This window comes from Miscanthus floridulus, chromosome 4 (assembly GCF_019320115.1).
Source record: "Miscanthus floridulus cultivar M001 chromosome 4, ASM1932011v1, whole genome shotgun sequence".
Lineage (NCBI taxonomy): Eukaryota > Viridiplantae > Streptophyta > Magnoliopsida > Poales > Poaceae > Miscanthus > Miscanthus floridulus.
Window position 1 is genome coordinate 25,501,382 of NC_089583.1, and position 71,280 is coordinate 25,572,661.

Genomic DNA, 71,280 nt, shown 5'->3' on the forward strand with positions numbered 1-71,280 from the left:
CAGATGATCCACCATAGTACACCGACTGCACCTAGCCAGCCGCACTGTCGTCTAGAGGTGCTAGAGACTACAGCCCAGCAGGATGATACTATCAGGGGCATAGCAGCTATAGAGGAGGAGAAGTTAGATGCTCAGGAGGAGGGGATGGTCGAGAGCGACCCCAGTGATAGCTCAGATGAGGACTACCGCAATATCTCTCAGATGCCTCCTCGACGACATGATCATGAGGCCGGTAGCTCCAATTCATCTCCATCTGCACCGCAGATAGACCCTGCTCTACTTGCCATACTTGAGCAGATGAGGCAGGATCAGGCTCGCTATGCTCAGGAGACCGCCGCTACCTTTACATGGTTTTAGGCTCGATAGGATGAGTTTCAGTGGCAACAGCAGGCCATGCATCAGTAGCAGCTCCTCATGCAGTAGTAGCTCCTTGGATTTATGCAGCATGTAGTGACAGCTATTGGGGTTCCACCGCTATAGCCTTCACCCCAGCTTGGTCAGCCTGCCACCACTTCTATGACTCCAGCGTTATAGCCTAGTGGACTTCAGAGTCAGAGACAGCCACCAACACAGTTTGCTTCACCTACAGAGCAGGTGTCCCAATGGTTTGCTTCGCCCATGATAGCCCCACAATTCACACCTCTCCAGACGGACTTCACACCGACTCAGACTTCTTCGCTGCTAGTGCCAGAGACTACAGTGTCTAGGAGCCTTGGTGCATCCTTCAGTGAGTTGACAGGGCAGCCTACTCCACCATATTTGCATGTCCCAGGTTCTTCTATAGTTGCACCTATTACTAGGACTACAGAGACGCTCCCTTCGTCAGTGGCATCATCAGAGCCAGCTGCTCCAGTCATACCTGCACAGTCTACAACAGTTCCAGTTGTTGATCCGACCTAGACCGCTTCAGCATCGCTTCCAGCTACAGAGAGTCAGACAGCTCAGAGCTCTGGTTTAGATGATGATGGCACTCAGTTCCAGCTTGCTCCTCGTACCTCAGCGCCCGACTCATCCGCTGTAGCCCCACCGACCGACCCTTAGGTTTTGGTGTTTGACGCCAAAGGGGGAGAGGGTTTGAGTATGCTAGACTTAGGGGGAGCGACTTAGGGGGAGCTTAGTTTACTTAGACTATCTATTATATTTGGTTTTCATGTGTGATACACTATTATGCATTCGTCGTGTGTTTACTTTTATGCATTAAACTATTTATGTGATAGTGATATCTACGTGATTGTGATATATGACATGTGTGCTTTCTACTTTGAATTATTTACATGTCATATCGCTTGTGCTAAGCTCATTTGCTCTTGCTTCTGCGTTTTACTCCGATGCGAATGAGCTTTGTTACTTGTACTCATGCTTATTTCATATCTTTTGAGTACATCATGTTGGTTTGGGTCATATAAGCTTGCCTAACATTTTTGTTCTTATTGCCAAAAGCTTATATGAACCAAGCATGTTAAAAACCTCATCTCTTTCACATACTCGAGGTAGTATTATCATCAATCACCAAAAAAGGGGAGATTGAAAGCATCTAGGTCCCTAGTTGGGTTTCGGTGATTAATGACAATACATGATTACTGTGACTAACGTGTGTTTTGCATAGGCAATTAAGTTAGGTCATGGTAATGGAGATCAATTGGGTAATCATGGTGGCCATGCCCCTACGATGGAAATCATTTCGGTTTTCAAAGGATGGATGACAAGGTTAAGGATGGACTAGTTCTAAGTGTCGTTTGGAGTTGAAGAGACACTTAGAGTAGTTTATGACTTTATTTTTCCTTTGGCCGTACTATTAAGGGGGGTATGGACGGGTAGCTTGACCTAGGTGAGTCTAGTGAGTTAGGTGTGGTGCACACTTGCTAAATCTAGCACTAGGTAGCTCTAAAATAGCCCTTAGATCCAATGGAGCAAACTTCATTCACGTATGATCGAGAGTTGGAAGTGAATGGAGGGTCAAATACTGATCGGATGCTGGCTCCGGTGTGACCAGACGCTGGCTCAGGGTCCGGTCAGTTCATTTGACTGAGGTGTTTTCATCTGGTGCGATCGGACGCTGAGAGATCATGTGACCGGACGCTGAGAGCCAGCGTTCGGTCGACTCCAGTAAGGTTCTAGAGAGGGAAAATCTCGACCAGACGCTGGCCAGCGTCCGGTCACACTGTAAACACTAGAGTTCGGGGTGAACTGACCGGCACATCCGGTCAACATGACCGGAGCGTCCGGTCACCCCGTAGAGGCACATAACAGTTCGTTTTTCAGCCCATGTTATAAATACTTCCTCCATTCGTGTGTAGGGGTACTTTTGCTCATTCCAACAGCTGAGAAACACCTTTGAGAGTGCCAATAAGAGCAAGGTCCTAGTGAGGTGATTGAGATTTGAGAATCCCAAAGAGAGCCCTCATTAGTGAGATCAAGAGTAGCAAAGTGTGCATCCACCCTTCTCACCTTGATCGGAGCGTCCGGTCACCCCGTAGTGGCACATAACGGTTCGTTTTGAATACGAAGTTATAAATACTTCCTCTATTCACTCAAGGGATCACTTTTGCTCATTCCAACAGCTGAGAAACACCCTTGAGAGTGCTATGAAGAGCAAGGTCCTAGTGAGGTGATTGAGATTTGAGAATCTAAGAGAGAGGCCTCATTAGTGAAAGCAAGAGTAGTAAAGTGTGCATCCACCCTTCTCATTAGGCTTGTCGTGGTCAAGTGAGTTCGTACTTGTTACTCTTGGTGATCGCCATCACCTAGACGGCTTGGTGGTGATCGGAGAGCTTGGTGATCATCCAGCGGAGCTTGTGGATGACCCAACTCAAGTTGTGAGCGGTTGTGGGTGATTCACCACGACAGAGTGTCGAAGAATCAACCCGTAGAGAGCACTTGATCCTTGCGCGGATCAAGGGGGAGCTACACCCTTGCGCGGGTGCTCTAATGAGGACTAGTGGGGAGTGGCGACTCTCCGATACCTCGGCAAAACATCGCCGTGTTTCTCCTTCTCTCTTTACTTTGAACATTTACTTTGAGCAATTCAATTCTTGTCATTTACATTCCTAGAATTGCCATGCTAGAGTAGGATTAGAACTTAGGGTGCTAAACTTTTGTGCGTTAGATCAATAGAAACACTTTCTAGGCACAAGGGGTTAATCGGGCTAACCGTAGAGTTTAATTATTGCAACTCCTCTTGGACATCTTGATCCTTTCACAGACGAATGTCGCAAGTGTTTTGTGTGGATGTTGCAAAAGTAGATCTAGATGTTGCATACATGTTACAAGCATATGTTTCAGTGTTTTCAGGTGTTTCATACATATGTTTGCAAGTGTTTCATCTAGATGTTGCATATGTTTGCAATGGTTTTTAAATGTTTTTAAGGCGTTTTTGCAAGTGTTTCAGACGCTTGTTTCAAGTGTTTCATCTATCTTCTTTTGTATGTTGCAACTGTTGTATCTGGATGTTTCAAAAGTAAATCGGGTGTTGCACATGGAATGCGCGTGGAAAACGGCCGGTGGCGCGGACGACGTTTAGGGCGGCATGGCGCGTAACCACTACTGGTGAGCTCCCTCGTGAGCCCGACGCGCTAGACGCTCGTTCGCTCCCTATGTAGGCAGCGTCCGGACACTAGCGCCCGGATCGGATGTCGGGCGCTAGCAAGTCCGTTTTAGAAAACTGCATTGAAATGTACAAGTCTATTGATACATAGCACCAACTCATTTCATGCAGTTGTTAAAAAAAACTCATTTCATGCATAATTCCCGGGTAAACACAGACAACACCTGTTCAAGCACATTGATCCACACAAAGTCCATGGCCATGCCTCAAAGTATAACGACCTCCTATGAATCTGCATTACATCTACCAGGTCAGTCAAAGCACAAGCAAACCAGAAATCTCCCTTTCACTCGCCTTTGTTCTCTTGCGAGTTGTGGTGATTCCGCAGCACCTAAATGTGTGGTTGGCTTCTTGGCATCACAACATCCTCTGATCAGATCCTTGTTCGCAGCACACAAATTTGGTGCATTCTCGGCTTCTTGAAGGTGCATAGCACCAGTGCTTCTATAGCTGTGCTTAGGAGGTCAACTGAATCTTTCCAAAGAAGTCACATATAATCCACACCAAGGTTGCGTCACAAAACTAGAACACACACCTCATATTATGGACTGCAAATCTGTCATGCTTGTAGAATTGTCAGATTTGTCTCATTTCGTGACTTGCAATGCCTCTAAAGTTGCTAGATTTGCAAGTTCTGAAATTTCACTGAATTTCCCATCCCTCATCAATTGATTTTCAAAAATAGTATCAGATAAGACCACTGCAGATGCCCCTGCTTCCATATAGCCCTTGATTGAACCTGACATGCACAATACCACCAGATTGGAATGCTTCATACATCAGTTTCATTCAAGAACCGCTTTGGCGGTTCTGAAAAGGCTGGAAATAATTCCATTGTGCTAACCGAGTCAAAACCTTAGATATTCTTTCAATGTTCTTGCACATTTTATCAGTTGAGACTTCAAGACATTTTATACTGAACAAAATAACAGGAAGTTATCTAGGCATCATTGACATACAGACACTAAACAAAGCTGCTTACCGATTTTAATTCCTTGAGAAGCAACCATTGGTACGAGAGGAAATGGTTTCTTCAGAGCTGACATGTACGTCTCTCCACCCATCACTGAAGCTGGGTACACCTGGTTAAATTAGATCACACAAGCCAATTAATGTCAAGTGACCTAGAAACACAAACTACATTTGATTACTGATTAGGCAACCAAAAATGCACAGTAAATTGCTTTGTTCAACATCATCTGAAAAAAAAATCATCTGTAGTGGTGTTATGTTAATTTATTTTTCACCAGTCTATAAAGTAAACATGCCTATGAGAACAATGTGTAGTTATGAAACCTTGACAACTTCTGCACCAGCACTGCAAGCAGATAAAACCTGAGAATGCCAAAAAGAAAATATGTCGAAGAACACAAAGATCGCATAACTCAGAACTGGTTTAATTGAATATGATGGAAGTTTACACATGTCATGTGATACATACTTCAGTTGGTGTCAGCACTCCTGGAATATAAAGAACATTACTTTGTTTAAGATCATGAAGTATGTCCTGAAACAAACACAATCTTCATGACTCAATCAGCATCTAGTTACAACAGATGATGTTAAAGGAAGAAGTGCATGTTTAATATAAAATAAAACAATGCTATAATTGTAATAAAATGGCTGCTTACCAGGACTGTTCCAGGACTCATAAGAAATTGTGCACCAGCCCCTAAAGCTTTCCTTGCATCAGCAGCATTTAGGACGGTACCAACCTGCATAGAACCACAATCAAGTGAAAAAAGTATGTACTGCGAGCTACATGGCAATATTCTCAAATCTCAACAGTTGAAATTACTGTGGTTGTGCAAGTTAGGTATAGAAGCATGTAACTCCCATTTTTTGGAATCACGTTTGTGCAAAGCATACACATACACATTGGCCGTGTGCGGTCGCAGAGGCCAGAAACATTTTCCATTGTCTAAAAAAACACACATACACAATATACAACTTCCTGTGTCAGCCTAACTGATGTACCTGGTATTTGGGAAGGGAAAACGTGTATCACGTCTTTGAGGTTTGTAATAACAATGAACAAATTCATTTAATTATAGGATCTATCCTTGCTCACTGCTAGGGGCTTTTAGTTTTAGCTCGCTTGGTTGCTTTACATTCAGGAAACAGGTGCTTAAGCCTTAGAAAACAGGGAAGGTGTGGAGGTGTGGGTGTGTGTGTTTGGGTCTATGTATGACTCCTTTTCTTCTACTAATACAATGATACACAGTTCTCCTGCGTGTTCGAGGAAAAAAAAAAACAAATTCACTTATACTATAGTGCTGTTGGAACAGCTCAAAACACACGATCACAAGATCAGAGATGGTGGGAGGGGTGTGCTGGCAGGTCCCCCTGATGATCCTAATTTTAAAAATTTATCCCTCCCAGGTTCAAGCATATTTACTAGTGTTACTACAATTGTGATCACCCTCACCAAGTCAACAAATAATATTTGTAAAAGGCGTACCTAGTGCAGAGAGCTCCTGCTCTGTGCAAGGTCTGGGGAAGGGTGTCAGTGGCAAGCCTTACCCTCTATTGGAAAAAAAAGTTCTCCCCTTGTCATTGGTCCTGCCCTGGCACTTAACTCTATGATAGACATACAAGTATAAACCAGGCAATGATGTGGAAACTTACAGAGTAATGTCAGATGCACTTACCCCGAATGTTAAAGAAGGATAACTCCTGCAAAGATCTTCAATAACCTACAATATGAAGACCTATTAATTAGTACAGGAACTAGCTAGCAGCATAAGAAATCGAATTTTCAGAGAAGAATGGTGAAAAGTGCGTCACCTCCAGTACTCCAGGAGTCGTCATCACAACCTCCAACTGGACGACACATTGAATACTTGTTAGCAACAGGAATCCTAAATGCTGATAAAACAGCACTAACATACTACATGAATGTAGTGTTTATAATAAACACACAGCCTCCGCTCCAAGGATTATTCAGTGGCACAAAGTAAGCAGAAATGAATAATCATTTTGGGGGGAGGCTCGTGTTAGTGTGCTTCACGTCACGCGAATACCAAGCATTCACACTGACCACGAACCATCTGACACACCGACGCACGCATGATACCCCATTACACATGGGACCAGGGGAGCAACGAACTCACCACGGTAACGCCACCGCGGACAGCCGCGTGAGCCGCCTGCAGCGCCGTCTCGCCGCTGCAAGGGACCCCAAACCAAGAAGGAACATATATAAGATGACCATTGACCAGCGAATCGGTTCCTCGTTTCCGCTTCGGCGAGGACTACCGCCGAACAGGTGGCGGTTCAGAGGGGCTCGGGGAGCGGCGAGGTCCTTACTCTTGCGCGCGGAGGCACGCGATGACGCGCGAGCGCAGTATGGCGGCGAGCGCCTTCGGGGGTGGCCGCGGCGCGGCGGTGGGTGGTGCCGGCGCTCGCCGTCGCCGGTGGGCTGGGGCGGTGGTGGTGGCGAGGGGAAGCTGGGAGGCGGCAACGCGCATTATCAGGCCAGGCGGCGACCAGAGCTTCAGATAAGAGTCACTGCAGAGTGCAGACACTGCTGCTCGCTCAGCTTCAGCTATGCAGCAAGGAGAGCAAGCTGCAAATATTTGCCCTGGTCGTTTGTATCCCGAACTACTTTTCAGCCACGACATTTCAGCGTAAGCCAAATTTCGACATCAGCGAACAGGGTCTCAATTTTACGCGGCGTAAAGCGATAGTGTCACACGAGCTCAAACATCACTTGTGCTGGGCCTGGGCTGAGCTTCTGACTCGTCTGAAAGCAAGATTGGAGACGATAGTTACCACTTCGTCCTTTCTAAATCACTAGTAGAGGGCGCGCGCCCTCGCGCGTGAGAATAAAGGGGTCTATTTGAGCTTATTTAAAATTATTTTTCAGTTCTCACAACATTTCAGTATAAGCAATAGCGAACCGGGTGAAGGATCGTAGTTTGGTTTATTCACGGATGGCTCACATGGTATAGGTGGTTGGCGAGGCACTGAACCACTGAAATAAAAAACATGATAGCATATTGAGTTCCACGCATACTGTATTAGTACGGGTAGCATATATGGTTCTTGCAAGTACCTGAGTAGACAGCCATATAAATTTAGGACAGGACCTGGGCGTTTTAAGTAATACACAGGAGATCGAAGCATGACAGGCCTAGAAGCGAATACATAAGTTTATAAAAGTCTTGAACAGTCTCAACTAACTAACGATAGATAAAAGTGCAATGCCCTGGCTATTATACAATCCAAGGGCTTCGAAAACCGGTTTGGTGGTAATTTCTGCAGCAGGACCTTTTGTTCTCTTAGTCTGGATCATGATCATCTGAACTCAGGCGATGCGCATGTCAGGAAAGGCTGTGGCCGCTACATTTTTAGTCGCTGTAGCCTGCTTTGAGATAGGAAATGTTAAGTGAATATATAATTTTTGTGAACTAAACTGATTAAGGAAGATTTTTAGGTATACATTAACCGTGAGATTGTGTCTGTACTATATCAATTAAATGGCCTAAGGAACAAAGCGAGACATAGGTTGTCAAATAATTTCAGTAAATTTGCAAGGAACTTAGAAGGCCCAATGAATAATGAACATGGCATATATTTGTTAAGTAGCAAGAGCGTATATTGAGTAGTAGTTGGCTGCATATATACTGGAGCTATTCAACGAAGGAAAATAATGAACACTGTAAAGCTGATTAAGCTTTAATGGAAGCAAAAGATCAGCATTTGGTAGCAAGATAACGTGTAAGAGAAATGAGCCATATAATGTTTACCTAGGGTGGGGCATTAGTCTAAGATGCCCTGTGAGAACTATCCTTTGATTCACTACTGGAGACGGCCTCTTTGCCGAGGGCTTGAGGCCCTCGGCAAAGGCCCATTAACCCTCGGTAAAGGCTTTATCGAGGGTGGCCCTCGGCAAAGAGCTCTCGGGGAATTTTGAGTCGGCGAAGAGGGTCTTTGCCGAGGGCCCTTTATCGGGCACTCGGCAAAGCCTTTGCCGAGGGCTGGAGCGGCACTCGGCAAAGAAAAGCAGTTGTCGCGGCGCCGGCGCCTGGGACGGAGTATTTGCCGAGGGCCGTCTCCGGAGGCCCTTGGCAAAGAATTATTCTTTTTTTTGAAAAATCTTTGTCGAGGGCCTCCAACCATGGCCCTCGGCAAAAAAATGTGCAGAATTTTTCCAAAAAATCTTTGCCGAGGGCAATGGGACGACCCTCGGCAAAGAATTATTCTTTTTTTTTTTGAAAAATCTTTGCCGAGGGCTTCCACGCAGGCCCTCGGCAAAGAAATTTTATTTTTTTTAAAAAAAGTCTTTGCCGAGGGCCTCCAACCATGGCCCTCGACAAAGAAATGTTGCAGAAATTTTATTTTTTTAAAAAATATTTGCCGAGGGCAATGTGACGGTCCTCGGCAAAAGACCCTTCTTTGCCGAGGGCCTTGGTCATTGCCCTCGGCAAAAGGCAGAAATTTAATTTTTTTTTGTTTTTTGCATTCCATCGACACAAGCATTTCATATATATATACATATATATATATATATATATATATATATATATATATATATATATATATATATATCAACCATCACATATATATCACAACGACAAGTCACATGTTCATCATCATTCACATGTTTATTACGACAAGTTCATAAAATTCAAGCACAAGTCAGAACCATAAACCACAAATATTACAATAAAGTCCAACCACATCACCTAGCACTAGTCCTCATCAAGGTAGCCTATGAGACGGTGGTGAAGGAAAGGCGGGATCACCCGGTGACGCATTACCAAATTGATTGGAACCCGCGGACGGAGGCTGCACAAAGCAGCAGAGATTGCATGTGTGAGTAATCCAGGAAAACAGTTTTGGAACTTAGAGATTGCATCTAGTAATCTAGGAATACAAAAAGATTAGACTCAATTGAAAATTTCGCAAGCACCTCCCCTGCACGGGGAGGTTTCCAAAACCTGCAAGAAACAACGGCACGAACGCCGACATCCACAACGGCACGAACGCTGACATCCACAACGGCACGAAGGCCGACATACATGCAAAGCACAAGAGAAAAGTGAACCTTCATACTTACAGGAGTAGCTGCAGGAGTAGGAGGTGGAGGAGCTGAAAACTGCACAGGTACACCCGATGCTTGCCCAAGACTTTGCATGATCACCATCATCTCCGCCATCTGCTTCTGCGCGGCCTCGAACACGACCTGCTGAGCCTGCAGCTGTGCGGTCAGTTCCGCGTTCTGCTCTTGACTTTGCCTTTTTGTTTCTTACAACTCGGCCTGCAATATTTCACTCCAATGTATCAGTAATGCAAATATAATTTAGGTGTGTAAATATCAACGTACGACGAGTAAAACAGGAATTACCTGGAGTGCCTGGACTTGCTGCAGTGCTAGAGAAGGCCGTGAGTATATGGGCTGGCTGGAGCTCGTGCTTCGTGCTTGGATAGCGTCGAGAGAGGGAACAGTGGTGGAGTCGATGGCGCCGTCTGCAATCCACAGCCGTCCGTGCTTCTTACCTCCTCCGAGCCTCATGATCGTCTCTGCATCAATGGGCTCAGTGCGCACATTGTAATCTTCCCCATAGATCTCCCTTACCGAGGACATGTACTCTTGGACTTTAGTGTACACGTTCGGGTCGGAGTACACCTAGGGCGGGGTAGCTGGGTCGAAGGAGACAGAGGACGACGCCCTGCCCATGTGGGACATAGCCCACGCAGAGAACTCCGAGACCTCCTCGCCCGGGTGTGCAGCCTCCTGCGAGAAAGATGAGAAGATGGTGAGAAATCAAGCAGAATTGAGCATCAAAATAAATGAAAGAAATCACTTACGCATGCTTGTTTGTATCCGGGGAGGCTGCGGCTGCCATGATGGTGAGTTGGACCTTGCCTCATCAGACGCTGTTCCCGCTGCCTCTCGTGCGTGCCAACAAAGTCCTGTGATAACCACTTGTCCACGATCATGGCCCAGCACTTGGGATATGATCGGCACCACCAAGGAATCACCTACAAGTCATAGAGTATTTGACATATAAGAAGATGAAATTGAACCTACTTAATATCAAAACGAATCATTATGAATGTTATTCGCCTACCTCAAGGTACTGGTCCCGGGTCAGCGTAATCAGTCTTGCTTGAGGCTTGGGGAGGGACTGCTTAAGTACCGACCTGTAGTAGTCTATGTGGGCTTGGACGCGCCCATGGTGGTGCATCTCGGTGACGTACTTCCTACAAGCTACGGCAACCGCCCGATCCTCCTGGGCCTCAAGTCCTTCTTCAGCCTTGAAAAATTTCTGCATACAAAACTGATGTATCCATTCATTATTTTAATAAAATATTTAACCAATGAATGAGATGTATTAAGCAATGTTGTGCGAGAGAAACTTACCCAAAACTCCGCCAATACCCGCTCCTGCTTGTTGCAGTAAGTGTCATCCGTGACCAACGCGTACCTGTCCCAGTTGGAGGCCGGCTCCCGCACCACCGGCTCTTCGGACAGTTGCACAATGCCGGGGTACCATTTCCTGCACAAAACACCAAGGATGCTCGCGGGGGTGCGTGCTAGAGTACCTGACAAAACCAGCCAAGCCCTACACAAGTGATTAAGAAAATTTATCAGTTTCTCTTATGATTTCCAACATATCATATGAAGTAGTTGTGATAACATCTATAGTTACTTACCTCTTTGCCATAGGCTGAATCACTGGGCGGTTGTTTGAACCAAGAAATAAAATTAGGCCTCCCCGCTCCTGCACCCCGCGAAACAAGGGTGTCTTGTTCATGCGAGGTAGGATCCCTTGATTGATGCCGAATTCACGAACAAATTCCCTGTCCGAACGAGAATCAATGGGGTTAGATCACATGTGGAGATGTCTGGGTTTTAGGCATCCGACGTCACAACTTGCTCGAAACCTTCTCAAATTTTTACCACAGCCTACACATATGATAACATGACACCTCGACAAGTTTCATGATTTTTGGACTTCGTATGGATTTTATATAATTTAAAAACACTTTTCCGACAAGTTTCTCGTCATGTTACGTGAAGAAGATGCCCAAAATTTGATGCGAGTTCGTGGATAGGGACTCAACATACACCAAATACCATGAATAACATTTTTCGAATCACTAAATTGCATTATTCCATCCACCTGTAGTTCAAATTTGAAATACTCGAAAAAAATCAACGAAAAGAAATAAATTAGGGAAATATATCAAAAAAGTCAAATTTGGCCCAAATTTTAAAATTGAGATTTAAATAATGTATTATAGTACCACAAAAAAACTGGGTTAAAAAAACAAAAAAAACTCTTTGCCGAGGGTCTAGCCTGACCCTCGACAAAGGGGGTCTTTGCCGAGGGCCTGGCCAATGGCCCTCGACACAGAATATTTAAAAAAAATAAAAAAATCTTTGCCGAGGGCCTGGCCAATGGCCCTCGGCAAAGAATATTTAAAAAAAATAAAAAATCTTTGCCGAGTGCCTGACGGCGGGCACTCGGCAAAGACTGACGCCAGTGGCCGCCGTGACCCATCCGGCCATATTTGCCGAGGGCCAACGCAAAGATTTATTTTGCCAAGGACCGTTTATTTGCCAAGAGCCAAGCCCTCGGCAAAGGCTTATTTGCCGAGGACCTAGCTTTGCCGAGGGCTCCTGGGGCTGGTCCTCGGCAAAGACCCCCTTTGCCGAGTGCCCGAGATCTAGCCTTCGGCAAACCCAGAAGCCTTCGGCAAACCCAGAAGCCCTCGACAAAGAGACCGTCTCCGGTAGTGATCGGTGCTTGGAGGCAATCTAGCATTGTGACTTATATATCCGTATATGTGAGCACTCGCATATGGCCGAATAAATTAAGCAAAACTGGTGGCCCTATAGTTTTACCATTATTCTTTTGACTGTAGTAGTAGATCAGTTGGACTGTTGCGGTCATCCTGTATATTCCTTCTGCATTCAAATTTTGATCCTCTGTGGTTTCCTGTAAATTGAAAGCAAAATAGTCTATTAAGTTCTGCTGTGCTAAAGTTTTGAGGTTCAGGGCAGTAGATATGTACGACCCCACCTTCTCAGCAATAGTGTCTTCTCCAACTGCGAACGTGTGCTGTTCCTGTTGGCGACCTAAATCATATGGAAAGAATATTTATTTTTTTGATGGAAACAATTGAAAAGGTAAACAAAGCTGTTTTTTTGTTCAGTAATTTTTATATGCCAATGTGACTTACTTGGTGATAAGATCCTTTAGAGGTGTATCATCTGGGTCAGCTGCTGGAGCAGGTGTCTGTATACGAAATGAGAAAATAGGTTTATGTAGACCTATGTAACGAAGCATGAATAATTAAGGAGAGGCAATATAACATACCGATGAAGTTCCAGAGTCAATGGATACAGCCTGTGGTTCAGGCTGTGTACCCTGTGGAGTACCGAATGAACTTGCTGGCTGCATGGAACTGGTTGCTGGAACTGGAACAACCTGTGCAGCTGCTGCAAAAAGATCTACAAACGATACAGTGCGATGCCTGAAAAAGCAAAGACACCCATATGAAAACTTATCAATGCTCTATATGCTAATCCAAGGAGCAATCTGAATATACAGAGAATAAATAAAAAGGAGCTGATACTAATCAAGCTTTCACAAAGTGCAGATATGTGGTCAACATAAATTGAGCTTCGATGATATTGTAGAGAAATGGTCTTACAGGGCATAGTCTAGGCGACCATCGTGAAGCACCATCGGCATCATCCTCATTCTTGCTGGTGCTGATCGTCTGCCATATATCATTAAAAAATAAGGGCGTATCCAATACAGAGAGCTCCCGCTCTATGTGGGGTCTGGGAAAAGGTGTCAGTGGCAAGCCTTACCCTCGTCTGTGCAATGCGAGAAGACCGTGACTCGAACCCGGGACCTTCTGGTCACAGGCGGTAAGACTCTACCATCTGCCATATATCATTGGCTGCCAAAAAAATATTACACTAATAAAGAAAAATAATGCATTGCAGTCACAGATATGTGATTTGTGATTGTGACTTCTGCTAGCCTGCCACCATATATAAGCACCATATGGATCTGCAATGTAGCCACCACCATATATGGGAGGAAGAGGACATAGTTATGTTAATAAATGGCCCTCAGGGTCTAAAATAATAAACTGAAGTCACAATTGTACGTGCAAAGGTGAGGTGGCCAAGTAATCAGTATAGGTATACCTGGCAATGCAGCCCGAGGCCCGGCAGCCCGGCCCGAAGCCCGGCCTTTTGGCCTGACACGAGCACAGCCCGGCCCGCAGGCCACCAGGCTCAGGCTGGCCCGGCACGCAGCACCAGGCCATGCCTGGGCCGGCAGTTGAGCTCGCGGGCTGGCATGGCCTGGCACAGGGTTTTGGAGGAGGCCCGGCAGCGGCCCGAGAGGGAGGCGGCCCAGCTCGCCAACGGCTCCCCCCACGCCGCCACCCCAGACCCCACCTATAAAAGGCGGCCGATGCGGCGCCCCCCTCCCGGCCTCCCCTCAGTCCCGCACTCCCGCTCGTAACCTAACCCTAATCCCAATTCCCCATTCGACCATTCGCATCCCACCACCACCAGCCGCCGCGCCGCTCTCAAACGCAGTGGCCAGTGACGCCTCACCGTCTCCAACGCCGACTCCGGTGACCACGATCCGCCTCCCGCCGGCGTCCTCCCCTCCGTCCCTGCCTCTCCCTTCTCCCTCTCCCTATCTCCCCTCTAGATCTCGTTGATTATGTGAGTTGGTTGTCTCTGTTTGTCCCTCCTCCGCCGTCCGCCGTCGTTGCTGACTGAGTGTCGTCTTCTCTAGACTCTGGGTGCTCGTCATCTTCTCTGGCACCGGGCTCCAGCTGCGCAGGTGAAACACTAACCCTAACCCCTAACCATGTTCTAATTTCTTCTTTTTCTTTCAATGTATGCTTCTGATTTCTTCTTCTTCCATTGTTTCGCAGGTCGGTAGCCGATGCATAGTCTTCTAGCTGTGGCTTAGAGCGAGCAAGGCGGCCACCCACACCATTAAGGAACTGGGCTGGAGAGGCGGCCATGGCCGATGAGGATGGTGTCGGGTACCATAAAACGGGGTACCCCGAGCGCATACCAAAAGAATCACTTAAACCCCATCAAAAACAAAGCCAAAGGGTAAGCCATGTGTTAAACCCCGGCCTCATCCGAGCCCACCGGCTCTCTGCCTCGCTCCTGGCCTCGCACGGGAGGTCTCGGCGGCCAGCCAAACCTCCGCCTCGCACAGGGGCCTCAATGGGGAACCGATTCCCCATCTTGCCCGAGGCCCCGTGCGTAAAGCCTTGGACAAAGATGTCGATTCTCCGCCTCGCTCGAAGCCGGCTCGGCAACAACCCGTCGCTTCTACCTCGACCAGTCTCCCCGACAGCGCGTCGCGTCCCATTAATGTGCCAACTACTCCTGTGATATCAGCCGAATGACGGCTCAACACCGCGGAGTGGGCGACGAGACGGGAAGTCACGTTAATGCCATACTGTCCCAGACAGGGCGCGGCAGGGATTACCGGCCACTGTGCTCCAGTGCTGTGCCCACGATCAGCGCTTGCGCTACACTATACCACCTAACCCCCGCCCCAGAGACAACGCAGCATGGGGAGTCAAGTCCGGGTCACCATAACCTCGGAATCAGCGTATGAGACCAACTACTCTCTCAAAGCCTCGGCAATCTACTCCAGGGTCTCAGCAACCCCAGGATTCACGTCTGCCGAGCCTCCCACGATGGCTCAGCCTCAGTACCAACTAGGCCTCGGCTTCTTGCGCAGTCAACACATAGTGACCAGCACGCCGACCGCCATGCCCGCTTCAGGAAAACATTGGAGCCCCACGACGCACAGGATCGGATGTGACCGGCGCGTCGCCCCAGTGCTTCAAGGACGAGACCACTCCGTCGCCCACACCGCCATAGTAACAGGCCACAGGGCTCGGACATGCCGCCTCCGTTCGCACGACGCCATGTAGCTAGCGCATGTATCGCCCTTGTCCCCCCTTCAGCTATAAAAGGGAGGGACCAGGGCCATTTCTAGGATAGGAGACTAACGATTAGGCCTATGCCCACACGGACGAACACACGAGCTCCCCCATTGCTTGAGATAAACATCTCAAGCAATCCACGCCGCTCCACCTAGAGACCTGGGACTAGCTCCCTCTCTCACTCTGCTTGTAACCCCCTACTATGAGCATTTCGGTGCAAGGAATACAAGATCGATCTCTCAAACTGGACGTAGGGTACCCATTACCCGAACCAGTATAAACCTTGTGTCTCTTCGCATCACCATCCGGGATTGGGAACACGCAGAACAAATTTACTAGTTGGTTGAGGGCTCGCCGGTCCGAAACACCGATAGTTGGCGCGCCAGGTAGGGGCCTCTGCGTGTTAGCTTTGTCATCCCAACAAGTCCCGGATGGCAGACCCCGTACGACCACTGCGTCTCGGCACGGTGATCTGGTTTGGGAGCCTAGAGTTCATGTCTCTAGGGCATGAGTACGACATGGTACTCCTCACACCCCGAGCCTCGTCGGCCGACGACGACGTCACGCACCCATAGCCTAGGCATAGGCGGCGCCCGGGCGGCCGCTCTCGTCGTGCTTGTTAGGCATGACGCGAGCGGGGCCACACCGACACCACGCGAACCCAGGGTGACACGCCGCACTCCGCCGGTATCCCATGCCCAGCTGTTGGCACAAGGTCCCTTGTTGGGGACCTGTCTAGCCTGAGCCTAGACAAGGGAAAGACGCCGGTGGCGTGCGGCAACGCCCTGTCACCAAGCTCTGCCCCACCACCTCCTGAGGAGCCAGCTCCGGCAAAGCAGAACCCGGTGATGGCACCATCTCCGTACCCCTTCGGGTTGAGAAATGCTGTCGCCTCCTATGCTTATGCCTACTCTTCCACTCACGCGGAGCCCTCGGGACACCACCAACGTTTCGCCCTTGACTTTGGTACCGCGACTTCGACTCACTCCCATGCCGACTCCTTAGAGGAGGATGAGGCATGGGCTAGAGCGGATTTCTCTGGGCTTCATGACCCTGAAGCCCTGCGCCGCTTCCTGGCCACGAGTAACTATTGCTTCGGCTACTCCGATTCTGACGACAAAGGTACTTACGATCCCACTCGTGAGTGTTTCCACGTTGGGCTTGGGATGCCAAGCATGGGCGATGAGGATGAGGGGGTAGGCAACCGTACTCCGCTTCACTAGGGAATGGGCGATGCCATGCCCTCACGCATTGTCCCACCGGCAGCGTGGAATGAGAACCTTGCCCTCGGACAATTTCGACGCCCGGACCTGGAGCAGCTCCGTGAGCTTCAAGCCAAGGTCGAGCAAGATCGACTCCTTCTGCAACAGCTTCGAAACACTCTTGAGCAGGAGCAGCAGGGTTGCGGTGACAGCGGAGGAGCCCGACGGTAGGCCCACGACGTCCACCACCGCATCAATGACGACAAAGGGGGTGAGCATCCCCCAATTTTCAATCGCGCTAGCCAGAACGTCATGGCCGTGGCAATGCTAGTCTGAACAATGCCCGAGCCCTCTACTACAGAAGGGCGATGAGTCCGCGGTGAGCTCCGGGATCTCCTCGAGACCGCCACGGTGCAGTAGGCCAAGAGTTCTGCCTCTAGATGGCGTGGGGGCGCTTCAAAACTTCCCACGGCACTGCCTCAATAGGATGGGGGGGCCTTAGTCCATCCTGAGCCCGCTCAGGTATCGACAGCCAATAGGATCCCCTCGGTCCACGACCGCCTCGACAACCGACGCGAGGCACAAGGCGACCATGAGGTGGTTAGCTGACGACAGCGCCACAATAGTGAGGGGCCTGCTTGGGGCTACCATCCGCATCGGGGCGGCCGCTACGACAGTGAGGAGGACCACAATCCCTCTCCCGAGCCGCTTGGCCCACGAGTTTTTAGCAGAGCCATCCGCGTTGCTCATTTCCTGGCCTAGTTTCGGCAACCGGCCAACCTCACAAAGTACAGCGGCGAGACCAACCCCGAGCTTTGGCTTGCCGATTACCGTCTGGCTTGTCAGCTAGGTGGCACGGATGATGACCTGCTCATCATCTGCAACCTCCCCTTGCTCTTGTCAGACTCAGCACGAGCTTGGCTCGAACACCTTCCTCCCTCACAGATCCACGACTAGCGCGACTTGGTTAGGATCTTCGTCAAGAATTTCTAGGGCACATACGTGAGCCCTGGAAACTCCTGGGACCTTAAGAGCTATCGCCAGAAACCAGACAAGTCACTCTGAGACTTCATCCGGCACTTCTCCAAACAGTGCACCGAGTTGCCCAGCGTCGGCGACTCAGAAATCATCCAGGCTTTCCTCTCTAGCACCACTTGCCGAGACTTGGTCCAAGAGTTAGGCCAAAACATGCCACGCTCGGCTGCCGCGCTCCTCGACATCGCCACCAACTTCACCTCGAGCGAAGAGGCAGTTGGAGCCATCTTCCCCGACAACGACGCCAAGGGGAAGCAGAGGGACGAGGCCACCGAGGCCTCAGCTCCCCGCCTCCCTAGGAAAAAGAAAAAGGGTCGCCAGGGGAAGGAGGAGATCCTCGAGGCTGATCTAGTTGCGGCCACGGAGCGCAAGAATCCCCGAGGCCCTAGGGGCCCCGGGCTCTTTTACGACATGCTGAAGAAGACCTACCCTTATCACCAGGGCCCGGTGAGGCATGCCCTTGAGAATTACACCATGCTCCAGCGTTATTACGCCAAGCTCAGGCTCCCCAACGACGACACCAAGAAGAGGGGCACCGGCGACTGGGACGACGACAAGGACGAAGGGTTCCTCGAGGTGCACAATGCCTTCATGATCTTTGGCGGACCCTCGGCGTGCCTTACGGCGTGCCAGCGAAAGAGGGAACACCGAGAGGTCTTCTTGGTTAAGGTGGCCACTCCCCGATACCTTGACTGGTCTCGGGAAGCGATCACCTTTGATCGGGATGACCACCCCGACCATGTCCCGAACCCCGGGCAGTACCCACTCATCGTCGACCCGATCATCGGCAACATCTAACTCATCAAGGTGTTGATGGACGGAGGCAGCGACCTCAACATCCTCTACACCAACACCCTGGAGCTCCTAGAAATTGACCAGTCATGGCTTTGGGGTGACGCCGCACCTTTCCACGGCATCGTGCTGGGGAAACGCACGCGACCCCTCGGGCGCATCAACCTTCCCGTTTGCTTTGGCACCCCCTCCAACTACCACAAGGAGGTCCTTACCTTCGAGGTGGTTGGGTTCAAGGGAACCTACCATGCCGTCCTAGGGCGGCCGTGCTACGCCAAGTTCATGGCGGTCCCTAACTACACCTACCTCAAGCTCAAGATGCCGGGTCCCAACAGCGTCATCACGATTGAGTCCACGTATGAGCATGCATACGACTGTGACGTCGAGTGCATCGAGTACACCGAGGCTCTCATGGAGGCCGAGACCCTCATCGTTGACCTCGACCGACTCGACAGCCAACTGCCCGAGCCCAAGCGTCGAGCTAGGACTTTTGAGCCCATGGAGGCCATCAAACTCATCCTGGTTGACCCTGCCTGCCCCGACGACCGAGCGCTAAGGATCAGCACCACTCTCGACATCAAATAGGAAGATGTGCTCATCGACTTTCTTCGCGCGAATGCCGTCATGTTCGCATGGAGTCCCTCGGACATGCCGGGTATACCGAGGGAGGTCGCCAAGCACACCTTAGACATCCGGGCCGGTTCCAGACTGGTGAAGCAGCACCTGCGCCGATTCGACGAGGAAAAGCGCAGATCCATCGGCGAAGAGGTGCAGACACTTATGGCGGCCGGATTCATCAAGGAAGTATCCCATCCAGAGTGGTTAGCTAACCCTGTGTTAGTCAGGAAGAAAAATGGGAAGTGGAGGATGTGTGTAGATTACACCGGTTTGAATAAAGCCTGTCCAAAAGTCCCCTTCCCATTACCTCAAATCGATCAAATCATTGACTCCACTGCGGGATGCGAGACCCTGTCTTTCCTTAATTCGTACTCTGGTTACCATCAAATCTAGATGAAAGAGTCCGACCAGCTCGTGACTTCTTTTATCACACCTTTCGGCATGTACTGCTATGTGACTATGCCTTTCAGACTCAGAAATGCAGGGGCCACATACCAGGGGTGCATGACCCAGGTCTTTGGCGACCACATCGGGCAAACCATCGAGGCCTATGTGGACAACATCGTGGTCAAGTCCAGAAAGGCCGGGGATCTCATCAACGACCTAGAGATAGCCTTCAAATGCCTTAGGGAGAAGGGCATCAAGCTCAACCCCGAGAAGTGTGTGTTTGGGGTCCCCCGAGGCATGCTCTTGGGATTCATAGTCTCGAAATGCGACATCAAGGCCAATCCGGAGAAGGTCTTAGCCGTGGCTAGCATGGGACCAATCCGAGACCTCAAGGGAGTGCAGAGGGTCATGAGATGCCTTGCGGCCCTAAGCTGCTTCATCTCACGCCTTGGAAAAAAAGGCTTGCCTCTGTACCGCCTCTTGAGAAAATCCGAACACTTTTCTTGGACCCCCGAGGCCAAAGAAGCCCTCACCAAGCTCAAGGCACTGCTCACCAATCCTCCTGTCCTGGTACCGCCGGCTAGGGATGAGGCCCTCTTACTCTACGTCGCCGCAACGACCCAAGTGGTCAGCGCGGCCGTGGTAGTGGAGAGGCAGGAAGAAGGGCACGCTCTACCCGTCCAACGACCCGTTTACTTCATCAGCGAAGTGCTCTCCGAGACCAAAATGCGCTACCCCCACATCCAGAAGCTGATTTACGCCGTAGTCTTAGCTCGGCGCAAGCTACATCACTACTTTGAGTCCCACCCGGTAACCATGGTGTCGTCTTTTCCCTTGGGAGAGATAATCCATAATCGGGAGGCCTCAGGCAGGATAGCCAAGTGGGCCATCGAACTCATGGGGGAAACCTTGACTTTTGCGCCTCGAAAAGCGATTAAGTCTCAGGTCTTGGCCGATTTTGTGGCTGAGTGGACCGACACCCAACTGCCACCTGCTCAAATTCAGACGGACTGCTGGACCATGTACTTCGATGGGTCCCTGATAAAGACCGGGGTAGGCATGGGTCTGCTCTTCATCTCGCCCCTTGGGGTACACATGCGCTATATGGTTTGGCTCCACTTTGCTGCCTCCAACAACGTAGCCGAATACAAAGCCCTCGTCAACGACTTGCAAATCGCCATCGAACTTGGGGTACGGCGTCTCGACATCCGGGGCAATTCGCAGCTCATTGTCGATCAAGTCATGAAGGAGTCAAACTGCCTCGACCCCAAAATGGAGGCATACTGCAAGTTGGTACATCGCCTAGAAGACAAGTTTGACGGTCTCGAACTCAACCACATCGCGCAGAAATACAACGAGGCCGCGGACAAACTGGCAAAGATGGCGTCGGCACGGGCTCCGGTCCCCCCAAACATCTTTGCCAGAGACCTCCACAAGCCTTCCATCAACTATGCCTCGGTAGCGGAAGAGGGCCCACCGGCCGAACCCACTGCAGGGCTCGAGGCCCCTCCTACCACCGAGACTCCTCCAGCTGAGCCCGAGGTCATGGAAGTCGACACGGAGCCTCCCCAGACCGACCAGGACACGGACTGGCGAGTCTCGTTCCTTGATTGGCTCACTTGGGGAGAGCTTCCTAGTGACAGGACTAAAGCCCAACGGCTTGCGTGATAAGCCAAAACTTACATCCTCTGCAATGGCGAGTTGTACAGGCGAAGTCCATCTGGCGTCCTCCAATGATGAATCACCATCGAGGCAGGCCAGGCCCTACTTCGGGACTTGCACGCGGGGGCCTGCGGGCACCATGCGGCACCTTGGACGCTCGTCAAAAACACCTTCCGCCAAGGGTTCTATTGGTCGACGGCGGTTGCCGCCGCCGCCAAGTTAGTACGCTCCTGCGAGGGATGCTAGTACTATGCACGGCAGACGCACCTCCCTGCCCAGGCCCTCCAAACCATCCCCATTACATGGCCATTTGCCGTGTGGGGGCTCGACATGGTCGGGCCTCTGCAGAAGGCCCTCGAGGGCTACACCCATCTGCTGGTAGCGATCGATAAGTTCTTCAAATGGATCGAGGCTTGCCTGATCAATCAAATCAAATCCGAGCAAGCAGTGCTATTCTTCACGGACATCATCCACAGGTTCGGGGTTCTGAACACCATCATCACTGACAATAGGACATAGTTCACCGACCAAAAATTCCTGACATTCTGTGATGACCACCACAACCGTGTGGCCTAGTCGGCCGTAGGGCACCCAAGGACAAACGGCCAAGCAGAACGTGCTAACGGCATGATCCTACAAGGCCTCAAGCCAAGAATTTATAACCGGTTGAAGAAGTTTGGCAAGAAATGGCTTGTCGAACTCATGTCAGTCATCTAGAGCCTGAGGAACACTCCAAGCCGAGCCACAGGGTTCACACCTTTCTTCCTAGTCTATGGAGCCAAGGCCATCCTCCCCATTTACTTGGAATATGGTTCCCCGAGGCTACAGGCCTACAACGAGCAAAGCAACCACACCACCCGTGAAGATGCCCTCAACCAACTGGAGGAAGCCCGAGATGTGGCGCTACTACATTCGGCCAAGTACCAGCAAACCCTATGGCGCTATCAGGCCCGGCGCATTTGAAGCCGAGACCTAAAGGTAGGCGACCTAGTGTTGAGGCTAAGGTAGAGCAACAAGGGCCGCCACAAGCTAACCCCGCCGTGGGAAGGACCATACATCGTTGCCCAAGTGCTGAAGCCTGGGACCTACAAGCTAGCCAATGAGAAGGGCGAAATTCTCAACAACGCTTGGAACATAGAACAACTACGTTGCTTTTTCCCTTAAATTTCCAAGCATTGTATACATTGTTTCTCGAAATACAATTAAGAAGCGTTCTTTAGCTGTTCTAATTCTTTGAGAAACCCCACGAGCCCATCAAAGGCCTCGGCATTACAACAACGTCACAAAGGGAGACATGGCTCTGCTTCTGTAGAACTGAGCCTCCCTCAGGGGCTAGATGGGGGCTTCCCCCCAAGTCCCACGCTCCATTTTGTAGTCGTTTTTTGAAAAAATTCCTACGCCAAAACTCTCTAGCACGCTCTGACGAATCGGTCATGAAAAACCCAATGACCGAAAGCCTGTCTCAGGGCTAGAAGGCCGGTAGAGTTGTGAGATGGCCTACGCCTCTGGGCTACGGCACTCCCTTACCACCTTTCGCCCAAGGGGCGGCTTAGGTTCCAAGGGGGCTTTTTTTTGCAAAAGACATCTGATCAGAGACAATAGAGGGCAGAGGCTCGGAAATACAAGAAAAACGATTAAGAAGCACGAGTACTTTAAAAAAGGCCTCGACCTCCACAACCGTTATGAAACAAAGTTAATCTCTATTCTATTTTACATGGCCTCTTGATCCTAGGTCAAAGCTCAGGGCCTCTAGCATCGTCGAACGATGGGGGAGGGACCACCTCCTCTTCAAATAGCTTGGCCAGCGCCGTACCGAGGCCCTCCGCTGCCTCTATCAGCTTTGTGACCGCCTCATCGGCCTCCTCGTCATCGTTGGGCAGGACGTAGCCATCGCTGATGGCCTGGAGGTCAACGCCGATGTAGTGCAAGGTGATGACAGCCAGCGTGCGCTTGATGCCCGTATGTAGCGCCCCTCGGAGTCGCTCACGCACTTGGCCGCTCAACGCAATTAGGCGGCTCCCAAGAGAGCTTCCTGACCGGACCCCCTCGACTTCCAGGGCCTCGTTGGCAGTATGGGCGGCGCTCTTCAGCGCATCATGCTCCTTGATCTTGGTTTCAAGCACCGCCTGCACTACGGCGGAGGCCTCGGCTGCCTGGGTGACCTCCTTCTCTAGCTCTGCGCCAAACGCAATAGAATGAGGCTAAGCGCAAAGGAATACAAGCCAGAATAGGGGCAGAAGTCTACGGGACTCACCCTCGGCCTTCTGTCCCTAGCGTCGGGCCTCGACCTAAGAGGCCTCAGCTTTCTCCTTCCAATGCTGGGCCTCGACCCGAGATGCCTCGGCCTTCTCCTTCAGGCGCTGGGCCACGACCCGAGAAGCTTCGGCTGCCCTAGAAGCATCTCTCCCCAGCTCTGTATTACACCAGGGAGTTAGGGAGCGAACACAAGAAAAGCGAATAAAATGAGGGGAATAGGACTCACCCTCGGCCTTTCCCCTCTAGACCACAGCCTCGGTCCAGGAGGCCTCAACCACCTCAAGGGCCTCATCCAAGGTGGCTTTGGTCAGCTGGTGCCCACTCTGCTCCGTCCCTAGCTGCCCAGCAAGGACCTTGCCCAAGGCCGTCGCTTCTTCAGCCCGAGACTTGAAGGCATCCCGATCGCTGGCCACGCGGGTCAGCTCCTCCTCCAGCTCCTTCACCCGCGCCACTAGAGGGGCGACCTGCTCCTGGGTAGTGGCCGCCTCGACCTTCGCATTGGCATAATGAAGGCGGAGGTCCTCCACGCTTCGTGCCACCAGAAGCTCGTGGGTGCCGGCAAGCAGGCCCTTCTGCCGCTGAAGCTGGTCCTAGACGTCCCTCTCCTATTGAAGAAAGACCGACTTCCTAAGGGAATGGGTCTCGAGCTCCTGGGTAAGCAGAACAGGGGACATTCACTACAAGGAAACTCAGAAAAAGACGACATCGCATGAGAAAAGAATGCGTGAACCTGGGCGACTCCGGGCAGATCGTCGGCCACCACGGACAGCGCTGTCCGCAGTGACCGCTCTGCCAGCTGGCAGTATTGCTCAAAGGTGTCCCAGCACCCGCCCTTGGCCGTGTCCTCAAGGGCGAACAAAGGCTCCCCCTCAGGGTCATCTCGGCTCTGCCACAGGACATGCGGGTGATCCCACCCGCGGGGCTCGGATCGTACCCGCACGAGGGCCGAGCTTCCCTCGCTCGGGGTCGGAAGCAGCTGATCCACGACGCCGGCCACCTCGGCATCAACCACCTCCTGCGCCCATGAAGTATCATCGGAGGAGATCGGATGGACCTCCGCCTCCCGAGCGCTCTCCCGCAACGACGGCGGGCCTTGCACCAAGGGTGCCACCGAGGCCTCCGCCGCCTTCATCTCCACTTCCTGGGCCGATGACCTCACCGTGATCATGTCAGCCTCGGTAGTCCTAGGGGCTCCAGCCTTCGCCATCGTGGCCTCGGTGGTCGCGGGGGCTCCGGCCCCCACCACTGTGGCCTCGGCGGTCCTGGGCACCCCGGCCTCTGTCGCCTTGGTAACTGGGGGCACCTTGACCCCGTTTGACTCACAAGCCTCACCCTCACGTGGTAGAGGCACCCCCTCCCCCGTCTGTGTTGGGGTCGCCTCGGCAGCCCCTCCTTGGGTGGCCGGCTCCTTCGGGTCAGCCCTCGCCGACGCCGCTCCACATTGTAGGGCGGCTTGCACCTCCGCCACCCAGTAGGCGGTGGAGCTAGGGCTCACCTTGAGCGCCTTAAGGGGTGCCAAGGTAGGCACCTCCGCAGGTCGTTTCTGGCTAAAGACAAAATGCTTATGGGGTTAGCATGAGACCGAAGGACGAACGGAAAATGCTGTGACTCTACCAAAAAGATGCTTACCTCGAGCAGGGCTGCAACCGCTTTGGCATGGCGACCCTCATCTGCAAAGGTGGTGGCAGCGGCAGAGGCACGACCTCTGTATCCGCCGGCACCGGCCGGTCCTCGTTGGACCCCAGCGCCCCGTCGATCCTCTACGGGGGTAGTTGTGTCGCCCCTACTGCCACCTACTCCACCGCTGCCGTCGAGCCCATCGGGCTGATAGCACGCTTTCCCAGCGCCCATGCCTCGGGCGTGTCGGCCTCGGCCCAGAGGTGAGCGATTGCCGACCCTGGGGCAGCTCCTCCTCCTCCCCCTAGGAGCGCTGGGCTGCTTGCCGATGCCCTAGGCACCGTCTCTCTGATGTTAGGGAGATGGTCTAGGGGACCCCGCCCCATCTCGCCCTCATCATCTCCATTCGAGGCGTCTATCGATAGCGATGGCAACGGGAACTCCTCTAATGGGAGACCGTCCTTCCTTTGCTATTGGCGGCACTTCTCTAGTTCCTCGCGCGCAAGGATCTTCTTTGTGCGCTTTGCCACCTTGCGTACTCGAGAATGGGCGGCGGGGAGGCTCGCACGTCCCTCATCCCCTGTAGGAATGACAAACATGGATAAGGGAACAAGAAACAATGAGAAACAAGGAGGCCTCGGGGGCTGCAACGGCACGTGACTTACCAGTGAGAGGAACCCCTACGACAGGCGCATCACGAAGGGGGTCAGGCCACCGCCCCTTAGCTTTGCCTCCACCATCTCTCTCACCCAACGAAGAATTTCCTCATCGGAAAGGGCAGAGGCAGACATCCGGATGCCCTCGATTGGCTCATACGGCCTCATCTCAAATAGGCACCGCCGCTGAGCCATCAGCAGCAACACCCTCCGGCGGTGGAAGGTGGCCACGACCACAGCCACAGTAAGGCCACGGTCCCGCAGCCTCTCCAGCCCCTCCAGGAGCGGCTGCAGCTTGTGCTGATCCTCCCTTGGGACGCCATACTTCCACCTCTCTGGGCAGCTCCCCACGATCCGCCCGGTGTAGGGGGGAAGTCCACCATCATCGTTGCGAAGATAGAACCAGCTCATGTACCATCGGCGATTGGTTAACGCGAGCTAGGCCGGGATGTAGAGGTGTTGATGGTCCTGGCACACTTGGAGAGTGTAGCCACCGGCCATCACCACCTTCCTCGTGCCCGACGTACCCATTGGCTTGGTGGTATGCCCCGCTCGGAAGAGGTGAAGCCATAGCTCCCAATGGGGAGCAATCCCCAGATACCCCTCGCAGATAGCGACGAAGATGGCCGCCTGCGCGATGGAATTGGGGTTGAAGTTGTGGAGCTCCACGCCGTAGTAGTGCGGGAGCGCCTGCATGAACTGGTTCGCCGGAAGGCCGAGGCCACGCTCATGAAAAGACACGAAGCTCACAACGTAACTGTCGTGAGGCCTCGGCTCCGACTCGCCCGACGGAGCGATCCACTCCGGCCTATTGGGGTCGATAACCGGACGAAGGAGCCCGCCGTCGACGAGCGACTGAAGGATCTCCATGGTGATGTCGGATGGACCCCAAGGGTCTGCCTCAATGACAACAATGTCGCTGGCCATGAGTACGATGAAGGGTTCGACTACGGTGGTGAGTCTCTCTCTCACTCTCTCTTTCCGCCTCGCCTCTATCCCTTCTTCCTCCCGGGGCTCTCTGCTCTAGCAACGGCTCAAAGGCAGCAAAGCTGATGCAGGCAAGGTAAGGAGGGGAGGGGCGAGGCTCATTGTGTATTTATGCAGGATGAAGGCGAAACAGACGGGCAACAAAATCAGGGAAGTTTCCCTCAGATCTGGCGCAGTTAATCCCAATCCGATTTTACCGCCCATGTGCCCATCTTTTCCTTGGTAATCATGGGAACAGTTACGTCCCATCCGCTGACACGCCGTCATGTCCGACCACTGTAGTGGTAGGCGTCGTTCCGCCTCCCTGAGAAAATTGCCTCAAAAGGCGCGCCAGCCATTGTCGAGCCGATGGGGGAGATATCCCCCCACCCTATTCCTTTCAGGCAAAGGAACTAGGCGCCAAACCCATTACGGTCCAAGGGTTCAAAGGCTGGGCCCCTAAGGGTTTCGACAGCCGCCCTAGGGTAATAGAGTCAGGGACGACCGTGGGCGAGCCCGCATGGGGCCGAGGCCCAAGCAAGCGAAACACTTGGGATGCCCAAAGTCATGTCTGAGACCAGTAGGGAGGTCTCCGAATGGGATCCCACCGTAGGGAGGCACCGAGCCACCGGGGCCCAGCGAACGGCCCCGACACCCACTAGACAAAACCCTTTGGTACTCTTGGAGTGCGTCTCTGGACCGCTAGCCGACCCCCAGTGAACAGGGCATGGGCCTCCACTTGGACTCACCCGATAACAGCTCACCGGAAGTGCCACCGCTCGCGCCCATCGAGGGTAGCTTGGCATATTCCACCCCTCCTTCCGATTGAAAAGGAAGCGCGAGGGTCATACAAAAAGCCAGGGGAACCCCTGACGGCCCTCTCGCTCTGTGCAGAGGCTAGGGGGCTCTTCCTGCAACCTTGCTGAGACCTAGCGACCTAGGCTCGCATTCGAGGGGGCTCGGCAAAACAACCCCTCCTTCCGAGCGAAAAGGACACGCGAGGGTCATTCAAAAAGCTAGGGGAACTCCTGATGGCCCTCTCGCTCTGTGCAGAGGCTAGGGAGCTCTTCCTGCAGATATACCAAGACCCCGTGACCTAGGCTCGCACCTGAGGGGGGCTCGGCAAACAAACCCTCATGCGCGAGGGGCGTACAAAAAAGCCAGGGGAACTCCTGATTGCCCTCTCGCTCTGTGCAGAGGCTCAGGGGCTCTTCCTACAGCTTTGTCGAGACCCAGCGACCCAGGCTCGCACGCGAGTGGGCTCAGCAAACAACCCCTCCATCCGAACAAAAAGGATGTGCGAGGGTCGAATAAAAAAGTCAGGGGATCCCCGACCGCCCTCTCGCTCCATGCGGAGGCTCGGGGGCTTCTCCTGCACCCAAGACAAAGACGAGGACCCAAGCCCACACTTGAAGACTTGAAAAAACGTGATAAAGGGCATCAAGCCCGTTACGGTCTAGGGGTTCGAAGGCTGGGCCGCTAAGGGTTTCGACAGCCACCCTAGGGCAACAGAGTCAGGGACAACTATGGGCGAGCCCGTACGGGGCCAAGGCCTAAGCAAGCGAAATGCTTGGGACGTCCTAAGTCGTGTCCGAGACCGGCAGAGAGGTCTCCGAATGGGATCCCATCGTAGGGAGGCAGCGAGCCACCGGGGCCCAGCGAACGACCCCGACACCCACTAGAGAAACCCTCTAGTACTCTTGGAGTGCATCTCTGGACTGCTAGCTGACCCCTAGCGAATAGGGCACGGGCCTCCACTCGGACTTACCCGATAACAGCTCGCCAGAAGTGTCACCGCTCGCGCCCACCGAGGGTAGCGTGGCATATTCCACCCCTCCTTCTGAGCGAAAAGGAAGCGTGAGGGTCACACAAAAAGTTAGGGGAACTCTTGATCGTCCTCTCACTCCGTGCAGAGGCTCGGGGGTTCTTCCCGCGATCTTGCCGAGACCCCGTGACCCGAACTCGCACTTGTGGGCTCAGTAAATACGATAGCATCCCTCGATCAATGTGAGAAAAAGACCCTAGAGGAATGAATCCATTCCCCTAGGGCCCCGGGGGCTACACCCGGTGGGTGCGCTCGAGCGCACCCACCGAGGCCTCGAAAAACGAAATACCATTCCGCCAGGAGCTACCGCAAGTCAAGCCTTGTTAAAACCTCAAGAAGAGCGCTCACACTCTCCCTGAGGCTCGGGGGCTACTGTCGGATACCATAAAATGGGGTACCCCGAGCGCATACCAAAAGAATCACTTAAACCCCATCAAAAACAAAGCCAAAGGGTAAGCCATGTGTTAAACCCCGGCCTCATTCGAGCCCGCCGGCTCTCCGCCTCGCTCCTGGCCTCGCATGGGAGGTCTCGGCGGCCAGCCAAACCTTTGCCTCGTGTGAGGTCTCGCATAGGGGGCCTCGACGGGGAACCGATTCCCTATCTCGCCCGAGGCCCCACGCGTAAAGCCTCGGACAAAGATGTCGATTCTCCACCTCGCTCGAAGCCGGCTCAGCAACAACCTATCGCTTCCGCCTCGACCAGTCTCCCCGACAGCGTGTCGCATCCCATTAATGCGCCAACTACTCCCGCGATATCAGCCGAACGACGGCTCAACACCGTGGCGTGGCCGATGAGATGGGAAGTCATGTCAACGCCATACCGTCCTAGACAGGGCGCGACAGGGATTACCGGCCACTGTGCTTCGGTGCTATGCCCACGATCAGCGCCTATACTACACTGTACCACCTAACCCCTGCCCCAGAGACAACATGGCATGGGGAGTCAAGTCCGGGTCACCATAACCTTGAAATCAGCGTATGAGACCAACTACTCTCTCCAAGCCTCGGCAATCTACTCCAGGGTCTCGGCAACCCCGGGATTCACGTCTGCCGAGCCTCCCACGATGGCTTAGCCTCGGTACCAACTGGGCCTCGGCTTCTCGCGTAGTCAACACATAGTGACCAGCATGCCAACCACCATGCCCACTTCGGGATGACATTGGAGCCCCCACGATGCACAGGATCGGATGTGACCGGCGCGTTGCCCCAGTGCTTCAAGGACGAGACCACTCCATCGCCCACACCGCCACAGTAACAGGCTACAGGGCTCGGACATGCCGCCTCCGTTCGCACGACGCCGTGTAGCTAGCGCATGTATCACCCTTGTCCCCCCTTCAACTATAAAAGGGAGGGACCAGGGCCGTTTCTAGGATAGGAGACTAACAATTAGGCCTGCGCCCACATGGACGAACACACGAGCTCCCCCATTGCTTGAGATCAACATCTCAAGCAATCCACGCCGCTCCACCTAGAGACCTGGGACTAGCTCCCTCTCTCACCCTGTTTGTAACCCCCTACTACGAGCATTTCGATGCAAGGAATATAAGATCGATCTCTCAAACTAGATGTAGGGTACCCATTACCCGAACTAGTATAAACATTGTGTCTCTTCGCATCACCATCCGGGATTGGGAACATGTAGAACAAATTTACTAGTTGGTTGAGGGCTTGCCGGTCTGAAACACCGACAGATGGCCTCCTGCCGGTTGGCCTGGCCCCAACGGGCGAGAACGATGACGACACTCAAGCCGACGTTGCTGTGTTGTTCGGTATCGATCTTGGGGACGGCTCTGCTGCTTTGATCGATGTGGACACGGATGGTGGCGAAGGGGCGACAGCGACTGCGAACTCCACCGGCTCTGCTCCTTCGGTTGCTGGTACAGGTAACACTAGTAAGCGCAAATCGCCTATGTGGGCTGATTTTGAGGAGATCTATGAGGTTATTAATGGTTCTAGAATTTGCACCAAGGTTGTTTGTAAGATGTGCAAATCTACCTTGTCTGCTAGATCTGCTGCTGGCACTGGTTACTTAAAAAGGCACCAAAAATCATGTAGGATTAAAACTGATCAACGTGCTAGGGTTCAATCTAGGCTTTCATATAATCCTGATGGTTCTGTTTATAACTGGGATTATAAACCTGAAGTTGCTAGATCTGAATTATGTCAGTTCCTGTTTCAACAGTGTCTTCAGAATCTTGTTTCAGCTTGACAGGAAGAATACTTGAGGAGCGGCGCCGTCGACTATTGCCTAAACATGTGGAGATGCTTGCTTGCATAAAAGATTGGGAGCTGGGTGAAAGAAGACTGCAGCATGATGTTGACAACCAAGAACTGGTAGACTCCTTCGAGCATCTCTATCTTGATGAAGATGCATCTACTTCTGGGGCTCCTTCTGCTAGCACATCTGCATCTGTGGCTTCTGCATCTGGTGGTTCTTGAGTTGAGAGTTGAGATTGAGACGGTGAGAGTGTGAACCTTGAGAGGTGAGCTGAGAGCCTGAGACTTGATTATGATCTGTATCTATGATGTATCATGTAAACCTTTGAACATGTTTAAGACTTATAACTAGAGCTATGCTGCACTCTTTTTCTCTTTCTGGGGTTTCTCACAAGGGTGAGTTTTACCCAGAAAGGTTTTTAATGAGGCAGCATTGCACACAGCTCAGTTATCCTTTTAATTTCCTCTTGTTCTCTGTGTGTATGGTTTTGGTTTGAAGCTCTTCTAGGAAAAATACTTCAAATTTGAATACTTCTTGTTGAGATGAATTTTTTGATGTGTTTTAAACCCTACGGGCCTTGGGCTGGCACGGCCTGGTGATTTGGCCGTGCCTAGCAGACCAGCACGGCACGAATTGAGGCCCACAGGCCTGTGCTTGGGCTGATGGCAAGGCACGAGGCCCGCAGCGGCACGGCACGGGAGGCACGACGTGCCATGCCGGCCCGACATCCTCCGGGCCATGCCTGGCCCGTGCCCGGGCCGTGCCGAGCCGGGCCGGCCCGATGGCCAAGTATAAGTATAGGTACCAATAGAAACTGAGGTGATTTTAAAGAGATTTAACAACAAATATTTTCTGATTATTTTGGTCAAAAACAAATTCAAATATAACTGGTAGTTTCATCTAACCTTGTGACCAGAAGGTCCCGGGTTCGAGTCGCGGTCTCCTCGCATTGCACAAATGAGAGTAAGGCTTGCCACTGACACCCTTCCCCAGACCCCGCACAGAGCGGGAGCTCTCTGCACTGGATACGCCCTTTTTTCATCTAACCACATGAGACATGCTTTCAGATGGTTGTGTAGTTACTACTGCACCTAGCCTGGTGCAGCATGAATGATATGGTAACTTGCTTTTTTGTCTGTGCCATTTCGCTATAATTTGCACCATGAGTATCTGGGATGATTGCCTTCGACTTAAATAGGTTCAAGCTGATTATGAATAATCTTATTTCCTTTACTCTCTCTCCCCCCCTTGAATGTGAGCTTCTTCCAAATGTGTGATCACCATAAACCATGTTTATAGTTGCAGCATGAGAACCCCCAGTGATTACATGCGCAATCAGTCTTAGTTTCGCCCTAAAATGTTGGGCATAAGAGGGATTTTGGCTTTTCACTTCGCTCAAAGATCAAGCGCACTGAAGGCAGTCAAAGGAAGCAAAAAAATATGAAATTGATGGTAGCCTTCCCTCCCTGTTATCATCCAGTATGTTGTGAAATTTAGAGTCTGTAAATTTGTATGGACTCCACAAAATTGCTGTTTTGCTAAGTATTAAGAACTCTGATTATTCCTCAAAAAAGCTTTGAGAGAGAAGCAAAAGGAAGCAGTTAGTAGACCTGAAGGATGTGCTGATTGAGGCACTTAACGGCGAGGACGACGTCGCCATCGCCGTCATATGTGATAAATTCAGCTAGGCTCATAAGTTATCTTCATTTTGTAACTCAATAAAATATACAGGAACAAAGATTGATCGAGACTCAGGAGCTACAAAATGTTCCAACAGTATACTCGAGCTATGTGGAATGAGATTGACTCTGACACTGACTGTACAGAACAAAACTCAGTTGTTTTACTGAACTGCAGCCTAAATAATAAATGCATTAAGAAATATTAATTTATTAAATACACAGGTCATCCATCTCTGTTGGCAGGCGCGACGGGCGCGTCGGCGGGCACAGCAGGCGCCCAGATCAAGCCACCGCTACCGTCGTCCTCCCCATCTACCGCGGCGAGCGCGTCGGCGGGCGTAGCGAGAGCGCGGATCCAGCTGAGGGAGCAGAAGGTGCTCGCCCACCTCGAGGAAGAAGGAGACCGCGACGCCAAGACATGGTCCTCAACACCGGGGCCACCAACCACATGTTTGGGTGTCAGGAGGCGTTTGCGGAGCTCAACAGCGAGGCTCTAGGGACGGTGCGTTTCGGCGACGACTCGGTGGCACAGATCGAGGGCTGGGGGACGGTCACTTTCGTGTGCAAGACTGGCGAGACTCGTTCGTTCACCGGGGTCTACTACATTCCCTGGTTGACAACGAACATTGTCAGCATCGGGCAACTCGACGAGGTCGGGTACAAGGTCGACATCGATGATGGCATCATGCACATCCGGGAGCCAGGCCGTCGTCTGTTGGCGAAGGTGAAGCGCGCGGCAAACCGGCTGTACGTGCTCAACATCAAGATAGCACCCCCGGTTTTCCTGGCAGCGCGTGACGACCCAGAGGCATAGCGATGGCACACGCGCCTCGGCCATGTGAACATGGCGGCGCTGCGGAAGCTAGCTTGGGAGGTGCTGGTTCGGGGCCAGCCGGAGATCAGCCATGTGGAGAGCGTCTGCGAGGCATGCCAAGACGGGAAACAGAGGCACACTTCGTTCCCGGCGGAAGCAGAGTACCGTGCGCGGGAGCTCCTCGACTTGGTGCATGGCGACCTGTGCGGCCCCATCTCGCCGGCAACTCTGAGGGGCAGCAAGTATTTCCTGCTGCTGGTGGACGACCTCAATAGGTACATGTGGGTAGCCACAATTTCTTCCAAGGATTGCGCGGCGGCTGCCATCAAGGAGATCCAGGCGCTGGCGGAGGGCGAGTCCGGGCGCAAGCTGAGGGCGCTCCACACTGATCGTGGCGGTGAGTTCACCTCCACGGAGTTCGCCGAGTACTGCATGCTGGAAGGGGTCCATCGTCACCACACCACGCCGTACAGCCCACAGCAGAACGGCGTTGTGGAATGCCGGAACGGCACGGTGATGGCTACAGCGAGAAGGATGCTCAAGGCGAAAGGGCTGCCTCGCTGGTTCTGGGGTGAGGCGGTGAGTACTGCTGTGTATGTGCTGAACAGGTGCTCGACAAAGAGCGTGGACGGAATGACTCCATTCGAGGCCCGAGAAGAAGCCCGCTGTTCACCACCTCCGGACATTCGGCTGCATTGTGTATGTCCGGAACACGATACCTCACCTCAAGAAGCTAGAAGACGGGGGGTGGAAGATGATCTTCATCGGCTATGAGCGCGGTACTAGGGCGTATCGCGCCTATGACCCTGTGGCAAAGAGCATCCATGTGACACGGGACGTCGTGTTCGACGAACAAGCCCATTGGGACTGGGGCACCGGCAGCGACAGCAGCGCAGCTGGTGAGAACGACGATGTCTCCATGGTGGAGTACTCCGTCATGACCCAGGCTCCTCTGGTGGTCGAGGACACCGAGGAGGCTCCTGGAGCTGTTGCTACGGTGTCTGGGGACGAACAGACACCGCCACCATCACCACATGCCGGAGGAGCTCTTGGGGCAGAGACAGTGGAGTTTGCCTCGCCGCCAGGAGAGAACGGCGACAACCTGGACGCCAACTACGACGAGGATGACCCGCTGCGGTACCGGAGGATTGACAACATCCTCGGTCCAGCATCGTCGGTTAGCTTCATGCCAAGGGTGCTGGTTGCTGAAGAGCTGCTGCTGGTGAGTTCTAATGAACCCAGCACGCTTGATGAAGCTGAACGCAGCCCAAGCTGGAGGAAGGCGATGGTGGAGATGGAGTCCATCGAGGACAACCAGACCTGGTCGCTGGCGGACCTTCCTCCTGGTCGCTGGCCGATCAGTTTGAAATGGGTATTGAAGGTGAAGAGGGATGAGCACAAGGCGGTGTCCAAGCACAAGGCACGCCACGTGGTAAAGGGATATGCGCAGCAGCATGGCATCGACTATGATGAGGTGTTTGCTTCGGTGGCACGGTTGGACTTGGTACGCCTGCTCATCGCCCTTGCGGCACATGAAGGGTGGGAGGTGCACCACATGGACGTCAAGTCAGTATTCCTGAATGGCGACCTCTAGGAGGAGGTGTATGTGGAGCAGCCGGCGGGCTTCATCATCGCTGGGAAGGAGCACAAGATGCTCAAGCTGTGCAAGGCGCTGTACGGGCTGCACCAAGTGCCATCTACGTCAGGCGAAATGGTGGTGAACAGCTGGTGGTCGGTGTGTACGTTGATGATCTGGTGATCACCAGCGTTAGCTGCGATGACATCAAGCTATTCAAGAAGGAGATTGTTTACACCAAAATTTAGGAGAAAGAGCGCGGGAACTCGCAGGCATCCAGAATTATGCTAATCAAGGAGTCGATAGAGTAAAGACTGATATCTGCTAGATCGAATGCGACACTGGATCGATTCTCTCTGAATGACGTCAGTAGATAACGATGACGGGATATGATTGGCTTCAAGAAGATACATATCGGACTCTATAAAAGGGGAAAGATTAGAGTCCAAGTTATCTTAAGATAGGAATATTTCCTTCATACCAAAGATTGTATTGAGTCGTACTCGAGTAGGGTTCGTTTTTAGGCTTCGGGTATAAATACCAAACCCCGGTTATTGTAAAAAACACAATCAATCAAATGCAAGTCAATTACTTTTTTCGGCTCCGGCCACCCCTTAGGAGTAGGAGTAGAGTAGATCTCGGTGAGTTCTTCAGCGAGTACGGCGGCATCGATCTGATCGACCTCCACTGCTTGTCTGTAAGTACCGTCATGGTTTATACCTCTATTTGTATGGCTGCATCGATCCGGTCGACCCCCACTGCGACTCTGGTATAGGCTAGTTATCGACTCTTGTCTAATTCAAGTATGACCTGTGTGATTCTTCCTCGAGAAAATTCCTTCATTGCCATTGAAAACTATAATAATCCCTCCGTTGCCATTCAAAATTACATGTTTCCTTCATTGCCATCACTTTTAGATTTTCCGTTCCGTCGTTGCCACTGCTGTTACAGAGGAGTCACGGCGTGACTTCGCTCCCACGTGCGCTACGAGGCTGCCAACACGCGGCGACGGTGATGATGGCGTTCCCGGCGCTGCGAGGAGCCCTGGAGGTCGTGGCCACCGTGGAGGCCGCGGTGGCGAAGTGGCTGCGCGCCGAGGAGGAGATCCGGCGGATGGGCCGCGTCAACAACTCGGCGCTCGAGGAGCAGGTGAAGAGCCTCTACGTCGAGGCGCAGGTGTGGCGCGACCTGGCGTAGTCCAATGAGGCCGCGGCCAACGCGCTCCGCGGCGAGCTGCAGCAGGCGCTCGATGCCCAGCAGGCGAACTCGCAGGTGCCGCTGGCGCTGGCACCGGTAGCACCGACGACGACGAGTCATGCTGCTGTGGGGAGAACGACGTTGTTGCCGGAGCCGGAGCAGCAGGCGCGGGGGAGCACGGGGAGGAGGCCGGGACATCGTCGCTGCCGGCGTACGGGAGGACGTGCGCGGTGTGTGGTGTGCGGCGAGGGCGCGGCCAAGGTGCTGCACTGCTGCTGCTGCCGCTGCCGTGCCGCGCACCTGTGCCAATCTCGTATCTTACCAATCTCATAGGCAAGGCCACTAAAGATGGAGTAGCGGTCGCCGCCGGTGAGCCAGAATAGGAAAGGGGCGTCGCTGGCATGCACCCTGTTTCGAGGTGGAAAGGGAGGTCCCCGTCGAAGCCAGGCAAGCTGGTGAGCACGCGCCCAGCGGAGGAGCTAGAGGCGAAGGCGACCACCAGGAAGGAGAGGAGGAAGAGACAACGGGAGTAGCGAATGACGGCGGATGCAGTAAGCAGGCAGCGAAGGACCGGGGTCGTGAAACACCATTGGCGGACGTTGCGAGCAGGGTGTGGGCCGGCACGGCACTCGATGTGATTAACAAAACAACGGCGGCGCGTCGAGCAGGACACAGGCCGGGACGACGAAAAGCGGACACGGCGAGCAGGTGAGAGCGTGAGCTTCGCTCCGCCGACGCGGGCTATGTCACAGCCTCACGGGCGTGCGTGAGCTCCGCCGCTGCCTTGCCGGCATGGGTGGTCTCCGTCGTGGCCACACAGGGCGGGCGCAGGCTCCGCTGTGGCCTCACGGGCACGCGTGGGCTCCGCCATGGCCACGCAGGGCGGGCGTGGGCTCCGCTGCGGCCTCGCGGGCATGCAAGCATGGGCACAGGCTCCACCGCGGCCTCGCGGGCGCACGTGGTCTCCGTTGTGGCCTTGCGAGCGTGGGCACGGGAGGCATGGCGTGTTCGGCTGCATTCTCTTGAACAGCGCGCACGTCGCCATCGTGTCCCTGGCGCGGGCGTACATGTCCAGCAGCGCGGTGGGGTGGAGAGGGAGTGTGCGGTGTGGAGGAGATGCAGCATCACGGAGAGGAGCGTCAGCGCCATGGTCGGGTTGGGCGTGCAGCAGAGGAGTGCCCCGGCGAGATCCAGGCGGTCGAACGCAGCATTTGCGGGCGCTCATCCAATCGAGACGGCCAGCAAGGCACTAGGCACTGGGCGCCGCCGCAGACAGAGACAGTGAGCTGGGGAGAGAAGAAAGGGAGACTCGTGGTCGCGTGGCCGAAAATCCCTATAGCCAGCGAACCCGCATGGTCTTCGCTCCATGGCCTGCATGGCACATGGGAGCGAAGTCACGCCATGACTCATCTATAACAGCAGTGGCAACGAGGGAATGAAAAATCTAAAACTGATGGCAACGAAGGGAACATGTAATTTTGAATGGCAACGAAGGGATTGTTATAGTTTTCAATGGCAACGAAGGAATTTTCTCTTCTTCCTCACACCCCACTGCTTGAATTAGATCAAGGTCAAGTTATCAGCTCTACCTTAGTATGGCAGTCTTTGGTAGATTCATTAAGTTACCAATATTGCTTATTGCTTTCGTTGTTTATCTAATTACAGCAATATCACTTTGCCCGATTGAGATTGATCTGGATCGGCCTTATATCTTATTTAACCCATTGTTTGCTAATCTAAAATTGATCTACTCTACACCTTAAATGATGAGTTATGTTTTATCGGTTGTTTTATATCAATCTTAATCGTGCATAGTGTGCGGTTAAGGCATGTTCGATCTTGAGTAGATCTATTGGTTAGCGAGAACCGTTCCATGGCCCGTCATCACGGCCTATGGGATTCTGCCTCTCACCCCACTATTCGCACTATGGAGTGAGGATCGTTAGTTGGTAGACCCGTTCCTGAGAAGGCATGACCTTAACTGTGCGCTATGCCTGAATCGGCTGTTTTAGCCGATATCGAGTGCTTTCACGAACAGTTCACATTACGAGATCATCAAAGTAGAGATTAGTCAAAAGATGTGTTAGCCCCATGATCTTATTATTGTATTACAGCCTGCATGATTCTGCCTCATGCCCCACTGATATTAGTAATGAGTTAGGGTCGTCGAGTCTATTGTTGTTTCTACGGCCTGCATGATTCTGCCTCATGCCCCACTGGTCATGGCGATAGATGAGATCTAACATGTTCATTAGATTTATCTTTATTAGATGGTTAAGTGGTGTTGAATTGTTTCTTTATATAAAAAGGGGTTTGGTTACTTGTAATCATTGGCTCAGTATAAATCGATTATCATTGATATCTTATTGCCATTGATTAATATTTGTTTAAATAATATTTATCCTGAATGATAACCGATTCTTCTTATACAACCCCATGAGCTTTAATCGATTTGTTCTTATGAATATGCTAGAATCGACTATTTAGTCGATCTCCTCTCATATCGGCTCTTAGAGCTGCACATTCGGGACTGTCTGGCAACACCGGCATGTTCCGCCCTTAATTACTGATAAGCTTTCTTTCCTTGTCAATTGCAGGGTCAAATTGACTGGCACGTCTCGGGAGGATTGCGCAGGATCGACCACCCTTGCGCTAAAGCTAGGCGGATCTGCTCCATCGAGCGGACCCTTCCGGCTTGCTGCGTGTGTCCTCGGCACGGAGACAAAAATTCTGTGTCGATAGAGATGGCTGTAGCGTTCAAGATGAGCGATCTTGGCCTACTTCACTACTACCTCGGCATTGAAGTAAGGCAAGGCGCAGGTGGCATCTCGCTCAGCCAAGGAGCCTACGCCGTCAAGCTCCTAGAAAAGAGCGGCATGGCTGGGTGCAATCCTAGTCAGGTGCCCATGGAGGCACGTTTGAAGCTCAGCAAGGAGAGCACAGCGTCGCTGGTGGATGCCACTGTGTATAGATGCATCATCGGGAGCTTGAGGTACCTGGTAAACACTCGCCCCGAGCTTGCATTTGCTATTGGTTATGTCAATCGGTTCTTGGAGGAGCCATGGGAGGTGTAAGAGATGTAAGAGTGGGAAATTGGGGAGAATGCTCAAGTTCCATTCATCACCATATGCTATTACATATAGATGTGCCGAAGCACTAGAGGCCGATCCAGAGATCGTGGTCATCCCTCACGCCTACATGCTAGGAGTCGTGTAAAGAAGAATAGGAATTATAGTTAGGAGCTGGTGGCTCAGGAACTAACTAGCCTATCTATCATGCGCTTGAAGACCAGGTCGCTGACACCCCCCTGCAGTGTGAGCTTCGATCGATCGAATGCACAGACTGTCCTTGAATTCGTGGAACAATGGCGCTGGCAAGCCCTTTGTCATAATATCTACAAATTGATACCTGCTAGGAACCTGCAGAACTCGAAACTAACCAAGCACTACCTTCTCATGTACAAAGTGAACATCAAGCTCCACATGTTTGGTACGACGATGATGAACTGGGTTCTTGGTTAGGTACACTGCTGAGATGTTATCGCAATAGATGACTGTGGCCTTCTCAATTTTGACATGAAGTTCCTGAAGAAGATTGCAAAGCCAACAACATTCAATAGCAACATTGGCGACTGCTCTATATTCTGCTTCAACACTTGATGACACAGTTGTCTGTCGCTTGGACGACTAGGAAACTAGTGAATCACCCAGGAACACACAATAGCTTGATGTTGATCGCCGTGTGTCCGGGCATCCAGCCCAGTCCACGTCGAAGTAGGCCTTGAGCTCAGTGGAGGAGGACACCAAGATGGTGACGTTGTGGTCAATGGTGCCCCGGAGATAACACAAAATCCTTTTGACAAGGTTCCAGTGGGCATTAGTCAGCGAATGCATATGTAGACATGCTTGACTTACCGCATATGCAATGTTAGGTCTCATGAGCATCAAATAGTGGAGAGCTCCTATGATGCTGCGGTAGAATGTACCATCGGTTACCGGCTCACCGTCGTGCATCGACAGTTTTGACTTGGTGTCGATGGGTGTTGAGGCTAGTTTGTAGTTGGCCATGCTCGTGTGCTCTAGAATGTCCTCCGTGTACTGTGCCTGTGATAGAAAGAAGCCACGATCATCGCGGCGAACCTGCACACCAAGGAAGAACCGCAGAGCACCGAGGTCCTTGATGGCCAAGGCGCTGCACAGCTGGTCGATGACATGTTGCAGCAGCATTGTGGAAGACACGGTGAGGATGATGTCATCGACATAGACAAGGACATAGGCAATGTCCACACCCTGCTGGTAGATGAAGAGGGACGAGTCTGTGCCCGCTGCAGTGAAGCCAATGGAGCGAAGATGTGTACTGAGGTGCTGGAACCACGCACACAGTGCCTGTTTCAAGCCATAAAGTGACTTGATTAGCATGCATGAAAGGATCAAGATGCCTAGGAAGGGGGGGGTGAATTGGGCTAATTCTAAATTCTTTGCAATAATTAAACCCTATACTTAGCCCACTTCACCCCTTGTGCCTAGAATGTGATTCTATTGTTCTACCGCATAAAAGTTTTGCACTCTAAGTTCCAATCCTACTCTAGCATGGCAATTCTAGGAATGTAAAGGCATGAAATGAATTGCTCAAATGTAAAAGCTTAAAGCAAAGAGGGGGAAAGGAATGCGGCGATGTTTTGCCGAGGTATCGGAGAGTCGCCACTCCCCACTAGTCCTCGTTAGAGCACCCGCGCAAGGGTGTAGCTCCCCCTTGATCCGCGCAAGGATCAAGTGCTCTCTATGGGCTGATTCTTTGACACTCCGTCATGGTGAATCGCCCACAACCACTCACAACTTGAGTTGGGTCATCCACAAGCTCCGCCGGATGATCATCGAACTCTCAATCACTATCAAGCCGTCTAGGTGATGGTGATCACCAAGAGTAACAAGCACAAACTCTCACTTGACCACGACAAGCCTAATGAGAAGGGTGGGTGCACACTTGCTACTCTCCTTGCACTAATGAGGACCTCAATCTTGGATTGTCAAATCTCAATCACCTCACTAGGCTCTTGCCCTTCTTTACACTCTTAAGGGTGTTTCTCAGCTAAACAAATGGGCAAGAGGCCTCCCTTGGACGAGTGGAGTAAGTATTTATACCCCCTCATTCAAAACATAACGTTTGGAGGCTGAGTCAGCATTCTATGAGGTGACCAGATGCTCTGGTCAGGGTGACCGGATGCTCCGCTCAGTTATCCCCGCCACTATGTCAAAAAGAGCCGTTAAGTTCTGACCAGACTCTAAGCTACGTCCGGTCAAGAAAAATGCTCTCTGGAACCTTACTGATGTTGACCAGATGCTGGCACCTAGAGTCCGGTCACTTCATTGTTCAGCATCCGATCAGTTATTGGATCCTGACCAGCATCCGGTCAAGAAAATCCCTCTCTGGAACCTCTCTGGAGTTGACCGGACGCAGGCGCCCAACGTCCGGTCACTTTTCACACAGCGTCCGATCACAACCAGACGACTTTAGTTGATCATGAACTGACCAGACTCACCCTCCAGTGTCCGGTCACAACCAGACCAGTGTCCGATCAGTCATTTGACCCTCCATTCACTTCCAACTCGAAATTCTATGTGAATGAAGTTTACTCCAATTGATCTTAGGGCTACTCCTGAGCTACCTAGTGCTAGATTTGATAAGTGTGCACCACACCTAACCCACTAGACTCACCTAGGTCAAGCTACTAGTCCATACCCCCCTAATAGTATGACCAAAGGAAAAACAAAGTCCTAAACTACTCTAAGTGTCTCTTCAACACCAAACGACACTTAGAACTAGTCCATCCATTGAAAACCAAAACAATTTCCATCAACAGGGGCATGACAACCATGATTGCCCAATCAATTGCCATTACCATGACCTAACTCAGATTGCCTCTACAAAACACACATTAGTCATAGTAATCTAGTGTTGTTATTAATCACCGAAACCCAACTACGGGCCTAGATGCTTTCAATCTCCCTCTTTTTGGTGATTGATGACAATACAACCTCAAGTATGTAGAAGTGATAAGTGAGGTTTTCAACATGCTTGGTTCATATAAGCTTTTGACAATAAGAGCAAAGGAGTTAGACATGCTTATATGACCCAAGCCAACATGGTGTACTCAATAGATATGAATTAAGCATGAGTACAAGAAGTGAAGCTCATTTGAATCAGAGTAAAAATACAAAAGCGAAGCAAATGAGCATAACCAAGTGACATGACATATATATAAATCAATGTAGAGAGCACACAGGTCACATAAGTCTCACTATCACAAGTATGTAATGCAATTCATGAAGGTAAACGTGAATGCATAAAGTATCACACACAAAGACCAAAAGTAACGAATCACATGCCCCCCTAGATGTAATGCTACCCGTAGATCTAACATACTCGCTCCCTCTCCCCCTTTGGCATCAAGCACCAAAAACCTAAGGGTCGGATGGCGGGACAGAGCAGATGAGTCGGGCGCTGAGGTGCGATGAGAAATCTAGAACTGAGCAGCTCATCCTCTGACCCTAAGCTCTGAGTGGTCTGACCCTCTGTTGCTGGAAGTGAAGGTGAAGTGGTCTGGTTTTGCTGAGTAACTGGCACGGCCTGTGGACTCTGGAAGTATCACTGTGAGGAAGTGGAACCACATCTGCTGCTGTCACTATCGCTAAACAACTGAAGTAACTAGCTCGAATGATGCAACAGATGACAAGATCGTCTCAGTAGTCCCAGTAATAGGAGAAACTATGGTAGGGATAGGGACTCATAGCTCTAGAGGTGTAGGCTACCCTGTAAGCTCACTAAAGGTAGCACCAAGACTCGTAGAAACGGGGTGCCCGTCACTAGCACTGAGGAACTCACTGAGGCATAAAGTTGAGGACCCTAAGCTATCACTGGTGAAGCAAAACAACCACTAGGACACCTGCTCTATAGGTGAAACAAACATGAGTAGGCTGATGGTCCCTAACTCTGAAGCCTAGTGAGCTGTACAGTTGGAGTCACTCAAGTGGTTGGTAGGCTAGCCAATCTGAGGTGTAGACTACGGAGGAACAATCCCCAGATAGCAGTAAAGACATGCTACATGAAGCCAAACTATATTACTGCTAGATCATAAGCTGCTGCTACTGCATGGCTTGCTACTACCTCTAGAACTCATCCTATCGAGCCTGAACCTGTGCAAGTGCAGCTGCAGTCCCTATGCCTGCGTGCCTGGTCCTACATCATCCGCTCAAGTATAGCTAGAAAGAGCTAGGTTTGTCTGGGTGGTGGCTGTGGTGGAGTGGAGCTAGAGCCACTGGCCTCTCTGTCGTGTGGTCGAGGAGCCATCTATGGAATAGGCTGATCAGTCATCATCAGAGCTATCACCAGGGTCGCTCTCAATCACATCCACCTACTATGCATCAAGCTCCTCCTCCTCTATAGCAACAATGCCCCTAATGATCTCATCCTACTGGGCTGCTGTCTCTAGCACCTCTAGGCGATGGCTCGGCTAGTGACGTGTCCTCACACTACTATGGCAGAGCATCTGGGTCATGTTATATGGCGGAAACTCAGTAGTAGCACCTATATACTCTGCCATCGTCTCAGGAGACTTCTGTGTAACTACCTTGCTAATCAAGAAGGTAATCCAATGAGCATACGACAGCTGATGGTGACCTCTGAAGCCCTCTACTAGTGTATCCTCCATCTCTAAAAGTATCACATCCCAAATATCAAAAACTAACTGAGATACTAATTGATATACTAGCCACAACTGATTGCGAGTCAAACCCTCATGGTAACTCATCCTCGGGAGCAGAGTCCTCCTCATAATAGCATCAAGAAGCCAAGCTATAGGTGTAAGATCATGTGGTGTCCTGCTCGACCCCCTCGCCAAAGGCTCTGTGAAGCATGGCGAACAATGATATGGGGTGGCACAAGTCCACCGTGAGGGCCTCTCAGAGGCTCTGTCTAACCATAGCAAACCTCATAAGGAGAATATGTGACTCTAGAATCTTGAGAATCTCTCTGACCCCTTGAGCTCTAGAGCCTATAGTCACTGCCTCTGAAAGCAAAGTGTATGAATATGTGCCTTGGGTCAATCCAAAGAGAGGAGTAAGAACTCATGGACCCATGATGAACAAAGCAGCTAGTCCATCCAAGAAGATCTATCAAGCCTGGCAGATATGAAGGTGAGGACGGATCTCCTCCCTGCAACTGCAACAAGTGACTCAATGGAGTAGACTCTCTAAGATCTGAAGGCAACTCCACTGTTAATATATGCATTATAGAAATCCTCCTCAGACTATGTAGAAGTGCTCTGACACACGCTCATCCCTCCTCGAGGAAACCAGTCTCAAACTGCACAAAGCGGAGCTGCTACACCTGTCTAGCTGTGGCTACCCTTAGGTCAAGGTGAACCACCAGAGGCGGACCCTATGGTCTGGGAAGTGGACGAGAGCCCCTCCTCTATGTCTTAGGCCTCGGTGACACCTGAGTACATGTATGACCAGAGCGTTGAAGCTGTGGCTGTGCTGCCTGCTCGGTCTCCTTAGTTTGCTCTGCTTGCTAAGTACCCTTTGTCTGCTTCACTGGCTGTGTCTGCTGCTCTATCTCCCCCTGAGGCTGACTCTCCTCTAAAGTGATACACCATCCTCCTAGCATGACAGTCCTAGGTGGATTACCATGAAGAGTCTCGGTCCTCTCGATGGTGGCCGTCTGTGCTGGTGACAACTATTCAACAATGTGAATACCACCCCTAGATCCACCTCTCTCCGCTCACTCTACGGCGGCTGCCACTGCTGCTGCTCTCTCTGTATCAGCATCTGCAAACTTACGCTTCTTCGTCATAGTCTTCTTTGCCTTTCCTTTCTCCTAAGTAGTCAGGCGAGGCGGAGGCTTTGGATCCTCATCACCAGGACCACCTCCAACATTCTTGCAACGTGCCATTGCTGTAGCTGAAGAGAATTACTGCCAATGACAATGCCAACTGACACTCACGAGGCTTGACCTTGATCCGTACTCACGGGCTTGGCCCCTAGTTTACTAACAACTGCAAAGACAACCACAAGAGCACCGATTCGTTGCACGATAGAATAGATAGGATATATAAATAATCATAATATTCATCTAGAGGTGCGAAACCCTAAGAAGCAAGCAGTAGATACAAAATTGAAAGTGGTGGCTTGCTACTTGATGAAACGGCGACCGATGAGCAAAGGAGAGGATCACAGGGCACCACCGAGTCAGCAATGAAATGCCTAGGGTTAGGGTTTGGTGGTGACTGGACAGAAATCACGATGGCATAGTCACGATTGCAGTGGAGGAGCAGTACGGCCAAAGTGCAGGCAAGGTCACGACTAGGGCATGACAAGGCAGGCGTGAGCGCTAGCGCAGGGCAGCGGCAGCACTAGTGCGGCAGTGCGACAATAGAGACGGGCATGGTGGCTATGCGGCAGCACGAATGAGATGGCACAACGGTGTGGTTAGGGCAAGCGTGGGCGCGGCGGCTAGCTGTGCTGCGGCACGACGATGAAGGCAGGCGATGGCGGCGTGGGGTGGTGGTGATGGTAGGCGCGGGCTTGGTGGCTTGATGCGATGACGTGGGTGGGTGGCTGTGGGATTAGGGCAGCAACGCGACATATGGAAAGGAGTTTATAGTGACCCCCCCCCCCCCGTGATAGACAAGGAAACAAAATAGAGTTGGAGACCCACCCGATTTCAACTAACCAGATGCACCAGTGGCAACGACCGGATGTTGCCACCCGGAGTCCGGATGTTGCCACACCGGAGTCCGGTCGACTACAGAGAGGTCCAAAACCCCTAAAGTCACGACTGGACGCGTTCGATTACCCTTGACCGGACATAGCCAGAGTTCAGTTGATCCTGAGTTCATCTTCTTGATTTACCGAATGCTAGGATAGCTTCACACCGGATGCTGGATGAGCACTGTTTCAGCGTCCGGTCACTTCTGTGCTGCTTCTGTTCACCTCCTGTGAACTAACCGGACGCTGGAAGCAGAGTCCGGTGCAGCATCCGATCACCCTTTTTCAGCGAATCTTCAAAGTTCCTTCGTGCTGCCTATTCCCAATCAAGTCCCAACTTCAATTAGACCCAAATAAACACCAATTAGGACTGATGTGAGTGACCTCTCTCAAACCCTCAAAAATTTCAAAATATTTTACCTTGGGCTATAATTATTTTTAAGAAAATAGGTAATAAAAGGGGCGAGGAGCAACATGTGGTCACACAATAGGGTTTTATGATCAATGGAAGCTTCAAATGCTCTCCCTATTTATGGATAAACATAGTAGATGCTCAAAAGATAACCGAAAAGGAACGACAAAGCAATATACATGCATATGCAATGCAATACTTGAAAGTAATTCTAGTTGCTTGTCAAGTTTGATCCAAGGTTAAGCTTCTTCACACGCTTTTTGGCGGTTGTCTTAACCATGTTAGACAAGCCCTAAAGTGCATTACCAAAAATGAAACATGTTGTATATTACAATGCAATGCAAGGGACAACACAAGCTCATTTTTAGTGAAGTTATTAATGTCAAGCACATTGAGCTCATTCCTCAACTGACAAAATGTAGCCTTATCTAGCGGTTTAATGAAGATAGCCACCAATTGATCCTTAGTCCTTACACCTTCTAGTGATATATCATTTTTAGTAACATGATCTCTAATAAAGTGATGGCAGATATCTATGTGCTTGGTGCGAGAGTGTTGAACTGGATTATTAGCAAGCTTTACCGCACTCTCATTGTCACACAAAAGAGGTACCTTTTCTAGAACTACACTATAGTCTAGCAAAGTTTGCTTCATGTAAAGAATTTGTGCACAACAAGCACCCGCGGCAATGTATCCCACTTCGGTGGTGGACAAAGCCACACTATTTTGCTTCTTGAAAGACCAAGACACTAGTGATCTACCAAGCAAATGGCACCCTCCAGATGTGCTTTTTCTATCAATTTTGTAACCGACATAATCCGAATCGGAATAGCCAACTAGTTGAAATCTAGCTCCTTTAGGATACCAAAGACCAATGCTTGGTGTGTGCTTAAGGAACCTAAGGATTCTTTTAACGGCAACCAAATGAGCTTCCTTAGGATTAGCTTGAAATCTAGCTCACATACACACACTAAACATGATGTCGGGCCTAGATGCAGTCAAGTATAATAAACTATCAATCATAGAACGGTAGAGAGTTTGATCAACCGATTTACCTCCCTCATCTAGGTCGAGATGTCCATTAGATGGCATTGGTGTTTTGATTGTCTTACATTCATCCATATTGAACCTCTTGAGAAGATCCTTGGTATACTTTTCTCGAGAGATGAAAATCCCTTCTCTCATTTGCTTGACTTGAAAACCAAGAAAGAATGTAAGCTCTCCAATCACTAGACATCTCGAACTCCTTCGACATCAATTCACCAAACTCTTTGCAATAATCTTCATTTGATGATCCAAATATGATATCATCAACATATACTTGACAAATGAAGATTTCTCCATCAAGCTTCTTGGTGAATAGTGTGGTGTCGACCTTCCCAATGGTGAAGCCCTTCTCAATGAGGAAATCCTGAAGGCGCTCATACCAAGCTCTTGGGGCTTGCTTAAGCCCATATAGCGCCTTGGACAACCTATAGACATGATTAGGATATCTAGGGTCTTCAAACCCGGGAGGTTGATCAACATAGACTAGTTCATTTATGAAACCATTTAAAAATGCACTTTTAACATCCATTTGATATAATTTCATTTCATGATGCGATGCATATGCTAGGAGGATACGAATGGCTTCAAGTCTTGCAACCGGTGCAAAGGTCTCTCCAAAATCCAACCATTCAACTTGAGAGAACCCCTTTGCAACTAGTCTTGCCTTGTTCCTCACTACAATGCCTTGATCATCTTGCTTGTTGCGGAACACCCACTTTGTTCTAATGACTCTTGCACCTTGTGGTCGCTCTTCAAGAGTCCAAACTTCATTGTGAGTGAAGTTGTTCAACTCTTCATGCATGGCATTTATCCAATCGAAATCTTGAAGAGCTTCTTCTACATTCTTAGGTTCAATACAAGAGACAAAAGAGTGATATTCAATAAATGAAGCAAGTTTTTGAGAGCGAGTCATTACACCCTTTGAAAGGACTCCCTATGATGAGATCTTGTGGATGTGCTTGTAGTAGGGGTGAATTTCTTCTATCAACCACTTGAGGGGGAGGTTATGGAGCATCAACATCCTTAAGCTTGTGCCACCATTTGATCATGAGAGACATAAGTATCTTCATTTTCTATTCTCCCATCTTTATCACCATCTTGTGGCACATTTGATGAAGAGGGTGGATCAATCACTTGTACATCATCTTCATCATCTTTGGGCTTGATGTCTCCAATCGAAATGTTCTTCATAGCCTCCCTCAATGGTTCATCACCTACATCATCAAGATTCTCATGTGCTCCTTAGGATCCATTAGATTCATCAAATTCCACATCATATGTTTCTTCAACCAAGTCCGGTGGCATGATTAAATACTCGATATGCTTTGGACTTTGATGAGTAACCAACAAGAAAGCCAATATCACAACGTCTTTAAAACTTCCCTAGGTGTTGCCACTTCTTGTAGATGTAGCATTTGCAACCAAACACCCAGAAGAAGGATACATCCGGCTTCTTCCCATTGAGCAACTCATAAGGTGTCTTGCCAAGAAACTTTTGAAGGAATAGGTGGTTGGATGCATAACATGTAGTGTTGATAGCTTCCGCCCATAGAGCTTCGGAGTATTTGTACTCATCAAGCATTGTTCTTGCAAGTGTGATAAGTGTTCGGTTCTTTCTCTCTACTACACCATTTTGTTGAGGAGTATATGTTGCGGAGACCTCATGCTTGATCCCAACTTCATCACAATATGCTTCAATGTTTGTGTTGTCAAATTCCTTTTCATTGTCACTTCTTATCTTCTTGAGCTTCACTTCAAATTCATTTTGTGCTCTATTGGCAAACTTTTTGAAACATGATGCCACTTCGGTCTTGTCATGAAGGAAGAACACCCAAGTATATCTAGAGTAGTCATTAACTATCACAAGACAATACAAGTTTCCTCCCAAACTCTTGTAAGTTGTTTGTCCAAATAGATCCATGTGAAGGAGCTCTAGCACTCTTGTTGTTGACATGTAAGCTTTGGTTGGATGAGTGTTTGCAACTTGCTTGCTGGCTTGACATGCACTACAAAACTTGTCTTTTCACATTTCACATCCTTCAAATCTCTCACCAATTCATTCTTCATTAGCTTCTTGAGTGAGCTCATCCCAACATGTGCAAGCCTTCTATGCCATAGCCACCCAAGTGATGTTTTGGTGAATAGGCATGTCTTCAAGTTTGCATCTTCGGAGGTGAAATCCACTAGATATAGGTTGTTGTATCTAAACCCCTTGAATATGACTTGATCATCATCTTTCTTAGACACAACCACTTCCTTCTCGGTAAACAAGCATTGAAAGCCAAGATCACACAATTGACCAACAGATAGCAAGTTGAAGCTCAATGAAGCAACATATAGGACATCTGATATTGAATGATCATTTGATATTGCCACTTTGCCCAATCCTTGAACCTTGCCCTTTGAATTATCACCAAATGTTATCCTTTCTTGACCAGTCTACTTCTTCATCTAGTGAGGTGAAACATACGAGGATCACCGGTCATATGTTGAGTGCAACCACTATCAATTACCCAATAACTTCCACCGGTCTTGTAGTTCACCTACACACAAGAGATCAAGCTTATTTAGGGACCCAAACTTGATGAGGGCCCTTGACTTTCTCAACAAGTGACTTTGCAACCCAAATTTTCTTAGGCCTATTCTTGTTGGGAGGACCTAAGAACATGACTTTCATTTTTCCACTAGAATCCTTTTCTAAGCATGTAATGAGCATTGAAGGCAAAGGGTCTAGCATGCTTGGACAAGGGTTGTGGTGGTGGAGCTTGACACTCATGGGCAAAGTGACCTTCTTGTCCACACTCAAAACACCTCTTTGGCTTTGGCTTTGACTTGTGTTGTTGTTGATGTTGAGCTTGAGCCTTCTTCTCTTGATTTGCCAAATACCCAATACCACTTCTATCCATCTTCATGACGGTGTTCATGAGTAGCTCACTTTGGAGATATTGGCCTCTTGTGAACTTGCTCAAGACAGTCTTGAGATGTTCTTTCTCCAACTTGAGCTTCTTGTTCTCTTTCTTTAAGTTCATCATGATTTTTCTCCATCTTGAGTCTCTTGTTCTCTTCTTTAAGCTTCTCATTCTCAAGAGCTATATCACAATCATGGTCAAGGTTCTCTATCATAATTGTGTTGGTGGTTGATAGCTTTTCAAGATCTTTCTTGATCTTCTCATTCTCATTCTTGAGCTTGACATACTCATCATAGTTGTCGGCCTCAACCACCTTCTTGCCTTTGCTACTAGAACCTTGCTCAATGCTCTCAACAATCAAATCATCATATGATGTAGCTATATCAATCTTAACAATATGGTTAATAGCATCATGTGGCTCATTGGATAATAGAGCATGAGAAACAACAAGATTATCATGATTAACTTTGAGATTGGTATACTCTTCTTTTAGCAAATTGTAGCTAATGGTGAGCTCATTATGTATCCCCTCAAGTTTATCATATTTTTCTTTAATCCCCTTTTTAGAGGATTTGAGCTCCTTGAGTTTGGATGACATAGTTTTATTTTCTTCTCTAAGCTAAACACTAGCTTTTTTGGCTATGTCACATTTTGCTAAGAGTGAGTCATTCTCAAGTTCCAGCTTTTCATTTTTTTCTCTTGTCTTCCTAATGAATTTTAGTATATTGGTTTAACAACTTGACAAGATCATCATAAGAAGGTGATTCAAATTCATCATCACTATCACTATCATCATTGCTAGCATGATCATCACCACTACTATCATCATCATTTTGTACCTTTCATTCACCCTTGGCCATAAGGCATAGGTGTGTAGAGGATGACGATGAAGATAGTGAAGAGTCAATTACAATAGCGGCCACCTTCTCATTCTCACTTTCATCATCAGATGAGCAACTTGATGAATCAATATCCATGAGCCAATCACCAACGATGTATGCCTTGCCATTCTTCTTCTTCTTGTGGAAATCCTTCTTCTTGCCATTCTTCTTCTTGTATGGCTTGTTTTTCTTCTTCTCATCATCATCTTCATCACTTGAGTCATCTTTCTTGCCCTTGTACTTCTTCTTGTACTTGTCTTTCTTGGGCTTGGGGCATTGATGAGCTAGATGACCAAGTTCTCCATAATTATAGCAATCCATCTCAGAGATTGGCTTCCTTCTATTGCTAGTGAAGAATTCTTCTTCTTGCCATCAAACTTGACACCATTCTTGTTGAGCTTCTTAAACATATTGGTGGTTCTTCTTACCATGAGAGCAAGACTTGCATCATCAATTTCATCATCACTTGAGCTCTCATGTTCAACTCTTGCTTTGCCCTTCTTCTCTTGGCTAGCCTTGAATGCCAAGTCTTTCTTCTTGGTGGAAGAAGAGACATCTTGTGGTGTGATGTGCATATACATCTCATGTGCATTGATCTTTCCAATATTTGAGTTGGTATAGCGGTGGAAAGATCACCTTGATGAAGCACGGTCACAATATGCCCATATTTGTCAATGGGGAGGACACTCAAGATTTTTCTTACAACATTAGAGGGTTGCATTTGTGTAAGTCCTAGCCCATTGACTTCCTCTACAAGAACATTCAAGCGTGGGTACATCTCATTAACACTAACTTTAGGAAGCATCTCAAATGAATTAAGCTTTTTCATAAGAAGATGATAGTGTTCCTCACGCTCACTCTTCATTCCCTCATGGAGCACACAAATGTCCGACTATAGTGCATAGGCGTCCTTGTGGTTCCGCACATGGTTAAAAACAACTTTGCAAAGGCCTCTAAAGATGGTGTTTCTAGCCTTTGCATTCCATTTCTCGTAATTAACTTCATCGCCTTGAAGGTGTGTGGGATCCTTAGGGTTTGGGAAACCTTGAGAGGTGGCTCTAAGAATTCCAACATCTAAAGCTTCTAAATAAGCCTCCATGTAGATTTTCCAATAAGGAAAATCATCTCCCTCAAAGATAGGAGGAGGTCCATCCCCGAGGGACATCTTTCTCTAGGCGATTAAGCCTAATTTAGTGAGCACGAGACTTTGATACCAATTGAAAGGATCAAGATGCCCAAGAGGGGGGGGGGGGTGAATTGGATTAATTCTAAATTCTTTGCAATAATTAAACCCTACACTTAGCCCACTTCACCCCTTGTGCCTAGAATATGATTCTATTGTTCTACCACACAAAAGTTTTGCACCCTAAGTTCCAATCCTACTCTAGCATGACAATTCTAGGAATGTAAAGACATGAAATGAATTGCTCAAATGTAAAAGCTTAAAGTAAAGAGAGGGAAAGAACGTGGTGATGTTTTGCCGAGGTATCGGAGAGTCACCACTGCCCACTAGTCCTCGTTGGAGCACCCGCGCAAGGGTGTAGCTCCCCCTTGATCCACACAAGGATCAAGTGCTCTCTATGGGCTAATTCTTCGACACTCCGTCGTGGTGAATCACCCACAACCGCTCACAACTTGAGTTGGGTCATCCACAAGCTCCGTCGGATGATCACCAAACTCTCAATCACCATCAAGCTGTCTAGGTGATGGCGATCACCAAGAGTAACAAGCACAAACTCCCACTTGACCATGACAAGCCTAATGAGATGGGTGGATGCACACTTGCTATTCTCCTTACACTAATGAGGACCTTAATCTTGGATTCTCAAATCTCAATCACCTCACTAGGCTCTTACTCTTCTTTGCACTCTCAAGGGTGTTTCTTAGCTGAACAAATGGGCAAGAGGCCTCCCTTGGATGAGTGGAGTAAGTATTTATACCCCTCATTCAAAACATAACGTTTGGAGGCTGAGACAACATTCTGCGGGGTGATAGGACGCTCCGGTCAGTTATCCCCGCCACTGTGTCAGAAAGAGCAGTTAAGTTTTGACCGGACTATGACTTGCGTCCGGTCAACACTGACCGGACACATCTAATCAAGAAAAACGCTCTCTAGAACCTTACTGATGTTGACCGGACGCTGGCACCCAGAGTTCGGTCACTTCGCTGTTCAGTGTCCGGTCAGTTACCGGATCCTGACCAGCGTCCGGTCAGCACTGACTAGACGCACCCGGTCAAGAAAATCATTCTCTAGAACCTCTCTAGAGTTGACCGGACACAGGCGCCCAGCGTCCGGTCACTTTTCACTCAGCGTTCGGTCACAACCAGATGACTTCAGTTGATCAAATGAACTGACCGGACTCACCGTCTAGCGTCCGGTCACAACTAGACCAGCGTCCGGTCAGTCATTTGACCCTCCATTCACTTCCAACTCGAAATCCTATGTGAATGAAGTTTACTCCAATTGATTTTAGGGCTACTCCTAAGCTACCTAGTGCTAGATTTGACAAGTGTGCACCACACCTAACCCACTAGACTCACCTAGGTCAAGCTACTAGTCCATACCCCCTTAATAGTATGACCAAAGAAAAAACAAAGTCCTAAACTACTCTAAGTGTCTCTTCAATACCAAACGACACTTAGAACTAGTCCATCCTTAACCTTATCATCCATCATTTGAAAACCAAAACGATTTCTATCGATAGGGGCATGACAACCATGATTGTACAATCAATTGCCATTACCATGACCTAACTCAGATTACCTCTGCAAAACACACGTTAGTCATAGTAATATAGTGTTGTCATTAATCACCGAAACCCAACTAGGAGCCTAGATGCTTTCAAGGCACACGTGATCTGGGCGAGTGTCATCGACAAAACCTACAGGCTGGTGGCAGTAGACACGCTCCGCCAGATCGCCACGGAGGAATGCGTTCTTGATGTCGAGCTGGTGCACTGGCCACTGACGTGACATAGCCAGATGGAGAACCGTGCGGATGGTTGCCGGTTTGACCACCGGGGAGAATGTCTGGTTGAAGTTGATGCCAGCACGCTGGGAGAAACCCCGCACAACCCATCGGGCTTTGCAACGTTCCAGCGAGCTGTCTGGTTGAAATTTGTTCTTGAAAATCCACTTACCGATGATGATGTGGGTGTTGTGGCCATGGCACTAGAGTCCATGTTCCATTGGATTGTAGGGCATCGAACTCCTCCTGCATTGCCATTCGCCAGTTGGGGCGCGGAGAGCAGCACGAACGGTGGTTGGCGGAGATGGCAGTGAAGCAGTGGTGGTGACATTCGTGTACTTTGGATTCAGCAGGTGAATGCCATCGCACGCACACGTCACCTTGGGGTGGCGCGCCACCGCTGGTGTGTCCAGAGAAGAAGTGCCCGACGTCATGGTAGCAGCAGGTGCGGTCGATGTTGGGGTAGCGGTAGGCGGGGCCGACGTCGTGGTCGCAGGCATAGGTGACTCTGGTGTCGGAGCATCTAGAGTGGACGAGTCCGACACTGCTAGAGCAGCCAGTGTGGAAGGGCCCGGCACTGCTGTTGCCGGAGTTGTGTTGCGCTGGGGAGCCCATGGAGTGCGTTGTCGACGTGTAGACTGCACCGGCAAGAATTCGGTGTGGCACGGCGGGCAATTTGGATGTTCCGGCGTCTGAGTCGCCACAACCTGCGCAAAAGGGAAGCTGTGCTCACTATCGGACTCAGCTTCTTTGCCGAGTGCCTCAGGCACTCGGCAAAGGTCGATATACACTCGGCAAAGAGCGCTCGGTAAATAGTTTATCGGCAAAGACCTCTTTGCCGAGTGCACTTTATCGGGCACTCGACAAAGCCTTTGTGGAGTGCTAATCTGACACTCGGCAAAGAAAAGTCATCGTGACGGCGAGCGCCACCGTGACGGCAAAGCATTTGCCGAGTGCTAAATCGACACTCGGCAACGAATTTTCGAAAAAATATATATAAAAAAACCACCGCCGCTGCCTTTCGGCGTGCGACGCGTGATGGATCCCAGGCGCGTCTTGCACGGTGATGGTCTGCAGCCTCCAGCCGCAGCCATAGTCGTCGAGGGCAGCGCTGGGGCCAAAGCTGACGGGCTCTTCGCCATCCCTGACGGCCTCAACGTGCAGCGCCGGCGGGGCCCCGGATTCGAGCTTGCGGTTGATGGCGTGCGGCGCGTAGCGGACCGTCGTCCCTACCGCGAACCGCCGGTCCTTGCCGGAGCTCCTGCACGTCACCTCGAAGAACTGCCAAGCGATAAGCAGACAACAAGCGTGTCAGTTCGAGGAGAGCGGGTGCAGCAGGAGGAGGAGACCTTCCGCGGCAAGCAGACAGCAAGCAGACCTTCCGCGGGATGAAGATGTACAAGAAGGTTCGTGGGGCTCTGTGTAGCAGGAGGAGAGCGGGTCTTACCGGTTGCGGTGGAGGAGGAGAGTCGCCGCCGCCATCCTTGCCTGGCTGTTGCGCGTTGCCGGAATGCTGCGCCCGTCGCTCCATCGCAGCGCGCGCTGACTCGCGCCCCGCTGGGTGAGCTGCCCACCCTCGGATTTGCCTGGCTGTTGCGCGTCGCCGTGCAGTTATATAGTATAGCAGCTTTGCCGAGTGTCCTAGATCTGACACTCGGCAAAGCAGTGTTTGCTGAGTGTTCTAGATCTGACACTCGGCAAATGATTTTTTTTGCCGAGTGTCCTAGATCTAACACTCGGCAAAGCAGGGTTTGCCGAGTGTTCTAGGTGTGAGCACTCGGTAAAGTTTTTTATTTTTATTTTTTTCTTCTCCTTTTCTAAAAAAATTATTTGCCGAGTGCCCCCGATCTGGCACTCAGCAAAGTATTTTTTATTTTTTTAAATTCTTTGCCGAGTGCCACCCGGACTGGCACTCGGCAAAGAGAGGATTTTTTTTAAAAAAAAATTAAAATTGTTGCTGTCCACCTAATCAATAAGAAAGGATAACCTTGTTGCTGTCCACGTTACACACGAGTTGCAACTGTTGTGCCCTCCTGATCAATTGCAAAGGGGCGTCGGCCGAGCAGGAAAGAAGACAAGATCAAGCTGGTGACGGAAGGATAGAATGACCACAGAACACGTGATTTTTTTTTAAATTCTTTGCCGAGTGTCGTTAATCCTGACATTCGGCAAAGAGGCTCCTTTGTCGAGTATTATTTTTTGACACTCGGCAAACCATATTTTTTTCACTTTTGACCTCCAAATTTTTTCTACAGTCCTCATACAATACCTGGTACTCCATGTTCCAATGTGGCATATTTCTCGGACTTTTTCTATATTTTTTTAATTTATTTCATTTAATTGAATTTTCTTGGATAATTCAAATTATAACTACTAGTCATTCGAATAATGAAAAAAATGAATGGAAAAATAATATTCATATTATTTAGTATAATGTGAGGCCGTATCCAGGAACAGGCCATCAATTTCGAACATCTTGTTCACGAAACATGACCATGAACTTGCGGTCGAGTTGTTTTTAAATTCTATAAAAAGCAAACGAAGTCCGAAAATCATGAATTTGTCAAGATGTCATGATATCATATGTGGAGGCTGTGATAAAAATTTGAGAATGTTTCACGCAAGTTGTCACGTACGATGCTTACCACCTCGTCGGCCTCTTCACGAAATCATAAAACTGCTTCGGAGATTCTTCGGTTTGCAAGCATCGTACATGACAACTTGCGTGAAACCTTCTCAAATTTTTATCACAACCTCCACATATGATATCATGACATCTTGACAAGTTTCATGATTTTCGGACTTCGTTTGTTTTTTATAGAATTTAAAAACAACTTGACCGCAAGTTCGTGGTCATATTTTGTGAACAAGATGTTCGAAATTGGTGGTCTATTCCTAGATACGGCCTCACATTATACTAAATAACATGAATATCATTTTTCCATTCATTTTTTTCATTATTTGAATGACTAGCAGTTATAATTTAAATTATCCAAGAAAATTCAATTAAATGAAATAAATTAAAGAAATATAGAAAAAGTCCGATAATGTGCCACATTGGAACATGGAGTACCAGGTATTGTATGAGGACTGCAGAAAAAGTTTGGAGATCAAAAGTGAAAAAAATATGGTTTGCCGAGTGTAAAAAAATGACACTCGGCAAATCACCACTTTGCCAAGTGTCAGGAGAAGACACTCGGCAAAGGGTTAACGGCGGCTGCCGGCCATTAACGGCGGCGGCCCTTTGCCGAGTGTCAGGAGAATAACACTCAGCAAAGACCAGTTTTGCAGAGTGTTATTGTTTGCTGAGTGCTCGGCACTCGGCAAACCACCTTTTTGCCGAGTGCCAGTTGTTTGCCGAGTGCTTTCTCTCTGGCACTCGGCAAACAGTCTCTTTGCCGAGTGCCTGATAAAAAACACTCGGCAAAGTCTGGGACACTCGACAAAGAAGCCGTCTCTGGTAGTGGCTCGTTGAAGTAGACATGCCGTGAAATAATGACATGCTTGCTCTCGGGATCATAGCACTTGTATCCACGCTGATCAGCTGGATGTCCCAGAAAAACGCATCGGACAGAGCGGGGAGCAAGCTTGTGTGAAGCAATGGCAGCAGCGTTTGGGTAACACAGGCAACCAAAAGCCCGCTGGTGTGCATAGTCTAGCGGCGTTCCAAACAGCAGTGCAAAAGGTGTGGAGTTGCCACGGGGACGGCATGGTCGCCGATTGAGAAGATAGGAGGATGCGAGAAGTGCATCAGGCCAAAAGGAGGTGGGAAGAGAAGCCTAAAAGAGAAGTGCTCGAGTGCCATCTTTGAGCGTGCGAAGAACATGTTCAGCGCGCCCATTTTGATGGGACCTGTATGGGCATGTCAGGCGAAGAGCAATGCCATTAGCAGCAAAGAACACGCGAGAAGCTGAATTATCGAACTCCTTGCCATTGTCAGTTTGGAAACACATGATCTTTAATTGAAACCGAGTCTGAACAAAAGCATGAAAAGCAATGAGAGTAAGCAGAACATCTGATTTATTTCTGAGAGGAAAGGTCCATACAAAATGGGAATAATCATCAAGAACAGCGAGATAGTATTTGAAGCCTGAATTGCTCACAACCGGTGAGGTTTAGACATCACAGTGCAATAGCTGAAAAGGAACACTAGATATATTATTGGACTCTCCAAACGGCAGCCGTACATGCTTGCCTAGACGACAGACATGGCATGTATGGTCGCTGGACTTGGAACAGGAAAAACCAACACGGCGAGAGAGTTGCTGAAGCGTGGCATGGCCAGGGTGACCGAGCCGGGCGTGCCAGAGCGGTGTGTCTGCGGAAGCGAGGAGCGCCTGTGATGACGAAGGAGCGCCAGGCTGAGTACGCAGAGGGTAGAGCTCGCCCGAAGAATCACATCGGAGGATAGCCATCCTGGTTTGAAGATCCTTAATGGAGAAACCCCAAGGATCAAATTCAACAGAGACAGAGTTATCACGAGTTAGTGCGCGAACAGAAATCAAGTTCTTTACTAACCGAGGAGCAATCAGGACGTTGTGCAATTGTAAAGGAGAGGAATTTGTAGGAATGATGGCGCGTCCAGTGCGCTGGGCAGTGAGAGTGTGCCCATTGCCGACAACAATCTGGTGGGGAACAGTAGAGGCAGAGTGAGTGGCAAGAATACCAGGATTGGCGGCCATGTGTGACGTCGCGCCGGTGTCTAGGAACCGGTCACCTCCACCGCCTGCAGAGTTGTGGAGGGACAGGTTGTTGAGTGACGAGTAGAGTCCCGGTGGAATCGAGGACGCATCCTGTGGAGGCAGGGGCGCAGCAAGGGCGGCTAGCGCCTGAGGCGGTTGAACTCCAGGACGAGAGCCGAGAACGCCAGGGCACCATGTGTGCAGCGGCCACGCCTGAACGACCCCTTGCCAAGGGTTGTAGGAGGTCGCCCACTGCGGTCCAGCAGGAGGCGGCGCGAGATTGGCGCCGGTTGAGGAAGTATTGCCGCCGGACGCAGGTGAACGGCCACGGTTGTTGTCGAACGCCTTGTGCTTCTTGCGGCGGTCACCACCGCCGCCACTAGAGGCAGGTGGTTGTTGGGGAGGGTTGGAAGCTGTCGGCCTCGGCGGTGTAGAGGCAGTACCCGCCGCCAGGAGCGCTGTCTGTGGAGGGAGTGGCGGATGCGGTTCTCCTCCTGCACCAGATAGGAGCACGTGTAGAGGAACATCGGCGGCAGCGTCATGGTGGAGAGGACTGCGATGGCCTGACTGAATTTGTTATTCAGGCCACGCAGGGTGTTGATGACGAGCGCCGGATCAGAGACAGCGGCGCTGCAGTCATAGAGCGTGTCGGCGAGGCGCTTGAGGCGGCCACAGTACTCGCTCACGGACATGTCGCCTTGGAGGAGGCTATGGAACTCCTGCTGCGCATAGACAACACGTTGCAGGCTGTTGTCGAGGAAGAGGCCGGTGATAGCCGTCCATGCAGTGTACGCAGAGGTGCGCGGCTTGTTGACATCGTTCCAGAGTTCCTTGGAGATGGTGGAGTAGAGCCAGGAGACGATGCAAGAATCAATTTGCAGCCACTCCGGGTCGTCGATCATGGCGGCGGCGTCGACTGTGCCGTCGATATGATTGACAAGCCCGAACTTCTTGAACGTGAGTTCAAAGAAGGAACGCCATTAATGGAAGTTTCCTTCATCCGCAGACAGTTTGATAGGAACGTGGCTGTGGATGTTGAGGAGAACAAGGGCGGAGGCTGTGGGTGGAGCAGGATCAGCGGCCGAGGCGAACGGATTGGTGGCAGCGGAGGAGATGGAACCAGTCGGGCTCGCCATGGCCGGAAGCAGCGGAAGAGTGAAGGTGGATCAAGAAGAAAGCTGATACCATGTAAGAGATGTAAGAGTGGGAAATTGGGGAGAATGCTCAAGTTCCATCCATCACCGTATGTTGTTACATATAGAGGTGCCGAAGCACTGGAGGCCGATCCAGAGATCGTGGTCATCCCTCACGCCTACATGCTAGGAGTCGTGTACAGAAGAATAGGAATTACAGCTAGGAGCCGGTGGCTCAGGAACTAACTAGACTATCTATCATGCGCCTGAAGACCAGGTCGCTGACAGGAGGATCACCTTGCAGCAGTCAAGCGAATTCTTTGCTATGTGGCGGGAACTAGTAGCTGGGGACTTTGGTTTGGAAGGAAGAAGAAGGATCAGGCCCAGGTGACAGGCTTCAGCAATGCTGATGCTGACCTGACTGGGTTCAGCGATGCTGACTTCGCTGGAGATGTTGATGCTAGGAAAAGCAGAACTGGAGTTATCTTCTTCTTGGCCGATAGTCCAATTACATGGCAATCCATGAAGCAAAAGGTGGTAGCCCAATCCACCTGTGAGGCAGAGTATATCGCTGCTGCAAACGCTGCCTGTCAAGCAGTATGTCTGGCTCGGGTGTTGTCTGAAGTGCAAGGAGGGACACCGAGAGCACTTATGTTGAAGGTGGACAACAAGTCTGCCATTGCTCTGATCAAGAACCCAGTACTCCATGGACAGAGCAAGCACATTGAGGTGAAGTATCACTATGTGCGTGAGTCTGCAGACAATGGCCTAATCAAAGTGGATTTTGTCAGAAGTGAAGAACAGCTGGGTGACATGCTGACAAAGGCTCTAGGCAGAGTCAAATTTCATGAGCAGCGTGCCAAGATCGGCATGCTTGATGTAAATGTTCAGCACATCAAGGCTTAGGAGGAGATTGTTGATTATATTCCTTGTGTGCTGATTAGACTTAGCATATTCGCACTTAGCATTTCTGGATAGTAGCTAATTAGGCAGTAGCTAATTAGTAGCACGATCGGTGCATGTATCAGCCTGATTGGAAGGCTTGTTTTAGTTTCCTTGTAATAGCTTATTTAAGCATAGCAATACAATTAGAAAAAGCTGCCAAGTTTGACAGCACCAAATGAGATCGTGTCCACTGTGTTCGCGTGAGTGTTGTGTGTGTGTTCCTGGCCGTGACGTTGCCGGCAGAGCTCTCTGCGTTGTCTCTTGGGCAAGTTCCAACAAGAACAAATGAAAGCAGGTTTCCTCAACATTAGCATTGCAAAGTACACAGGTGTAGTCTTCCAGAAACATGTTTTTTCTCCTTGAGAGATTTCTTGTGTTGAGTCTATCCCTGAGGAGAAGCCAGAAGAAAAATTTATGCTTACCCAGATTACTAGCAGACCACAGCCAATTGGACAATGGAGAAGCCTGTTGTGAACCACAGCCAATTGAACGAGAAGCCTGTTGTGAACCAACAATCTCTTTGTAGGCTATCTTGGATGAATAGTTGCTTGATCCCCAATTATATATCCACTGATCTTCTTGATCATTGCCATAGTTACCTTGCTGAATAATATCTTGCAGGTCACTTAACTGTTCTGAGGCTTGCATAGAGAGGGGGAGGAAAAAAATAGTGTGGACTTCTTTCTCAAGGAAGAAGCTGAGTGAACATTTTGGTTTCCTAGTGAAGGAGAAGAGCTGGGGAAAATTTTCTTTCAGAGGTTTATCAAGCCAGGTGTCAGACCACATCATGACTGAATTGCCTTTGTTTGGTAGGCACTTGGAGATGCCTCTGAAGGTTTCAAAGAGCTTCAAGAGGTCTTTCCACCAAAAGGAGCCAATGGGGCTTCTAGCATGAGGTGGAGTGTTGTTGTTTGCATAAAGTTTACTCCAAGTTAATTTGACCCAAGGAATGTCTGCATGGTTATAAAATCTGTCCACGTGTTTGATCAAGAGGGCTGATTTCTGAGCTTTGATGTCAATTATACAAAGACCACCTTCCTTCTTTGATCTGCAGGCTGTCTCCCAAGCAGCTAAGCATGTTCCCTTTCTGTTGATATCTCCTCCACTCCAAAGACAATGCTTTCTATATCTGTCAACCCGTTTGATGATTTGTGGAGGGAGCTGGACACTACACATATAGAAAGTAGGAAGAGATGTGAGAACAGAGTTCACTAGTATCAGCCTTCCTTGATTACTAAGCATTCTGCTAAACCCCGAGATCCTCCTTTCTATTCTGCATATGATAGGACTGAATTCCTGAATGGTGGGTTTTGTGGTGCCCAGAGGCAGGCCCAAGTATGTGAAAGACATGGTTTCAACTTTACAACCAAAGGTATTGGCCAAGTGCAAAGTAAATTCAGGGTTGGTGTTAATGGGCACCAAGTAAGTTTTGCTGAAATTGACATGTAGCCCTGAAGAATCTGAAAAGGATCTCAGAAGACCCTTGAAATTAAATAACACTGTGGCATATGCAGGAAGAATCACTTTGTATCATCACGCAGGAATAGAATAGAGCAAAAAGTAGAAAACTACAGGATTTGAAAACATAGGAATAGATACTTTGGGGTGTTTGGGTTGCAGGAAAATAAAACTATCACATGTGCTCAAGAAAGCAAACTTGAGAACTTGAGAAAACATTGTAGGAATTTTTCCATTAGGTTTCCTTTGATGCTTTTTTTTCCTATGTTTTGTGAAGCAAGGTTAGCCTCTCCTTTGGAAAGGAATGCAGGTTTCCTTTGTTCCAAAGCGCAAGTTGAGAAAACTTAAAAAAAAGGGCGTAAGCTCCCGCTTTGTGCGGGGTCTGGGGAAGGGTGTCAGTAGCAAGCCTTACCCTCGCCTGTGTAATGCGAGGAGACCACGACTCAAATCCGGGACCTTCCGGTCACAGGCCGTAAGACTCTACCGCTTACACCAGGCCCGCCCGGAAAACTTTCCTATGAAATTTATTTCTTTGCTTTTCCTTTGGAAATCCTCCATTCCAAATAGGCCCTAAGTTAATTCCTGGTTCCTCAAAAGTCAAAACAGTGGAGGCAGTGTTAATCTCCCTGAGCCGCCTGTAGTGCTGCCTGAGCTGGCTCCACAATGTTTTGTGCTAGCATATACGTTCGCTTGTTAAGATTCTTCAAGCTTTCAATGATTTGATCATGTCTGCAAAAGACGATTTCCACAGTAAATCGGCAATAGTGCAGAGCAGATTACTATTTTGTCTACAGCAATACTATTATTGGACCAAACCGTATCATGAAACGATTAAAGAAAATCGTCAAGAAAATCCTATCATAAAGTGGTAAGATTTGAATAGACTGTAATATGTGGTTAGCGTACGGTGAATATGGATGACAGAAGCAACTTACACATTAACGTGATTGACCGTCATGTTAAGAGTCCCTGACACTGAATCAATATTGGCATCCAGTTTTGAACTCTTGATCTTGTTCATTATCCACAATTCTGCCTCATCGCACCTCATGTTCAGCTTTTCCGCAAGAATGCTGTTCACCCCATACACATTGGGGGAAAGTTAGTATTTGATTTATTAATAGTAAAGTTACTGCAAGATATGAGATAAAAACCTATGAACAATATGTTCTTAGACTGAAACACAAGCCCAGTACATGTTTTGCACTCTCTGAATGTTAGATTCAGTTAACAACATGCCATCGCTATCAAGTCCCAACAGGTGTAGTCAACATTTCAACAATCTGATTGGTGGTATATAAATTAGAAGATCATTTTTGTCTGATGAACAAAGCAAATGGTAGACAGAGAACAAGCTGACTAACAGATGGCCTAAAATGTGCAGAGCAGCCTAGATTTAGTGGGTTGCTATGCTATGATTGTTACTGTTTCCATTTAATCGTTGTAATAGAATTTCATCAGTGATGCACAGTCTTTCAGAGGTGCTCATAGGGGTATGGTTTGCATATATGTATTTATAGGGGTGAGTGTGCATGCATGTTGAGCGTTTGCGTATGTACTTGTGTAATTCGCAAAAAAAAAAAAAGAATTTCATCTGTGACTATAAGTGAGTAGAAAAGCAGAAGCACCCACCTAATATCAATACACCGATGTGTGTGGCAGTAAGTCTCAAAAATAAACAGACGGGCATTTTCAAAGAACTCATCCCTGAAAGGAACAGTGATGGAATTTCCTTCATTGCACTTTCCCAAAAATGGATCGTTCAATATAACCTAGAAAAGGGATCCATTAGAACACAAGAGAGGTAATATAGCAAATTTTACAAATATAAGAGTACAACTAAGGTTGATTATTCAAGCAGCATATAAGACAGCAAATAATTGTAATATAAGATAATTCCAGTGCCATCAGATTTCCCTGTTGACAATTTAGATACAATTCATCATAAACTTTGGGTTGCATGGAAAATCATTTTAGCTCGCAACGAAATAAATTACAAAAGTAAAAAGCATTAGCAGATGGTGACTCACATAGTCACATCATAATGGGCTGTTCTGCTAACAAAAATAATATGTAATGCATGCGAAGTTCAATAAACAGAACGGCATAAATTCATATGCGTAGCATCAAACTAACCTGCTCACACACCATCAGTTTTTGTTGTGCACCATCAAAATCATATTTTACATACAAGCACTCCAGGAATTCAGTTATGGGATCCTTGTAGCAATATTGCTCGTGCTGAATGACTTTAATCAACTCTTTAAGCATATTCCTTCGCCTTTTGTTCACAACAACTGCAATTGCTAGGTATCTCAGAAGATGGTGTGCATTTGTCTGAATAGCATTCAAGTACCTGAAAAAAGAAAGATGAAACAGCTGATATGACCTGGACATTATAGAAAAAAAACTCCCATTGTTGAATTGGAAGGAAAGAATTTTCGAGCATTTTTTTTAAAAAGGAACTTTGGAGAACATTAACACACATGTTTCAAACAAATCTTTTTTGGGTGAACTGTTTATTTTTATCCAACTATGTATGTCAAATGATTAATTTGAGAATTGAGATTAATGATTCTATTTATGATAAACATGAAGCAATAATTATATTTAGTTAGAAATGTTAGATAATCTACTGCTACCTTGTGTGAACACAGCAAGGGGAAGGCGGCGCCGAAAAAGCCCCCTGCTGTGATACTGTAGCCGCTGCAGGTGCAGGCGCCGAACTGCTCATCTGCAGCACTGTAGGCACATGCAGTGCCTGGCGCAGAGTTAGCCCTGTATGTTATCTAGTTACTGTTACAACATGTGTGTTGTACTAGGACTAGATTGATAGAGTTGTATAAATAGACTACCACGGCAACTCAGTAAAGAAAGTTCAGATTTTCCATCTCATAGACAGGGCTTCGGCCAACGCTGATGTCTTGTATTGTATGTGCTTGCTCTGTTCTCTCTTCTTCTTCTAGCTCCAGCCATAGTGTGTGGGGACGGACAACGCTTGTTCATGGTCAGCATGGCTAGTGGGTGCTCGGCAACACTAGCGGGTGCTCGGCAAGACTGGTGAGTGGTTCACTCACCTGAGCCGGTGATCCTGTGGGCCAACAAGTGGTATCGGAGCCGTACAAGCGCTATCGCCAGACTAACCGCTGGTGATGATGGGCGGTTCGGAGATGGGCGACAACAGTGGCACTGCTGTGGCTGTCCAGCCATGACCGAAGCTCGTTGTTCACACGGTGCGGGAGGGTCAGCGGCACCAGTTGGTCGACACCGACTCGCACCAACTATGGAGAGTGGTCGGTGACCATGAAGGTCAAGCTCAAAGCCCGACGACTCTGGAATGCTGTTGACAAGGGCACCGACAATGAGGAAGATGATATGTCAGCGCTGGAGGCTATCCTCGCTGCTGTACCGACGGAGTACAGGGAGCCGTTGGGGGTGAAGAGCTCGGCTAAGGAGACGTGGGAGGCTATTGCGGCGATGCGCGTCGATTCTGACAGCGCAAAGAAGGTGACGGCCCAGCTTCTGAAGCAGGAGTACGCCAACCAAGTTAAAGGATGGTGAAACGGTGGAGGACTTCTCCCTTCGCCTGCAGACGCTCATCAGCAAACTGAAGAGCCACGGCGTCACCATCGACGAAGAGGAGGCGGTCTCCAAGTACCTCCACTCCGTGCCGGCAAAGTACATCCAGATCGCTCTCTCCATTGAGACGATGCTGGACTTATCCACCCTCACCATTGAGGATGTGATAGGCCGTCTGTGGGCGGTGGACGAGCGCCTGGAGCGGGCGACAACAATAAAGGACAATGGAAAACTCCTGCTGACGGAAGAGGAGTGGGCTGCTCGGAGGAACTCCAGGAAGGCAGCCTCCTCCAGCCGCGGTGGCGATGGCAAGCGCTGCGGCAAGGCTTCTTCGGAGAAGAAGTAGGTCGACCCCAACGCCTGCCGACGTTGCGGGAAGATGGGCCATTGGGCACGGGAGTCCGTCGTGTTGAGTTTGTGTCCTGTTCGAGGCCTTGTTGCTGGTTAGGTCGTGTTAGAGTCCAGTTCGTGTGTTTTCCCCCATCGTTTCCATCAATCTTTTGCTTTCGTGACCAATTTTGCACACATTATTCCCGTTTTGTCCTCTAATTCGGAGCCAATTCTTAAAACTAGTCTAATTTTCGCATACGAACTCGGATTTCGACGTTTCATATATCAAAATCGATCAGAAAAAAAATTTCGGATCCGTCCATCCTCCATCTTGTCGGGTTGGAAAATTTTAATTTGGTCAAAAATTGGTCACAAGATCCTCTTTTCGTGGTCACAAGATTTTTGTCGATTTTGAGCATGTCTTCTAAAATTTCCACAGGCCACGCTTTTCACTTGTTTAAGCTCATATTTTCTGTGGTTACTTCTTTTGTGCTCCTAAGTGAAGAAAAATATCAAAAAAATAAAAAGAAAAAGTCAAAATTTTCCAAAAAACAACGACAGCCAAAAAAATAGAAAAAAGAGAGGGGCAAAAGAGAAACAATATCTAGAGGAGCACATAGAGAAGGTCAAAGTGAGTTGTGTTAGTGTGTGTTGTCTGGTTTCTTATTTGTGTTGTTGTTGCCATCCACCATACTTGTTTTTCACACCCCTGCCACCTTGATACCCACCATACTTGTTTGTTACACACCTGATACTTGGAATAATTTAGACCAGCAACGAGAACAAGCACTTTGGACTATAATTCAACATTACTTTCTGTTACTGACTTATGTGCCAGATATACATATTATTCTTTGTGTGCCTTCCAAGCTCCACAAACTCTTCAGATCAGTACAGAAAAAGGGCCTTGCAATCTCGGTACCACTACCTCACAGGTATCACGAACCAGCCACTAGTTGTACCGCCCGCTGTTTGTGTTGGTAAGAACTTTGTAAGAGCTTGGTAAGACGCTTCCACTTGATGTGAAAAGTGACATCACTGCAACCATGTAGTCATTTGGTAGGGATGACTTTCACCATTTGTTCCTATTTTTGTATTTACAATGGCAGGAGGTGATCAGACTAGAGATAACAATCCTAAGGGTTTCAACAAGTGTGTCAGCCAAGAGCAACTATAAACTGTTGTAGAGGATGCCCAAAAAAGGATGAATGAGGCTGTCAGGAAGGCCGTCACTGACACACTCATTGAACTCAACATTGGCAACAGCATGGAGAGATTGGTGTATGTACGTGAAAGCCTTAGACCTTGTGCCGTTCCTGTACTTTTGGTTCCTAAGAAAGATGGAACTTGGCGTATGTGTGTTGATTGTAGAGCCATCAATAATATTACTATTCGGTATCATAATCCTATTCCTAGGCTAGACGACATGCTTGATGAGTTGTGTGGTTCTATAATTTTCACCAAGATTGACTTGCGAAGTGGCTACCATCAAATTAGAATGAAACTTAGAGATGAATGGAAAACTGCGTTTAAAACCAAATTCGGGTTATATGAGTGGTTAGTAATGCCTTTTGGTTTGACAAATGCACCTAGCACTTTCATGCGCTTATTGAATGAGGTTTCAAGAGCTTTTATTGGTCGTTTTGTGGTAGTTTACTTTGATGATATATTGATTTACATCCAGTCTTTTGATGAACATATGGATCACTTATGTGCTATTTTTAATGCTTTACGTGATGCACGTTTATTTGGTAACCTTGAGAAGTGCATCTTTTGCATAGATCGAGTTTCTTTTCTTGGCTATGTTGTAACTCCATAGGGAATTGAGGTGGACGAGATGAAAATTGAAGCCATAAAGAGCTGGCCGGTTCCCCAAACCGTCACACAGGTGAGGAGTTTTTTTGGTCTTGCAGGATTCTACCATCGCTTCATCAAAGATTTCAGCACCATTGCTGCCTCGTTACATGAGTTGACGAAGAAAGGGGTGGTGTTTCATTGGGGAAAGGCACATGAGGAGTCCTTTGACACTTTGAAAGACAAGCTCACACACGCACCATTGCTACAACTTCCAAATTTTGGTAAGGCTTTTGAGCTAGAATGTGATGCTAGTGGAGTTGGCATTGGGGGTGTTTTGATGCAAGATGGTAAACCCATTACTTACTTTAGTGAAAAATTGCATGGTCCTATTTTTAATTATTCCACGTATGATAAGGAATTGTATGCACTTGTCCGTTCTTTAGAGACGTGGCGTCATTATTTGTGGCCTAAATAATTTGTTATTCATTCTGATCATGAATCACTTAAGTATCTTTGCTCTCAACATAATCTAAATCGTAGGCATGCTAAATGGGTTGAATTTATTGAATCTTTTCCTTATATTATCAAACATAAGAAAGGGAATGATAATGTGATTGCTGATGCTTTGTCTAGACGATATACATTGCTATCCCAACTTGATTGTTGGATTTTTGGGCTTGAATCAGTAAAAGAACAATATGCGCTTGATCCTGTTTTTAAGGACGTGTTGCTAAATTATAGAGAAGGATGTACATGGAATAAGTTTATGATCAATGATGGGTTTTTGTTTAGAGCTAACCACCTATGCATTCCAGTTGGCTCTGTTCGTCTTTTGTTGTTGCAGGAGGCACATGGAGATGGATTGATGGGACATTTTGGAGCCAAGAAGACAGAGGAGGTGCTGTCCACACATTTCTTTTGGCCTAGGATGAGGCGAGATGTAGAACGGTACGTGGCTCGGTGCACCACATGTCAAAAAGCTAAGTCGCGGTTGAACCCACATGGTTTGTATATGCCTCTTCCTATTCCTTCTACTCCTTGGGCTGATATATCTATAGATTTTGTGTTGGGTTTGCCAAGGACTAAGAGGGGGAGGGATAGTATTTTTGTGGTGGTTGATCGTTTTTCTAAGATGGCACATTTTATTCCTTGTCATAAGAGCGACGATGCTGTTCATATTGCTGACCTTTTCTTTTAAGAAATCATTTGCTTGCATGGTATGCCTTCTACTATTATTTCAGATCACGATGCAAAATTCTTGAGTCATTTTTGGCGCACTTTGTGGAATAAATTGGAGACCAAGCTGCTGTTTTCTACAACATGTCATCCCCAAACTGATGGACAAACCGAGGTAGTGAATCAAACATTGTCCACCATGTTGAGAGCAATTTTGAAGCGCAATTTGAAAATGTAGGAAGAGTGTTTGCCGCATATGAAGTTTGCATATAACAGGGCGGAACATTCCACCACCAAGGTAAGTCCTTTTCAGGTAGTGTATGATTTTAACTCTCGTGCTCCTATTGATCTTTTATCTTTACCTACCACTGAGAGAACACATAGTGATGCTAGAGAGCGTGCTAAATTCATTCGTAAGTTGCATGAAACAACTAAAGCAAATATTGAAAGAATGAATGAAAAGTATAGAATTGCTGGTAGTAAAGGTAGAAAAGAAATTAAACTTGAACCGATTGATTTGGTTTGGTTACATTTGAGAAAAGATAGATTTCCTGAGCTATGTAAGTCTAAATTAATGTCAAGAGCAGCTGGTCCTTATAAGATAATTGAGAAAATAAATGATAATGCCTACAAACTTGAGTTGCCACCTGAGTTCGGGGTTAGTCCCACCTTTAACATTACAGATTTGAAGCCTTATTTGGGAGAAGAAGATGAGCTTGACTCGAGGATGCCTCAGTTTCAAGAGGGGGAGGATGATGAGGACATCACTCCTTCGGATGTACCCGCTGATGCTTCAACCGTCATGCAAGGTCCAATAACCTAAGCTCGAATGCGTCAACTCAATTTAGATGTGAGCTCGTTCTTAAGCGATCATTTTCATACTTTTGAGAATAGACTACTATCTAATGATGATATCTTGCTTAGGAACATTGGAGAGGGTCATGAGAGACTTAGAGGAAGAGGTGGAGGCGTTGATGACCAGCAAGGACGTTCAACAGGAACTGGAGGCCCGGTCCTACATGATTTCGAGTCTACCTCGGCCTTCAGGACCAGTCTGCCTTAAACTGGTCACCCAGGACGCATCCAGACTCCGTTTTCAACGATCCACATATGGTTGGAAAGCTAATTTGATAAGGAAGCCAATTCTAGTGGTCGCACATCAAAAGGCCTTCAGAATCAATAGAAATCATCAAAACAAGTCAGTGTCCAGAATCTGCCAGGGTGCTGCGACACCGTCTTTTGGTCCGTTGGACCGTGTATCGTGTTTGGGCCCATTAGGAGGCATGTTCAGGGTAGGCGATGACCTTAAGACCTTTATAATCATATGCCGCCACCGTCATATGGTTTTGGGTTTTGCTTAGATTAATCTATCAAGAACAGTTTCGTCGTTCATCGGTTTGTGAGACCCCAACTTCGTGAGATTAATCATTCATCTGCAATTTGGTTGCTTTCTTTCTTGTTCTTGCTTGTGGTCTTTGTTGTGTAGGCAGGGATTAGCCTTCTTGACGAGGTCAACCGGATCCATGTCTCGGTTGATAACCAGAGGAGTTGTGGTGCTAAGATTGTAGGGTTCGATCTTTCGATCAGAAGCTGGATCGGTGTGTCATTCTCCGCCACAACGATAGTTATCACTACCTGATGGAAGATCAGGATCCATGTTCCCATTAACAGGTCCCTCAGGTCTGGCAGGCAGGCTGCTCAACGATGCAGAGCTACTACTCGTCAGTGCAGAGGAACCACCCACGTTCACGCTAGCCGAGCACGATGGAAACTGGCGACGGACGATGCTAGAGGAGATGAAGGCGATCGAGGAAAACGAGACTTCGCAGCTCATCGCTCACCTCCAGAATGTCGTCCGATCAGCCTGAAGTGGGTGTACAAAGTCAAGCGGGACGAGCTCGACGCCATTGTCAAGCACAAGGCGCGCCTCGTCGTTCGAGGCTTTGTTCAACGTGAGGGCATAGACTTCGAGGAGGTCTTTGCACTAGTAGCGCGTATGGAGTCGGTCCATTTGCTACTTACTTTGGCAGCAGCAAAGGACTGGCGCGTCCATCACTTGGACATTAAATTAGCCTTCCTCAACGGTGAGCTGGCGGAGACGGTCTTCATCAGGCAACCTCCAAGTTTC

The 71,280-nt window shown here is 49.3% G+C and overlaps 4 protein-coding genes and 1 pseudogene across 6 annotated transcripts in view; 2 read left to right on the forward strand and 3 right to left on the reverse strand.

Annotated features, from left to right (window-relative positions):
• Positions 1 to 3,739: 3,739 nt before the first annotated feature.
• On the reverse strand, positions 3,740 to 7,153 carry LOC136551185 (uncharacterized). The gene is made up of 9 exons (XM_066542756.1): positions 6,914 to 7,153; positions 6,718 to 6,772; positions 6,392 to 6,427; positions 6,256 to 6,300; positions 5,236 to 5,319; positions 5,046 to 5,111; positions 4,901 to 4,939; positions 4,587 to 4,686; positions 3,740 to 4,343 (listed from the first exon to the last, which is right to left on the reverse strand). The coding sequence occupies exons 1-9, from the start codon at positions 7,072 to 7,074 to the stop codon at positions 4,192 to 4,194; spliced, it is 738 nt and encodes a 245-aa protein (XP_066398853.1). The 5' UTR covers positions 7,075 to 7,153; the 3' UTR covers positions 3,740 to 4,191.
• A 25,749-nt stretch (positions 7,154 to 32,902) lies between these two features.
• LOC136548269 (uncharacterized) lies at positions 32,903 to 33,298 on the forward strand. Its single transcript, XM_066539865.1, has one exon. The coding sequence runs from the start codon at positions 32,903 to 32,905 to the stop codon at positions 33,296 to 33,298; it is 396 nt and encodes a 131-aa protein (XP_066395962.1).
• A 5,517-nt stretch (positions 33,299 to 38,815) lies between these two features.
• Positions 38,816 to 39,145, forward strand: LOC136548270 (uncharacterized mitochondrial protein AtMg00810-like). Its single transcript, XM_066539866.1, has one exon. The coding sequence runs from the start codon at positions 38,816 to 38,818 to the stop codon at positions 39,143 to 39,145; it is 330 nt and encodes a 109-aa protein (XP_066395963.1).
• A 19,302-nt stretch (positions 39,146 to 58,447) lies between these two features.
• LOC136548271 (uncharacterized) lies at positions 58,448 to 59,636 on the reverse strand (annotated as a pseudogene).
• A 2,796-nt stretch (positions 59,637 to 62,432) lies between these two features.
• Positions 62,433 to 71,280, reverse strand: part of LOC136551186 (eukaryotic translation initiation factor 3 subunit E-like) — a 12,045-nt gene continuing 3,197 nt past the window's right edge. The window contains exons 4-7 of one of the 3 annotated variants that reach the window (XM_066542758.1): positions 64,407 to 64,626; positions 63,903 to 64,042; positions 63,206 to 63,302; positions 62,433 to 62,999 (exon numbers count right to left, since the gene is read on the reverse strand). In XM_066542758.1, coding sequence (XP_066398855.1) covers positions 63,251 to 63,302; positions 63,903 to 64,042; positions 64,407 to 64,626 — 412 coding nt within the window. In that variant the 3' untranslated portion in view covers positions 62,433 to 62,999; positions 63,206 to 63,250. Of the gene's footprint in view, positions 63,000 to 63,205; positions 63,344 to 63,902; positions 64,043 to 64,406; positions 64,627 to 71,280 lie in introns of those variants that run through there. The other 2 variants (XM_066542757.1, XR_010782486.1) reach the window with 2 other exon arrangements.

Coding starts and splice junctions, on each gene's coding strand:
- LOC136551185 (XM_066542756.1), bottom strand. CDS start 7,074: ATGCGCGTTGCCGCCTCCCAGCTTCCCCTCGCCACCACCACCGCCCCA. Junction 5,112..5,235: donor TGAGTCCTGGAACAGTCCTG/GTAAGCAGCCAT, acceptor TGTTTGTTTCAG/GACATACTTCATGATCTTAA. Junction 4,687..4,900: donor CTGGTGCAGAAGTTGTCAAG/GTTTCATAACTA, acceptor TAATTTAACCAG/GTGTACCCAGCTTCAGTGAT.
- LOC136548269 (XM_066539865.1), top strand. CDS start 32,903: ATGGTCCTCAACACCGGGGCCACCAACCACATGTTTGGGTGTCAGGAG.
- LOC136548270 (XM_066539866.1), top strand. CDS start 38,816: ATGGCTGTAGCGTTCAAGATGAGCGATCTTGGCCTACTTCACTACTAC.